The sequence below is a fragment of the Amblyomma americanum genome, chromosome 1 (assembly GCF_052857255.1).
Source record: "Amblyomma americanum isolate KBUSLIRL-KWMA chromosome 1, ASM5285725v1, whole genome shotgun sequence".
Classification (NCBI taxonomy): Eukaryota; Metazoa; Arthropoda; class Arachnida; order Ixodida; family Ixodidae; genus Amblyomma; species Amblyomma americanum.
The window spans coordinates 552709347-552781435 of NC_135497.1; the positions used below are offsets into that span (position 1 = coordinate 552709347).

The 72089-nt window shown below is 48.5% G+C and overlaps 3 pseudogenes; all 3 read left to right on the forward strand.

Annotated features, from left to right (window-relative positions):
- The first annotated feature begins 2410 nt into the window (after positions 1–2410).
- Positions 2411–3175, forward strand: LOC144129721 (uncharacterized; annotated as a pseudogene).
- A 2692-nt stretch (positions 3176–5867) lies between these two features.
- LOC144129731 (uncharacterized) lies at positions 5868–17682 on the forward strand (annotated as a pseudogene).
- Positions 17683–38517: 20835 nt separating this feature from the next.
- On the forward strand, positions 38518–38652 carry LOC144116681 (U2 spliceosomal RNA; annotated as a pseudogene).
- The last annotated feature ends 33437 nt before the right edge of the window (positions 38653–72089 follow it).

The following is a 72089-nucleotide window of genomic DNA, read 5'->3' on the forward strand; positions in this document are numbered from 1 at the left end:
TCGGAGGGACATCCTGTCGCCCAACGAAGCCCAGCAGACCCTTTTATTCGCACTGAAGACAAAGAAAGGGCGGAAAAATACCAGCAAATAACTTCCATCACCACGGAAGAAGGAAGCAAGACAGAAATCAAGGCACATATGACAATCCCGGAGAGCAGGGCAAAAAGGAGTGATTCACAACGTCCACCTCAGCGTCTAGGACGCCGAACTGGTAGCAGAACTCGAGTTTAACGCAAGTCTGGGAATAAACCTGAAAGTCATCGCGGTCAGAAGACTTAGCCCCCAGTCGACTACGATCCTCCTCGTCTTCCAAGAGGAGCGGGTCCCAAGGACTATAAAGCTCTTCGGCTTCTACGAGAGATGCTTCCTGTAGAGGAAACGCTACGAAATCTGCTATCGATGCGGGGACCTGGGACACCGGATGGACGTGTGCCCTAACCCCACCTCGATCAAGAGATGCAGAAACTGCGGTGAAAAAGACCCTCAGAAGGATCACAGCTGCAAGGAGACTCGATGCGCCCTGTGTGGCAAGGCGCACCCCCTTGGCGACAAGACGTGCAAGGCCGTGTTTCGAACACCGTACCTGGTAAAGAAGAATTTCTGGGAAAGGAAGCTAGCGGAGGAAATGCTAGCAAAAGAAGATTTTAAATTAGTGCCAATTCTCAAGACACCATCCCAGGATAGGAAGGTCAGGAGCAGGAGCAGATCCCCAAACCACTTCCCACCTCTGTCCCCCTCCCCTTCTCGTTCGACTTACAGGTCCAGATCACGGTCCGCGTCCAGGGAAAAGAAGATAGTGGGCCAGTCCAGTTCCACCCAGCCAGACAAGAACAAGAGAACGCCTGGAGACCCCTGGGGCTTCAAGAAGGACTCGGACGGAGAAAAAAAGGTGAGCTTCGATAGTAGAGACTTCCAGCCTAACCAGTACATTCAAAAGATAAAGAAAACCACGAGCTCAGAGAAGCAGTAAAAGAACTTAATGATGTCATTATGACACTCAAACAGGAAGTACAAACACCTAAACAGGAAGTGCACACCCCCGAAAACACCGCGGCCACACTGCTAAAAGAGACACCGCTGTCACAAACTGCCCAACCTACAATAACTCCGCTAACAGAAGGGGCAGGGAGCCGCAACGAGGCACAGTCCCCGCCTAGCAAGCGTAAATGCGCGGAAAAAATGGATGACATCTTCGTTACGAAGGTACAATTTGAAGCCGCCATGACAGGAATCAACAACAAGCTAGAAAGTATCGTGGCTGAAATGAGACAGGCCATGGAAGAAATGTATGCACAAATGCAGTGCACAGCAAGCGAAATCAAGTGACTCCAAGAAAAGCTCGGGTGTGGAGCGGCAGTACGTCTGGAAGGCCCATAATGGCTAGTCACGTAAACAACAATCTCCCACCACGTTTCAGGATAAGCACTCGCACCCCCACAACCATTCTACAATGGAACTGCAGGAGTTACAGACAAAAAAGAGCGCTGCTAGAAAACTACATTTCTTTACTTGGCGAGGTTCCTTTAGCCATCGCACTTCAAGAAACAAATATAGAATGGCCAAAACAGAGGCACTTCAAGGCCTATGGAAGCAACAGAGGGGATGACACCAGGGTAGTTACACTAATTCGAAAGGACATCACGGCCATATGGCACGACACATCCTTACAAGACATAGAATCGGTACTGGTGGAAATCGTCACTGGTAACAAACACGCCCCCAGCATCTTTATGCTTAACGTATACAGCCCACCAAGGAACTACAGGGACCGCTTCAAGCCGCTCTTTAATAGAGCGATTCAAGCCGCTGGCACGTGCCCATTAATTAATATGGGAAATTTTAACGCCAAGAATCAAGACTGGGGATACGACAAACTAGAGGCTAAGGGCAGAAGGCTGTGGGAGGATGCACACGACCTCAATCTCACTCTCCACACAGACCCCAATTCCCCAACCAGGGACGGCAACAGTGTCACTAAGGACACATCGCCGGACCTCACGTTCACAAGAAACTTAAAAGAGTTTATGTGGGGGAATACCGGATGTAACCTGGGCCCACAGGACTTGTCGGGCTAGTTGGTTGATCATAATGCAAAAAAGACGAACTGCGCAACAAGAACACGGACGAAAGGGAGGCAGACACACACTAACGCAAACTTACAACTTTACTAAAGGAAGGAATACAAGGCAAATATATATAGCGATCCCCCAACGCACTTCAAATCTGATCAATATGGCACGTGACAATCTGGGAAGGTAGGTGTGTCTCCTATATCGGTGGGAAATAAAGTTTTACTGACTGACTAACTGACTGCTCATCGAACTGGGAGCCTTGCCCCCCGCGTTCGTGCAGCCCGCCCAAGCCTTCTCTGTGGCCGGGGCGCAGTCGCTGCTAAAAAATTGCTGCCCAGATGATTCAGCCGCTGTCAGTGGCTGTTGAGGCGCTTTTGTCCACGCCGAAGGTGTCTCACCCCGCGGTCGAGTTGCCCATGCCAACATACCGCGGGTATGGTGACCTCCTCAATGCCCGGGATTTCCTTGAGTCCCTCACATATTACCATAGAGCTATGGGTCTCACACTGATAGGGTTGTGCTTGCACACATCATCCCTGCCGCACTGACTGACTCAGCAGCTAGGTGGCATCGGCTTTCCGGCCACCGGACAGTGTCTCTCGAGGAGTTACGCGCAGCATTCCTGCGCGAATTCCTACCCGCTGACTACTACTATCGTAGGATGCGGCGAGAGCTGGAGCTCCGTACTCAGGCTCCGGATGAGTCACTCCTGGAGTACGTACGTGCAATGGAGGATGTTTTCTCAATCGCCGAGCCCAGAGCCTCGAACGAGGAACGTGTGGAAAGGACAATCAGGCAAGCACATCCGACGTTTTCAGCATACCGGCGCGGCGGCCGATTCCGAGATTTTGAGGAGCTGACCGCCGAGTCAAGGCGCATTCAAGGCGACATTCTCGCCGCGCGCCTATCCTCCGCCACCGCCGGCAAGTGCGGCCCTCGAGCCAGGCTGTGCACGGAGAGGGGCCATGCCCCTACCCAACCGGCGACCACTTGCACAACCTGCCTTTGCAGCCGTTCGCGGGCAAAACGAAGTACGGGAGTTGAGCGAACGAGCTCTCGATCCTTACTCGTACTCGGACAGCCTGCGTTGCACCGTTTTCTGAACCGCGTGCCGATGGGCGCCAAGCGCTCCAACGCACAATGGAAGGGGAAACCCGAATCAGCCGGCCCTTTGGCAGTGCAGTGGGTGGACCCAGGCAGGGAGAGGCGCCATTGTCCCGCGACCAAGCTCGCGGTGGTGCTCGCTGTCTGCGCTGTCAAGAGAGGGGACACTTAGCGAGAGAATGTCCCGTGGCCAGGCCTCCTATGAGGCAAAAAACTGCGGCGGGGGTATGTCGTAAAGCGACGGCCGGCCCAATCTTTGCTAATTCCCTCAGCGTAGAGAGCAAGTTTCCTTGCTAGTGCGCACGCGCCGTTTATTCCGGTCACCATTGCTGGCCGCGAATTTTTGGCGGTACTGGATACGGGAGCCAGTGCCTCCTTGTTCTGAAGAGCTGTTGTCCCACTTGCAAAAGCACTCGCTGCGCTTGCGGGACGGCCGTACGGCATTCAACCTTGCGAAGGGCGTAGTCCATTCGGCTGGCGCCATGAGGCTGACTGTCAGCTGGGGAGAGCGGACGAGACGCACGCGTTTCATTCACCTCTCAGGGCTCAGTGTGACCATGATTCTCGGAAGGGACTTTCTCTCTAAAACCGGGATCGTGGTGGACATTGCGAATGGCGGCTATCGCGACGGACCATTTTCCCAGCTGAAGCCGTTCATCTGGCCACCGGCGCAAATAACTGCCTGCGCAGTGAAGACGTTCGGAGAGTGCCGCGCTCAGCGACTGGGGCCAAGCACTTATGTTGAGCGTTCCGTCGTTCACCCTCCCCTTTGGGACCGAGTGGCGCGGCACAACCAGGCAACACATCATCTGGCCGCCTTTGCGGTCACGTTGGATGACGCACAAAAGGCTCGTTTGGCAGCACTGTTGCGTCAGTACGATGGGCTCTTCACAGATTAACCTGGCTGTACTACTTTAGTGAGCCACAACATCCACACCGGGGATGCGCTTCCTTTGAAGTGCAACCTCAGACCCGTCAGCCTTGCGAAAAGGCAGGTGATCGATGGGTTGCTGGATGAGATGCTGTCTGCGGACATTATCCGTCGTTCTTCCAGCGCTTGGGCGTCTCCGGTTGTGTTAGGGCCTAAGAAAGATGGCAGCCGCCGTTTGTGTGTGGATTATCGCCGTCTGTATGCGTTGACTCGCAAGGATGCCTACCCGCTCCCGACGATGAGCTCAATCCTAGGAAACCTGGGCAGTGCGCGGTGCTTTTCCACGCTAGAATGCTCCAAAGGTTTCCTACAGGTTCAGATGGCGGAAGCTGAGCGGTCTCTGAGCGGTCTAAGACCGCGTTCACGTGGCACAGAGGGCTGTTAGAGTTTACACGTATGCCCTTTGGCCTCTGCAATGGTACTGCGACTTTTATGAGGCTCACGGACCATGTCCTAGGGGAAGCGAAATGGTCCCATGCCATGTGCTACCTGGAAGATATCGTGATTTATTCACGGACTTTCGATTAGCACTTAAGCCGCATTGTCGACGAGCTCGTGAGGGTACGGCCGGCTGGGATGACTTTGAATCTTGCGAAAGCGCAAATAGCGCGGACCCGAGTTCAGTTGCTAGGATTCACGCCGGGTGAGGGCTCCATTGAGCCAGATGCGAAGAAACTCCGAGCCATACACGAGTTTCCCGTGCCCAAGGACGTACGCGGCCTCCGGCGTTTTCTGGGAATGGCCAATTTCTATCGGTCGTTCATCTCGTCCTGTGCCCGCGTGCAGGCACCCTTGACCAAGCTCTTGGGGAAGACTGCCGCGTGGCGATGGGGGCCCGAGCAAGAGCGATCCTTTCGCCTCCTGTCTAGTGCCATTGCCGAGACAGCGCAGCTCAGGCTACCCGACCTGACCAGACAGTTCGTAGTCCAGACTGACGCGAGCGATCTGGGTTTAGGAGCAGTACTCCTACAGGATTTCGATGGCGTGCTGCAGCCGCTGGCCTTTGCCAGCCGCTCCTTGCTTCCCCCGGATAGGAATTATTCCGTGACCGAGAAGGAGTGCCTCGCCATCGTGTTTGCACTGCGAGAATTCGACGTCTACCTTGACGGAACGCAATTCGTGGTGCAGACAGACCACAGTGCGCTCAGTTGGCTGATGTGGCTCCGCGAGCCTGCGGGTCGGCTGGCGCGCTGGGCTCTCCAGATACAGCATTACGACTTTTCGGTGCAGTATCGAAAGGGGAGCACGAACGGGGCAGCTGGCGCGCCATCCCGTGCCCCACTTGCCAGCGGCGCCTTGACGCCGGCAAGCGGAGGGGGCGAAAAAGCGGACGAGCCGCCGGGCGGCAAGGAGGGGGAGCCCGCAAACGGGCCAACCTGTTCCGCTAACCAGGCAGGCAGCGCTTCACAAAGTGGGCGAGAGGCAGAGCTCCTCGTGAGGAAAAAGGTTAGTACTGTGCGAATGACACACAACGCGAGAACAGGAACAAAAACGACAACACAGGCCCTGTCGTGTCGTGTCTCAACGCGCAGTACTAACCTTTTTTCTGCAATGAACCAACTAGCCCGCAACATCGTTCTACCTCCTCCTGAGCACCTCGGAGACGCCGACGCGAGCGGAAATTTTGGATGCAAACCTGAGTGGGGACGAGACCAGGCTCACCTCTGGGATGACTAGAATTGTTTTCAGCCGGAAAGAGCTGCTGCAAAATGACCCCTTTTGTCGCGAGATGAGCGACGTTCTCAGGGAGAGGGAGCGCCATGACGGCTACTAGTATTGTGGCGGGCGCAGCGACGCAAAAGCCAGCGTGTGTCGCGGTGAGCCCTGGGGATTCATATGTGCCGGACCATGACGGGCTCGTGCTGAAGTACATAGCCACCGATGATGAGCCCATTTACCCGTTCAAGGTGGCTATCCCCAAAAGTCTGAGAGGCGCACTGTTGCGAATTTCTCATGACGAACCACTGGCCGGTCACCTGAGTGGCTCCAAAGTTTTTGCAAAGCTGAGACAATCGGTGACGTGGCCCGGCATGAAGCGTGAAATTTTCCGCTATTGCCGTTCCTGCCATGCCTGTCAAGCACTGAAGTCACGGGTGAGGCTGTTTTAACAGGAAATCTGACTAGGGCGGGGCCTCGACTTTTTTCTCGTGCTTAAACGTCAGCAACCCTGATCATGGCGTCACGGTTTTTGTAAAAAAAGAAACAGAAAGCAACGCGCCTTGTCGTCTGCAACTTTTCGCGCCGTTCTGACAAGCAACGAGCCTCGTCTGCAACTTTTCGCGCCATTTTGCCAAATTTTCGCGTAGTGATGAGCGACGATCCTGAACGGCAGGAGCTCATTCTGCGGCGCTACCTCAGCAATTTGCACATTGAAGGCGGCTACTGGCACGGATATCTAAAATCTGAAAATGATTTACTCCGATTTGAGAGGTCTCTGGCTGCTCGCCACGAGAAATACTCTGTGCGGGCGTGAAGGGAGTTCGATGCGGCGCCAAAAGGTGAGGATGCTTCTTGATATCTATATATATAGTACATGGCGCAACTACTGTATTCGCTCGAACACTCTGTAATGCAGATTAATGCAGAACAAAGTGCTGCCGCAGCCTTTAAATCATATATCCGTTAACCAATTGCTCGACGTTCGAGCGTCCTGATGATCATTTCGCGGTTCCTATTGTTGCGGGTAAATTAATAGAAATAATGTATTTCCTTTTTCACTTTTTTCAGCGCTATTCTTCTTTTCAATGATTCACCGCGGGCACAAAATTGGTCTTGACGTACCGTTTAGAGTGACCAAAAAAACGGTAAAGGTCTGCATGTTTGGAGAAGAATTCTGGAAAGGTGACAACCCAGTACGTACTAACTTTTGGTTTGGGTATTGCCTGTATTATTATTGTACTAGCATGTTAGAAATATACTCGCAGTGAAGTGGTTCACTGAAGGTGCGTGTTCGTTCTGATGTGCTCATTCGCCGCATGCCAGTTATGCTCTGCGAAGAAGCCACTTAACCTGGGTATAAGGATATGCTGTGGCGCATGAAAATTTGCGATATAGTGCATTATTCTTTCTAAGATATGCTATATAGTATTGCTACAAGGGAAGCTTCACAAGGCAAAAAAGAAAAAAAACCGGTGCTGAAAAATTTGAAAAGGCCAACGTGGTCCGAGAACTTGTTAACGTGGCTTCATCGCAGAACAGCAGCGTTTTATACGTACGTCAGACCGAATACTCCTATCTTTACGCTCAATGTGATATTTTTTATGAAATTAACGCGCTACACTAGCAGTTGGCGAGACAAAATGGTATATACACAGCACTGACAACTGCGTTTATTGAGAAACGGGCACATGCATTCCATGCATGTTCAGTTCAGTGTATTCAAGCAAGCTCAACAGCAGTTGTCACATCCGTGCGCTCCTTCGCTTCGCGCCTTATGAGGGCCAGTTAGTCTTATATATTTTCGATATCAAACAGGTACAACCAACTGACCTCCACTGCTGCCTTGTGAAACGTATATATGTGCCACTTATTTTTATTTCACACGTATAAGACAGGCCGGACTGGCCCCATCATGCGATTACATTCTGCGGCGAAAAATTTTAAATTCCTCGAACTGAGAACAAAGAATCTGCAGTATAATGCAGGAAATATTAAAGAAAACTTCAAAATGCATATCGTGCTATCTTTGTTAGCTGTCTGTAAATGTTAGCTGCTAGAAGGTAGTTAAGGTGACCTTCGCCACTAGGCTGTCGAGCCACCAGAAGAAGGCAAACCTTAAACAATCGCTTTGGGGGCCACGGTGGCTCAGTGGTTAGGCCGGGCGCTCGGCTACTGATACGGAGTACCCGGATACGAACCCGACTGTGGAGGCCGCGTTTCAATGGAGGTGAAACGCAAAGGCGCCCGTGTGCTGTGCGATGTCAGTGTACGTTAATGATCCCCAGGAGTGGTGGAAATTATTCGGGAGCCCTCCACTACGGCACCTCTTTCTTCCTTTTTGATTCTGTCAGTCCCTCCTTTATCGATTTCCTTACGGCGTGGTTCAGGTGTCCGCCGATGGAAAGGTGACGGATGGAAAGCAGGATGTGCGGGCTATAGAGAAAGCGTAGGCATCGAGCAGGGAAAGCAAAGAAGGGCTCGATTGTGGCCCGCGCATCAGAACCATTGCCTGTAAAATAATGTCAACACATCTCTTCATATATAGAATGCATTTCTTTATGGGGAAAACCCCCTTGCATCATATATATAAAACTAGTGCAATACAACACAACGCATATAAAAATATCAGGTATGAAGTTCCGTAATCTGCAGATTGATTCTGATATCATTCAGCCGCATTGATCCTAATACATGAAATTTAATTCTCTTTTTATGTAATACGTCAAAGGGGCCCGGTCTTTAAGGTAATAAAACAAATATACCTTTCCACTGTTCAAAACTTGATTGAGTGCATTTACATATTGGACTGTGCCATGCATGCAATATAACAGTAAGCTGCTCTTTGTAAAATGTCTACCAAGCAGATGCGCTTCTGCAATAGCCCTTTGGTAATTAATATGGCTGCATGCAGAAAGGTGCAGCCATGTAACTGAAGAAAAGGTGTTTAAAAGGAGCCAGCACAGTGACATCTATCTCATGCAGGTTGCATGCAGCTGTGATTTATTGTTAATTATCTGAATGATTTTGCCTACATGCTACAATTGTGAGAGTATGGTGAATGAACCAGTGCTTCCTAAAGTGTGTTTTGTTGGTCATCATTTGGAACAGTCAATCGCAGTTCATCGCAGGGTGAAGGCGAATCACAAATCTCTAATCACTCTTTTCTGTCAGTAATGGCCGCACCATTCAAGCTAATTTCTAACTCTGATTTCTTAATTGCTGTTAATCAATTGGCAGCTCACCCACAGTGTTGAAACAGTCAAGGACATACAATATCTCTGCTTTATTTCAGTAAAAGTTATATATTTGCATGATATGTGGCACTGGTCTCCTCTAGGTGCATGTACTGTGCAGACTTTGCCAAAAAATATGCAGCCCCAGGGGTTTGCTTCCAAGTAATGTAGCGCGGCTCCTAAGCACATCTGACAGTCGTAAGCTTGGGAGGGTCGAGTTTTCAAGTTCCTCCCGCTTCCGAGAGATTGCGGTCGCTGAGCGTACAAGAGGAGCCGCGCTGCAGGGCTCAGAAGCCTTGGGCTGTACAATTTTGACAAAGGCCATTGGGGACTCAATAATGATTTCAGTAACTCATTCTTATATTTAGGCTCCAGCTACTGCAACTGATGGGTCGCAGGAGACCTTTCAAAAAAAGAGGCTGAATGTCCAAGGCACCAAAAAAGAAAGGGTGACATGCGACCTTGAGCCTGAAGTGGATTGAACTGTTTCCATATTTTAAGGTATGTTCATATGCATAACAAGAAAGGAAATTTTAGCAGTTCAGCTGTGTTCTGCCTAAATAATACATTCTCACATTAGTGTGTGGCGTAAGATGCTCTGTAACCATTAGTTTTGAAACCATATAGTCCTTTTGTGCACAGAAACTCTGTTGCTTTTTTTTTTCGGAAAATCAAGCTGTCAAAATATAGGTACTATTCTTGAGCTGAAATTCAAGTAAAAATAAGCTTGTTGTTGACTATTCACTCCACAAGTAGATTTTTTCCTCCTGAGTTATCTATAGTAGTGAGAATGAAAGTTCTTCCACCAGTCTTAAGTCATGGGGCAGTGTTTCTAAGTAAAGCCAAGTGCCCATGCGGCCTATCAATGACCTGTGCATTTCGACAAAGGGTATATGCGCTGCGACAGTACCTTTGCACCCCTTCTCTATTCCTCTTTTCAATCCACTCATCCCTCCTCCCCACTGCAGGGTAGCCAACCGGAACATCCTTCTGGTTAACATCCCTGCCTTTCCTCTTCCTCTTGGGTTCCCCTTCCTCTTTATGCCTCTCTATTTCGTTTTCAACATCTCATTGGTCATCGTAAACATGTTCCAGCTTTGTTGGAGGATTTTGTTATTGTGCATATCGTGTGATACAGTGCTGCAAATAAGACACCGGGTCAGTTCCAGGGTTCGGTGGCTTGAGTCTCTGAGACACTTTTCAAAGCCTCATCCTGGATTAATAACGAGCAATAAAAGGGAATTGAAATCACCAATAAATAAATTAAAGCACTCACTGAGAATCGGTTGAAGATGTATCCACAACTTTCTGTGCCTCCAGCTTTTTACTCGCATTTTTCATCATCAGCAGAGCAGCAATAGCCCGATTATGCCCACTGCAGGACAAAGGCTTCTCCCTTATCTCTCCAATTAACCCTGCCATTTGCCAGCTGCGGCCACCTTATCCCAAAAACTTCTCAACCTCATCCAGACACCTAACCCTCTGCCGCCCCCTGCTAGCCTGGCTTATTTTCTCTTGGTATCCAGCCTGTTACCCTTAACACCAATCGAATAATTATATTGTCTTCGTATTACGTGAACCACCCAAGCCCATTTATGCTTTTTGATGTGAACTAGGATGTCGTTAACCCACATTTGTTCTCTGACGAACTCAGCCCACTCCCGGTGTCTTAACATTATACCCATCATTTTTCTTTCCACAGCACACTGCATTGTCCTCAATTTAAGTTGAACCCTTTTCATTAGCCTCCACGTTTCTGCCCCATTGTCAAATACCGGTAAGGCACTTTCCTCTTCAGTGATATTAGTAAACTGCCATTCACGATCTGAGAGAAGCTGCCAAATGCGCTCTACTAGTTATTTCTCTCTCGTAATCTGGATTTGCAATCTCTACCTGCTCTAAGTACAAATATTCCCTTACCACTTCCAGCACCTCACTACCAATTGCAAACTGCTGCTTCCTTCAGAGACTGCAGACTGCTGTTCCTTTCAGAAACTGTTCAACATATTACTTTGGTTTTCCACATAACATTTAGACCAACCGTTCTGCTCTGCCCGTCCAAGTCATTTATCATGCTTTGCAGTTCATCCCCTGAGTGTCCTGGCAACGCAATGTTGTCAGCGAATTGCAGATTACTATGGTATTGTTCAAGAACTCTTATCCCAAATATTCGTAGTGTAGGCCTCTGAATACCTCCTGTAAACAGGCGGTGAATAGCATTGGTGAGATCAATCGCCCTGCCTGACGCCCTTCCTTATTTGAATTTTATTGCTGACTTAACGGAAGACTATGGTAGCTGGGCAGTCATTATAGATATCTTCCAGTATTTTGGAGGACTATGGTAGCTGTGCAGTCATTATAGATATCTTCCAGTATTTTCACATGAGACTCTTCTACACCTTGATTCCGCAATGCATGCATGACTGCTGAGGTTTCCAGCTGAGTCACATGCTTTCACGTGATCAATAACAGCCATACCGGGTGTTTCGGAGAAAACACAGAAATTTTCAAATATAGGCTTTTTGGGGTAAAAATATGGCTTTTGCGATATAGTATTATCAGTGTTGGCGGACATCACGAAACTGGTGAATTGTCTTAAGTAGTGAGCTGCTTAACCAATTTTTAATAATTAACTTTTGAACTAGTAGAGTTAGGCACCTAGTTACAAATAGAGATTTGTAGCCGGCCATTAGTAATTGCCATATAAGTTTTTAGAATTTTGAAAATGCGGTTACCTTCGCTACTGTGGCTTGACAAAATATGGCGGCGTCATGCGAAAATACATTAGCTTTCAAAAGAATGCAGGCAAAGCAACCCCTCCAGTGCGCGCAACTAGTTTAAAAACCAAATTTTGTCGAGCCACAGCGCCAAGGGTAATTCCGTTTTCGAAATTATAAAAACTGATATGACTATTACTAATGACCGGCTACAATTCTCTAATTGCAAACAGTTCTCTAGCTGTGACAGTTAGAAAGTCAGCTACAAGAAATTAGTTAACCAGCTCACTAAAGATGTTTCACCGTTTTTTTGGTGTCCACCAACACTGGTATTACTATGCTGCAAAAGCCATATTTTTACCCCAAAAAGCGTATTTTTGAAAATCTTTGAAAGTGTCCGTTGAAACACCCGGTATATAGCGGGCGTATAGAGTAGACATTGACACTCACCGGTCGTGTGTGTGCACGCACCGCTTTCCATCGAAAATTGCAGGTCTGCGCGCGAAGAGAGTTATATTCTGCGCATTCCTCTATCACCTGATCAGAAGTGTGAATATGACCTATTGTTGAATAACCTTTACAAAATCCTGCTGATCATTTTGTTGATTGAAGTCTGAGGTTGTCCTAGCTGATTATATTTGCGATTACTTCAGTAAATACCTTGTAGACAATGGACAGTATAACCTGATCGGTCTGTAAATTTTCAAGTCCTTGGCGTCTCCTTTCTTATCAATTGATACATAATATGTTAGCGTTCTTCCAAGCTTCCAGTACGCTCGAGGTCATAAGGCATTGTGTATACAAGGAGGCCAGTTTTTCTCGCACAATCTCCCCGCCATCCTTCAACAGATTTGCTGTTACCTGATCCTATCCAGCTGCTTTTCCCCTTTGCATTGCTCCTAAGGCTTTTTTTTCATTAAATTACTTTCTCTCCCCCTTTGCGTTGTTTTTAAAGCTCTTTTCCTCTTTCATTTCCCGCAGGATCTCTCTTTCCTGTGCACTTCTGCCTTTCTCATAAAAATCCTGATTATCTTCACTACTGTGTAGATTTGTGTAGAACTCTTTGGCCCTTTTAACTATCTTATCCATATTGCAAATGACATTGCCCTCATTGTATCTTAATGCACACATCTGATTTTTGCCTGCACCTAGCTTCCTCTTCACTGCTTTCAGGCTATCTTCGTTCTTAAAAGCATGCTTGGTTTTCCCCATATTAAGAATTCCTTATGTTAGTTACTTTGGACATATTGCCAAGCGTTTCTTAATCAGATCCTTCATTTTCCGAGACAGTTTGCAAGCATCCTTACTGTCTAACCATCCTGTCGCCTGCTTCTACTGAGAACTCTACATGTAATCATAGGTGTGAGATTATTGTGCATTTCTTGAACATTAATGTCCTCTTCCTGAAGTGTTCTCCTGTCGGAGTAAGAGGTAAAACTGTTTATTAGAGCAGAAGCATACAATCAGGGTAGATAGTAACGGGAGAAAGAGGACAGAGTTTAGTGTCCTCATGCAGCTGCATTCACGCTGAGACCGGGGAGCCCGGAGCCGCGGGAATGAGGTGTTGAGCGAAATACGGTGCATAGTGGTGGTTCGACAGCGCAACAGCACACACAGACCAAGTGCTCTGTGTACGGTGCTCTGGCTAGACAGTAGGCATTATATGTGAAGCGGCGCTCGGAGCTGCAGTACAGCGGTGTACTGTGCGGAGCGGCTGTAACACAATACACAACACTTCTTCACTTAAACACGAATATCTGTTTTGCAGCGAGATCCTGAACTGAATTCCTCTACTTTCCTTCTTACCACCAACTCATTGATGGCCTTCTTCCTTAATAGATTCTTCCAATACTTCTTCAAGACTAGGCTAATTTGAGACCTTACCGTCCTATTGTTGCTACAACGCACCTTTCTAAAAACCTCCACATCCTGCACAATGCCAGGAAAAGCGCACATTGTGAAGTCTATTTCGTTTTTATTCTCACCACTGGGGCTGTTCCAAGTCGACTTCCTGTTCACCCATTTGTGAAAAAGGTATTCGCAGTCTGTATATTATTTCTCCCTGCAAACTCTACTAATAATTCCCCGCTGCTATTGCTACAGCCTATGCCGTAGCCTCCCATTGTCTTGTTTCCAGCCTGCTTCTTGCCTACCTTGGCACTAACGTCACACATTGATACAGTGTACTGTGTTCTTACTTTGGTTGTTGCTGGTTCCATGTTTTCATTGAAGCTTTTGACAATATGGTCATCATGGCTGGATGCAGGTGCATAGGCCTGTGCCACCTTCACTTTCTGCCTCTTATTAAGCTTAATGGCTATACCTGCCACCCTCAAATTAATACTATAGAATTCCACTGTGCTGTTGGCTATATCCTGATTGATGAGGAATCCACACTTAGTTCTCGTCTGTCCGCTGATCCATGGTAGCATAGTATGTACCCGCCCTTTAGCACTGTGCGAAGGCAAGGTAACCACTTGTCCTTAAGGGTAACGGAGTGCATTACAAGAGAAGGCAAGCATAGCAGGGGGTGGCAGAAAGTTAGGAGGGCGGATGAGATTAATAAGTTAGTGGGCATATGATGGGCGCAGCCGGCAAAAACAGGGTTAATTGGAGAGTCTTGGGAGAGGCCTTTGCCCTGCAGTGGGTGCAGTCAGGCTGATGACAATGCTGATGGTGATACTTCATCTGTCCTCTAACCTTACTAAGCCCTATGATATCCCATTTAATACCCACTAGCTCCTTGAAAAGCACCGCCAGACTAGTCGCACTGAATAAGCTCCTAGCATTAAACGTTGCCAGGCTCAGTTTCCAATGGTGGCCTCTTTGGAGCCAGAGATTCCTTAGCACCCTTCGCTGCACCACAGGTTGAACCGCCACATCGGTCTATTGCTCCACAGCTGCTCAGTACAGAGGGCTGAGGGTTATTTGGTGTATTCATATAAGAGGTTGTGGCCAAGTGCTGCACCAGGGTGGCCAAATCTTGTTCTGGTGAAGGAGTGCTTTGTCGGTCTCGGTCACCGAGATCACGCCGCATCCGCCTGGTTATTCACTTACAGATTTATGTGCAGATGTAATTAGAGATAGATGTATAGATATAGAGGGAGCGAATTAGTCCCCAACAATGTTTGCATTCGTGCACTGTTTGAACGTACTCACTCCTCTACCAGTCATGAGTATATGATTTGGAGAGAGAGAGACGGGTGCTGGACTCATTTTTTAAGGCACCTTTTTTAGTACAAACTGCCAGCTACTTAAGTTTGCTTACCAGATTGTAAAATCGGGTATTCTGATTCTGTGAATATATGTGCGCAAGTGTAAATGCCGGAAATTTTTACGCACGAACAATTTCATCTCATTGTAACCACACCGCTCATCACATCTGTGAGAAAACAATTTTTTTTGCACATAGATAATAGCCTTTGCAGCCATAAAGACGGCCAGTTCATTTGTTTTGCAGCCAAAAAACCCACTGCTCATTTATTAAGTCATTATGCAACTGTATGCAAAGCATGATGGTCTCAGTGACATGCACAATATTATCATCGCAATTTTTTCCTGATTATTTCATTTATCCCAGAATATTCCATACAAGCCAACCTGGCAGTCTGTGCAATTAAGCCGGCGTCTGTGTTGTAAATGACATTATGGAAATGCAAATTGCTGCTTTCATTGATATCTACACATTTGAAATTATAGTGCTTTGTTTCTAGGCGGACATGCCTCAGCCATGTGGGCGGATAAAAGAGCAGAAATTAAAATCTGCAAAGATTAGCCAGCTGCAATGAAGTGAAGCAGCTGTCCCTGAGAAGAAACTTTACGTTGCCATTGTTGCCAGGACTAACCACACGAACCATGGATCTGGTGACATTGAAGGATTCAACGAAACCATGGATAAGAGCTTAGCTGAACGCATAACCCTGTTAGTCAGAGAAGGGATCACATCCGTGTCGGGTGTCAAAAAGTGTTTGCATATGCACGTACACGATGTGATATTTTGGAGTGATGAAAAACCTGACAGCAGCTGCAGGGAATTTTTCCCCACTGCTAAGGACATCAGCAACCACATCCAAACTGCTCTTAGAAAAGGCCGGTTTAGCACTGTCGGCCAAACATATGCAGTTAATCTGATTAAAAAAATCCAGTCTGAGCAACCTGAAAGTTAAATAGCGTATCGGCCATATTCATCTAGCAAGAATGCAGGTTGTAGCATGTCTGATGGCATGGAAGAGAATGTGTCCAGTGAGTGTGAGGAGACATTGCTTTTTGTTTCCAATCAATGTTTATGAAAAACATGCTCCTAAAGTATGGAACTGCAGTCGTTTGTTTGGACTTAGTCATAAGAGCAGTGACTATGCATTGCCACTTTTTATTTTTGTAGTCAAAACACCAGTAGGCTGTGCAACTGCTGGCGTGTTCATTGTGCAGTTTGAATCTGCTTGTTGCATAGCTGAGGCTGTAAATGTGTTAAAACAACGGTGTGAAAATCTGTCTCTACAATACTGGATGGTGAATTACAGTCAGGCAAAGATGGGTGCCATCCGCCAAGTTTTTCAAATTAAGATATCCATCTGTGATTTCCACTGGGGGCCACGCGTGGCAGAGATGGCTCCGCAGAAAAGAAATTGGTATGTCACATCCTGATGATGCCCTTAATTTTATGAAGCGCATAGCCAACACTTCTAATCAAGATGAATTTGAGAATTCACTGGAAGCTCTCACGACTTCAGGGTACTGGAGAAATGAAAAGTTCCTAACTTATTTTCAAACACTGTGGCTGTCTGTGAAAGTGCTGTAGTTTTATACTACTGGCTTGAATTTGATGTGCTTACCACGAACAACAAAATTGAAGCTCAGAACAGAGTGCTCAAGGCACATTATGTAAAGAGCGCGAGTGGGAAGCGTTCACTTACCTCTCTTATAACAGCCCTTGTTGACTCTTACTTGCCAGATGGTGAGAAAAAATTGATGGAGTCAGAGATGAGGAAGTCAGTGCTATACAGACAGTGCAATGAAAATATCTCTACATATTTGCATGCACGCCACCACAACTTCATTAAGCACATGTTGAGGAGGCTTGTAAATGCAGAAGAATACACCCGTGCTGATGGAGCTGAGCTGCCCATCAATGGGACATTTTTCGTTCACCCCGAGAGGGCTGATGCATCGTACATTGTTGACTTGAACAAGCCCTCATGCACATGCCTCGATTTTTGCTAGAACAAGTGCCCCTGCAAGCATATCAGCGCAGTTTTTAAATTTGCTGACGGCAGGACTTTCCTTTCACTGCCTCATGAATATCTCAATGGGCCACACATAACATTGGACCAGTGCACACAACGAACAGAAACAGATTTTAGTGATGCCAGTACCGAACAAACCAGTGTTACGAAGCTGTCCTCGGGGACTACCGTGTCTGAACTTGGTAAAAACAGAGTGCCCTCGGCACTGCATCGAAAAGTTCTTGAAGAGTGGGAGAAGTGTAATTCTATTCTTTTTCAGTGCCATGATAAAGTGCTGTCTGAAGTGGGTGAATTGCTAGATAATGCTTTTGCTAGGTAAGCAAGAAGTGTGCCAGAATGTTCTGGTGTCCGTGTTCGAAGTTCGCCGACAAAGGGGTGTTCTTCCTTGAAACCCCTTCCAAAAGGAAGGCGCCTGCAGCATGACTGACATTTTGGACTATTGGATTAGGCAAGGTGGTCGACATAAGGAAGTTTATTATAACTTCATACAACTTAATACAACTTCAAATGCGAGGCTCCTTGCACTGGGGGTGGTGAACACCTATCGGGAGCTGCGCGAGACGCACCTCACTAATCAATACACGCGTCTTGCCCAGACCGTGTACGGTCGTCGCCTACTGGGCCGGCTACATATACAACATGACCATCACATTGAGGAAAAGGTACGAGTGCCAGAACTATGGAGAGGCGCCCTCCGTGTTCGACCCCTTCCTAACAAAATGAACAGAGAGAACCACAATGGACGGCGTCAGGCGCGGGCGATTGCCCTGCACCGCCATTATGGCACCAAACACAGCATTGTCTATGTAGCCGTTGCGGGCCCACATCATTCCAGGGGAGGATGGTACATGGCCTCACTCTTTCACGAGGGATGACAGGTGAACGGTCTCTTTTTTTAGGCACTTAGCACAACCCAGGCGGAGGAGGTAGCAATCGCCTTAGCCGCCTCCCACGCTGAATCTAAATTCATCATATCTGACTCGCGAGGGGCTTGCCAGAATTATGAACTGGGCTGGATAACGTCAACAGCGCAACGAATACTTCGAAGAGCAGCTCGGGATCAGGACCCCACGACCCGATTTCTCATCTGCACTCCAGGCCACCAGGGCCTACCAGGGAATGAGGCCGCCAACTCGGTCGCCCGCGCACTCACTAACCGGGTTTCCGATGTAGACCCTACCGATCTGAACCAGGACTCGTATGCTCTGTTAACCTTTCAAAGATATCTCCGCTTATTACCGGGACTCGCACCGTCAGTACCCGGCTCCTCTCAAGGGGCTAGGGAAAGCTGACGAGAGAATACTGCTTAGACTTCTAACACTCTACTGTGCCAGGCAATGCTCAAACATTTCGACACTTCTTTCTCTGGCCTCTGCTCTTTCTGTGGGGAGGTGGCTGACACGTTCCACATAGTCTGGGCATGCCAACACAATCCTTCTCTTCCGCCCCTAACCCCTTCCCCTACCCGAGAGGACTGGGAGGTGGCCCTGCTCAGCTGCCTGGACCTACCGGCCCAACAAGCCCTATTTCAGCGAGCTCGAGTGGCGGCCCAGACCAATGGGGTCAATGAATAAGGGACTCCACCTAGTACTGTAAGGGGAGCGGCCCACTACGGATTGCTGCCCACGCAACCTCTCTGCAATATTCAAATAAATGCTTTCACCACCACCACCACCACCACCGGCGGAGCATCGCTATTTCCACGACAGGGGCCGCTCGCTCATCCGCAAATAATCAGTTGCCCGATACACCACAGTTTTCGCTCTCTAACCATATTCTGCAGTAGTTAAACCGCAGCTAATTTTTTAACAGGTGGGCAGCACCGCTACCTGTCAACTGACCTATTGAGCCAGTGACGCTATTCAGAGGCCTCAAGCACAAAGACACAACGCTGCAACCCGGTGAGTACGGCTAGAAAACGTTTCACCCTAAATTGACACAGGAGACCCGCTATTACCAGCCACTGTGGCTCAGTAGTTAGGGAGCTCGGCTACTGAGCTGCAGTTCCCGAGTTCGAACCCGGACGTGGCAGCCGCGTTTTGATGGAGGCGAAACGAAAAGGCACCCGTGTGCTGTGCGAAGTCAGTGCCCGTTAAAGATCCCCAGGAGGTCGAAATTCTTCCGGAGCCCTCCAATACGGCGCCTCTCCCTTTCTTCTTTCATTCACTTGCCTTACGGTGCGGTTTAGGTGCCCACAGAGATTGAAAACAATTGCTGCACCATTTGCTTTCCTCCAGAAACAAAAACCAAATCCCGCCCTAGTGCGCTAAAAACGAGAGAAAAGCCATTTAAGCGGTTTTGATGCACATCTGGGGGGCTGCTAGCAGAGGAGCTAAAATGTTAAAGGTGATACTGAAATGTAGTTCAGAGGAATAATGTGATAGAAAATGTTATTGCGAGAAACTGCTTGCCCACTGTTTGCTATAATAAAACATTAAAAATTGGTTTTTGGGGAAAGGAAATGGCGCAGTATCTGTCTCACATATCGGTGGACACCTGAACCGCGCCGTCAGGAGAGAGATAAAGGAGGGACTGAGATCTCAAAGGAAGAAAGAGGTGCCGTAATGGAGGACTCCGGAATAATTTCGACCACCTCGGGATCTACATCATGCACTGACATCGCACAGCAAACGGGTGCCTTTGCATTTCGCCTCCATGAACACGCGGCTGCCGCCATCAAGTTGGAACCAGGGTACCCCGGTTCAGTAGCCGGGCGGCCTAACCACTCGTAAATTTTCCCACGTCACCAGTCTCTTCGGCTCCTCTACTGAGTTTCAGTTGCTCGCTACTTCACTTCCTTGAATGGTGTGGAAACCTAGCATTGCCTCGCATGTCTGACAAAAACCGAGCACGCTGTGCGCCCTAGGGTACTTCGATGTCCACGTTGTGGGGTGGACATGGGGAGATATAGTACTTTCTCCCCACTCAATCGCGGCTGACACGGTTCAAAGCCGCCCGGACCCCACCCCGTGATCGCGTACGCTACCGAGCGCTCGCCGACCACGGCGGGCCTTGCTCTGAGGGAACAAAGGAACGACACATTGACTGACACAAACAGGCATTTATTGCTACAGAAACAATAACGCCAGCTAGCAACAAGGTACGCTAATGAATCAAGGACGTCCGACTCACCAGCAAGGTTCCGAGCGAATGTTCGCCCGCGCTAGGGCAAGGGATATAAACTCCGCAGGCCGGACGGGACGAGTACGGGAGCCTGTCTCCCCGTCGCTTCTTCGCCCCGTCGGCGAAGAGCGGAGCCCCCGAGCGACGCGTCCGCCCAGGGTGATTATCCCGGCTGAAGAGAGCCCATCTCCCGCGGGCAGGCTTCAGCAGTCTCCCGCGCAGCGACGCTGGCGCCCTCTCTTGCCAGTTAATGTAACTGACAAGGGAACGCGCTCATCCTCGGGGTACGACTGCTGCTGCACGGTGCCTCGCGGGAAAGCAAACTCAGGGGGCTGCAGGGCAGGTCCCCACATCCCCCCAACCTTAAATAGACCCACGCGCCTGAAAGTACATGCTATGGAGGAGTCTCCTGGTCTTCATGTCTTTGAGGCACGTCTTGCAGCGGAGGTCACGCCGACAGCGTCCACGCAGACTTCCGCGGTATTCCGAAGGCGGCGTGACGGTCTCCGCTGGGATGACTCGTATGGCCCGCGGACTACCGTGTCCGCAGGCCCGCGAATCGAAGGCCGGTGGGAAAACTGCAGGCCAGGATCCTGCAGTAGTCGCCAGGGCAGCAGCAGCCGGAGGTGACTGCTGACTGGTCTCGCCACAGCTGCCCCGGATGGATGCGGCGAACAGGATACAGGCCGCTCCGTCGCAGCAGGTGGCAGCGAGACGATGTGCACCGGTCAGCAAGCCTGGGTGGCTCCACCGGATCTGCAAAATTGTCGAAACGCTCTCGGCGTGCCTTTAACGTAGGTCACGGGAGGGGAAACGGCATCCGCAAGGGCCTCGTGGCACAATGCCTAACTCGCTAGCAAAACGTGTCGGCGGCTGTGCAAACGCAAAGTTCGAGTGAACAAAGCCCTTTCTTGAGTTGAACGAGACTGCTCAGTTCGTGCGAGGTTACAAAAAAAACGGACGGGCAGCAAAGTGCGCCCCCTCTCAACGTCACGGTCCGGTGGTCATGTCTCTTTTAATGTGGTGCAGGCAGCTCCGAAAAGCCTCAGGCCTAACGACCACTCCGACAACGACCGTGACCACAAGAAAGACCCGAAACGGGTTTTGTGCGCGCAGCCGCGAGGAGACATCAGCTTTGTGGGGTGGTCCTACCCCGCTCACTGCACAAAGCAGCTTCTGAGCGGTCGGCGCCCACCGTATCGGACGGTGTCGGAGCGCCCGGTGCCGAGCTGCAATACCAGCGAGCTCGTAGCGGCACCCGTGGCCCCAGGCCACCCGGCTCCCGGAGCCGCGACTCCCAGAGTCGAAAAAGAGATAGTAGAGAAAATATATACAGAAACTCGGACCACCCACGCGGCTTCCGTACTCACTCGCTTCGGGCTCGGCGACTCCGCGGGCGCTAGGCCTCGAACTCCCTCGATGCGGACCAAGTCATTCTCACGAAGAAACTCCAGGAAAAAAAAAATGTGCTGAGCATGTCGAAAAGTTCAAACATGCTGCAGCGCAATACACCTCGCACTCAAGAAAGCATGCCGCAGGTCCTAGCGATCAAAATTCACTCTAGGCCTAGCACTTGTCAAGTCCGGACAAAGAGCGTTCCTCGAACCGAACCGACAGTCGTCCAATGTTCCAAGAGCAGGCCCCACGTTGGGCTGCCAGATGTGGGGTTGACATGGGGAGATATAGTACTTTCTCCCCACTCAATCGCGGCTGACACGGTTCAAAGCCGCCCGGACCCCACCCCGTGATCGCGTACGCTACCGAGCGCTCGCCGACCACGGCGGGCCTTGCTCTGAGGGAACAAAGGAACGACACATTGGCTGACACAAACAGGCATTTATTGCTACAGAAACAATAACGCCAGCTAGCAACAAGGTACGCTAATGAATCAAGGACGTCCGACTCACCAGCAAGGTTCCGAGCGAATGTTCGCCCGCGCTAGGGCAAGGGATATAAACTCCGCAGGCCGGACGGGACGAGTACGGGAGCCTGTCTCCCCGTCGCTTCTTCGCCCCGTCGGCGAAGAGCGGAGCCCCCGAGCGACGCGTCCGCCCAGGGTGATTATCCCGGCCGAAGAGAGCCCATCTCCCGCGGGCAGGCTTCAGCAGTCTCCCGCGCAGCGACGCTGGCGCCCTCTCTTGCCAGTTAATGTAACTGACAAGGGAACGCGCTCATCCTCGGGGTACGACTGCTGCTGCACGGTGCCTCGCGGGAAAGCAAACTCTGGGGGCTGCAGGGCAGGTCCCCACAACGTGTGCGCCCTGCCCTGAAATTTCACATCCCCGGAAGAGAGAGGTGCCCTAGTGAAGAGCTCCGGAATAATTTCTACCACCTGGGGATTTTTAGCGTTCATTGATATCGCACAGCACACGGGCGCCTTTGCGGTTCGCCTCCATCGAAACGCAGCGGCCGCAGTCCGGAATGTGTTTGCCATTTCAGGCCAGGGTGCACAGGGGTGCATCGAAGTACCCTAGGGTGCACCGCTCGCTCGGTTTTTTGCAGACATGGCGAGGCCATGCTAGGTTCCCACACCGTCCGTGGAAGTGGCGAGCAGCGCATGCTCGGTAGATCAGGCGAAGAGATGCAGTGAAATGAGAAGAAATACGAGTGGTTAGGCGGCCGGCTATAGAGCAGGGGTACCCGGGTGCTAACCAGACCACGGCGGCGGCGTGGTGGTGGTGGTAGTGTTTTTATTAAAAATAATAGTAAAAAGGAAGGAAAAGATTTTTGCTAGCCCCGGCATCTGCCATCGATACTGAAGCACCTGAGCAGGGGCAGCGGAAATAAAGGGCAGAAGGCAGAATGGAGAAATGAAATGAAAGAGGTGAGGGGATAGGAATAGAGGATGGGGGAGAAGTAATATGTACAAACTATTTACACAATAAGACATGTGTCCAGGTTGTGCGCGTGATTAGTTCATTTTAGAGGAATTAAATCACACACGCGCACAGCACTGTGTTGGTTACAACTGGAGTGGGGCGTCCAGTTATTAATCGTTCAAGGTAGAACTCGCGGAGCGTTCGGTCACTGCGTGTAACTACCTGACGGAGAACAGACAGGACGTCAAGCCCGTGTGTTCGAGGAATGCACAGAGGCTAACTAAATTTCTCTCATGAGTGCGCGCACTGCCCTGCGGCCACAATAGCGTCTTGATGGAGTCTGGCAGTGTGCCCTGCGCCCTATAGGCCGCGAGCATATCGCGACGAGCAGCGGCGAACGCGGAACAGCGAAGGAGCAGGTGTTCTAGTGTTTCCACTGCACCGCATCCGTCACACACATCACTCGTCGCGATTCCGTAACGCACCCGTCGTTCCCCGGGCCCCGGGCGGCGTTTCGATGTTCATTTAGGTGGAGCGTTCGATGCGCGCTGCGGAAAGGGACACATTTCTGGACACATTTCTGGACAACCTGGACACATTTCTCATTGTGTAAGTAGTGTATATAACCTCTCCGCCAATCTTCTCTTACTGTCCCCTCACCTCTTTCAATTCATTTTTCCATTCTGCCTGCTATCCTTTATTTCCGCTGCGCAGCTCCGCTGCTTGAGTATCGATGGCAGATGCCGGAGCTAGCAAAAGTCGTTTCCTTCCTATTTATTATTATTTTAATAAAATCACTTACTGATAACTCTTACAACATTACCGTGCACTGACATCGCACAGCTCACGGGCGCCTTAGCGTTTCGCCTCCATCCCCTCGTGCTCTTGGCGTGCGCTCCCATGCAGACAAGCTGTGAGGCGCTTATTGCGTAAATATATTATTTGTGTATAGTTCCTCTTCTTTCCTATCCTTTCTACATGTCCTTTGAGCAATTTCATTTCATTTCTCTATTCTGCTTACTCTCGTTCATTTCAGCTGCCCGAGCTCAGGTGCTTCCTTAACAATGGCAGAGGCCGGGGCTACAAAAGACGTTTTTCTTTCCTTTTATTAGGCAAAACGCTATAGCGCCCATGTGCTGTGCGATGTCAGTGCACGTTAAGGATCCCCAGGTGGTCGAAATTCGAAGTGCTCCACTACGGAGAAACTTTCTTCCTTTCTCCTTTCACGCCCTCCTCTATCTCTTCCCTTACAGTACAGTTCGTGTGTCCACCGAGATATGTGAGACAGTTACTGCGTCATTTCGCTACCACCAAAACCTTTTGTCATTTTTTTTGCTGTGTCTGCTAGACGCTTCTCCTTGTCTCCCGGGCCGGATATATGCAAATATGCTTAATCAATGTGATAAAAACAGTAACCAAAACCGGTATTGTAACACTTTTTGTGAAAGATGTTGGACAAAACTTGGAGCTCCATTCAGGGCTAGGTTACCTGAGTATTGTTTTATTCATTCGGAAGCATACAGCTTAGCATAGGATTCACATGCTGAGCACACCTTCGTGGGCCACGTAAGATGGCTTCTGCAGTAGTACAAATGAAGCAGTGGCTTTGAGTGCACTTCAGAGGGCAAGCTTATGTTCAATAAGGCTAATATATTCAGTGAAACCGCAAATTTGCATCAGCGCTTGACATCCATGTCAAACACAAAAACAGCCATTTTTCTGCCAGATATGCAGAAATACTCCCTCAAACGAGTTAATTTGGCAGACAATGCACGAAAGAGAAGCGGTGCCTTTTCGTTAAGCGCGGCGGTGTGTGGATTTGGTTTTATGGTGTTTAATGCCCCAATGCACCTCGATCTATGACGGACGCCGCAGTGCAGGCATCCAGATAATTTTGACCATCTTGCGTTATTTAATGTGCACTTACATCACACAACAGCAGCTTGAATATTCCAGGTCGTAGTCGGAGTCACTGACACCATACCTACATTGGGCCCGATGGTTTACCGGACTTCCTTCTCTTTTTCCCCTAATCACTAGAGGCGCAGATATGCCGTACGCACCACGGTGGATCAATAGTTAGAGCGCTCGGCTGGTGAGCCCGAGCACGATGGTTCAAACCGGGGCGCCGTTCCCGCGCTTTGGTGAAGTTGAAGAGCAGAAGGCATGCGTGTGCTGTGCAATATCAGGACACGTTAAATAAGCCCGGTTCCAAATTATTCCAGAGTCCTCCGGTATGGCTCTTCTTTGTCCCTTCTTTTACTCCTACCGTAATCACTTACATCACGACTAGGTTCAGGTCTCCAGGCAAGCATCTATTGATTATCAGAGAGTACTTCAACAGTCAGCACACTGACTGGCGCTACCGCACCACTACTGGACGAGGCCGGCGACTCTAGTCCTTGGTACAAGAGCTCCGTCTCATAATACACAACTCCTTTAACACCCCCACGAGAATCGCCAACAGTGTCAGCGCGGACACCAGCCCAGACTTTGAACTGCGCCGCAACCTTGTGGTTATTACTTGGATCACAACACATCATACATTAGGAAGCTATCATTACATTCTCTCCGTTATAGTTCCGTAGAAAGAAAGAACGACCCGTCACCTAACACACAAACTCACCACATGGGATGCGGTTCTCTCTGCACGGCCGTTCGTTACGCTCCCATTAAAGACATCGGCCAGTCGGTGATGTCACTCTTGACCGATGTCTCCACACACACTCGAACCCTTACCACAACACCAGTTACGCCCACCCACGAAACACGCCTGGCCAACCTATGGAAGGCCTACCATAACACCCTACTGCACTGGAAAGGGCAAAAGCTCGATTGCACTCTTAAAAAGCGACTAGTCGCGCTGGAAACAAATTACTGAGCACCCTGATAAGATCTGCCGGCCCAACTGGGGACAAATTTGCAATAGTCTGGCTGGCAATCTGTCCTCCAAACGTAGCTGGCAACTCCTCCGTCACTTAATTGATCCCACGTGATCCAAAACAGCCACACAATAGCGCTTCACAGGCGCTATACACAAGAGCGAACTTCCTCCCGACGCACTCATTGATATACTTCGGAACACACATACAATTCCTGATACCTCAAGCCCCCTGCCCCCGTATGCAGGGGCCCCAAATGCCAATCACAATGCGGAGATCATAAAAGCAGAAGTCAGAGCGTCCCTCCTAGCTCTCCGCTCTAACTCCACCCCAGGAGTTGATCGGATCTCTAATAGCATGCTGCTCAATTTGGACGATCAGTCGATCGCCCATATCGCAGGGTACTTACACACTTATTTTTTTCTTACCTCAAAGACCCCGGATATGGGGCATTACTTAAGGGATGGACATGACGGACTACAAGATGTTGGCGTCAATCATTTTCTTAAAAATTTTGTCGGGATGGTAAAGTATATGGCTTCTGGCGGCAGACAGTTCCAGTACCGAGATGATTTGACCAAAAAATATAGGAAATAAGAGGTAGTTCTTGCAGGGGTGAGGGTACACGGTCTTGCTATGGTGAACGCAGCTGGAGAGACGGTGTGCTGCTGACATTTTTTATAATTTTATTTATTTATGAAATACTGCGGACACTAAGTCCAAGCAGGGTGGGCGTACAAGTGAGCGAAATAAGAAAGAAATAACACTGGAAAATAGACAGAAATAGCACTAATTGGTTAGACCTCATGGGGTAATGGTTTTTTTTTATTCCAATCTATTATAGCTCGTGGGAAAAATGAAAACTTGTAGGTGTCTGTTCTGGCGAATATAGGGGTTAGAAAACTAGGGTGGTAATGTCGAGTTTGTCTGGCAGATAACGGCTTTAAGTATAACGAGGGGTCCAGTCCAAATTTGTTCTCTAATAAAAGCGCAAGAAACTCTAACCTGAACTTTTTTCTTCGGAGTTCAAGTCGTTCAATTTGGTTAATTTCCATTAAAGTTGTGGGGGAGTCAGTCTTTGCAAATTTATTAAAGATGAATCTAACAACCTTTCTCTGTATTCGTTCCAATTGATGCTCCTAAAAATGAATGGTAAAACATATGGAACAGGCATAATCGAGACGTTTTTCCTCTTGTTTCAAGGCTACACAAGGAGGCCCTAGATTTTAGAGAACACAAAATAGTATAATATGAATAATCACAGTAAATGAAGCGGAAACGCGAATTTGTATTTTTTTCAAGCGTTAGTGAGTGGTTTCACTGATGAGGGTCCACTACTGCTGTATCGAGTTCTAATTTTGGTCGGACGAAAGTTTGCCAAGCTAATATCTTGATAGAAGGGATAGCAAAACGAAGATTTCTACGTAGGAAGCCAAGGGTGCGGTTAGCGTTTTTACCGATGTTCTTTATATGTGAAGGCCATGCTAGCATATGAGTTAAAGTAATGCCCCGATACTTACAGGCAAGAACAGAACACACTTCTGCGCCAAAAAACGTATTTAGAAGGAATGTGGGATTGCCTGCGATGAAAAGAAATCATACATGTTTTAGCATTATTAAGGGACATTATTCCATGCTTGCACCAAGTTTAAATTCGGGTTACATCTTGTTGAATGGTGTCGGCATCATTGCTTGTAGAAATCGGGTGGTAAATTACGCAATCACCGGCTAATGGTCGCATGTTAGAAGTAACTTAGGAAGGAAAATCGTTAATGTAAATGAGAAAAAGCAAGGGTCTGAGCACTGTGCCTTGAGGAGCACCTGAACTAACCCGAGAACGAGTGGATGACGATTGGTTAGCGCAGACGAATTGCTCTCCGTTAATCAAAAAATTTTGAAGCCAATTCATCACTAAATTATTAAGGTTTAGATGCGAGAGTTTTAGTGGTATTCCTTTGTGCGGTACTTTATCCAAGGCTTTTCAAAGTTAGTGAGGAGCGTGTCAAGAGGAATATTTCAATCAAAATGCAAACTAAGGTCGTTGATTAGAAGGGCTAGTTGGGAATCACAGGAAAGTCCTTTTAAGAAACCATGTTTGTTAGGTGAAAAAAGGTGACTGAGAGTAAAAATATAGAAACGTGAGAATGTACAACATTTCGCAATTACTTTTGAACAAATGCTTAGGAGTGAAATAGGGCGGTAGTTTTTATGTGAAAAAAATTAACCTTTTTTGGGACTGGAACGATCTTACCTATTTTTCAGTCCCGTGGGTGCGCATGTGACGATCAAGGCTGTTGAAAAGGTGGCATAAGATGACACTAACAATGTCTTAGTATTTTTAGGACTGTCGAGTTTAAGCAATCAATACCGGATGAAGATGACATTTTCAATGATTCGATTAGTTTCATAATTCCACTAGGATCGAACAGAATGTCTGGTATAGCAGGGTGATCAAAGACAGGGAAGTATGGTAATTCGCTCAGGTTCTTTAGTAAAAACTGTGCAAGAAAGGAGTTAACGGGCCATGACATGGTCATTCTTCATATTGCAGTTTTTTGCTTCAGTAACTAATATAAGAGCTTATTATTCAATTTCGGAAATTTGGCTGCATTGGACGCGCTCTATTTTCTAAAAAATACGATCGAAATCGATACCGGGAGACCCCTCCCACCGGCAACGACCGCCATATTGAAAGCTCTCGTGACATCACACTACCGCGATGACGGAGCAACGTCGTCTGCTCTCGTTGCTGCTATGTGCGCCGCTAGGTCGCATTCTTCCCGGTTCTTTCGCGGGCGATCAAAGTAGCAGTCGTCCCCCATATATGAGCTACTGGTGCCGCAAAGCGATAATTACAGTAACGCAGTTTTTCTTTGGTATAGGTAGGGTCCGGTCACACTATAGGCCGATGCGACGGCGATCCACGGTCGGTTCAAGCACGGTTCACAGCGATCCACACACATACGCGATGTGAGTGCGCCAGCGAAGATGTGCTTTCATTCGTGGTCTCTGAGCATAGAACAGATCGGCGAGGCAAGCGACACGGGCAGAAAATGGAAAACGACGTTGCCGCTCGCCGCCGCCGTGCAGCCTTTTGCGGCCGCGCGAAAGCTTCACGCCCGGTGAAGCGACTGCCGGAAATACTGCGCTTGTGTACCTTATCCGTATCGAAAAAAGCGAAACGAGCGGCTACATAGCATATCTTCACACTTTCTTACTAATCACTTTCTTACTAATAAATGAGGAACTTTTGCCATGTTCTTGAAATTCACTCGACGGTGGAACGCCGGTTCCTTTCGTGACGAGGCCTAGCGAGTACGCAGGATTCATGTCTGCGATTTCGGCAATTGCGGATAGCGAATTCGTAAATTTTAGTGCATGAAATTTGCTGTCGAGCGTAGTTTTGGCTATAATGCTCTCAAAGCGATGACTGCCTACATCGCAGGACGCGAGTACAATAAGGGGGAAGTGCCGATATGTGACCCGGGCGCAGAAAGCAGCCAACGCAGCAGCCGTCGGCGTCGACTGTGGACAACAAGTCTCGTTCTTTTCAATAATTCAAGTAATGTCCGAACGTATATTTAGTTAAACCGACCTAAAATTAAATTTCGGTGACATAAGAGACAGCAGATACAATTTGCGGGAAGCGCCGGTATATTACGCGAAGCGTTTCCCAAGTAGGCGATATATAGCATCACCGGCGCTTAATTACTGCAGTGTTATCATGGTGTGTAAATAGTAAAAGTGCAATTTGTGAACAAGAGTACCTAATATTTAAGATAAGGAGAACAAACCTTGTGTTTCAGGACACGCAAACGAGCAGTACTGGTTGCGCACAGACATCTAAACAAATTCAGCGTGGGGCTGCAATTGTCGTAACCGTCGCCCTCCTGGGGCACAATGCGGACGCACAGCAAAATGCTGTACTATTATTTTGAAGCACTCATTTAGACGGCGGCGACTTTTAATCGGCGCGGGCAGTGAAAGCATTCGAGTCGAATAGGATTTTGCAAGCGGCTTCATTGGTTCCTGCAAAAACGTTCTATGAGTCGGAAGAAATGTATGTTCAACTTATAAACGCGTACATGCAGCGGGGAAGTCTTCGCACTCGGCACTTTTCACCGCTAATTTCGTGATTACTCTAGTGCCACCTTTTGACAATTTAAGTTTAATTTTCGAACCGATGAATAGCGGAGAAGAACTTGGTGGCTAGCTGCAAAAAGCCGCGGCTTTCACGGCGCAAATCAACGAAGGCATGCACGACACGTGCCGCTTTTGACATACGGGAGCACTTGACTGATCAAAAGGCACCACACTCATAACATAAGAACAGCATGCTTCTAAGTGTAAATAATAAAGCAGGGGTCCATCGGTTTCTGTTTCGTCAACAATCGGAAAACAGGCCTCAAGAGCAAGTCCGATTTCCCAAGGATCAATCAGCTCGCTTAATAATTTGAAGCCTTCTCAAAAGAGAACCCGGAAAATGCATTTTATTTCGCTAACCTAAAAGAAAAGAGGGGGATAAAATTTATTTTCGTCGCCCAAGGTAGCAGTTGGTGTGGGGTTAAAGCCCCATGAAAAGGCCAAGAGCCTGAGGTGTTCGGCGACTTCTAGGGCTCTTGTCAAAACTTGGTTAATTAAAAGACTAGCGCATAAAACTGGGACATACCAACTAGCCCAGCTTTCCGCACTGATGTCCAAACTTGGCTCTCTGTGTCCGAGTCAGAACTGAGCAATGCGGCCTCTCACTGCTCTGGATTTGAGAGCTGCAAACCATGCGGACGGGAGTCCTGAGGGCAAGCCAAGAGTATGTGGGATAGAGCGGCTTGTTGGCCACATAGTTGACAGAAGGGAAGAGTAGACTCTAGGGTATATGCTGGCATATATCACGCGGTTGGGGAAGGCATTCGTTTGGAGTTGCCTCCACGCAACCTCTTGGGGTTTGGTGAGAGAAATATGTTCGGGGGGATATAGAAGTCTACCTAAACAGTAGTGCATGGTTATGTCATGAAATGTAACCACCTGATCTTTCGCCATCCGCAAGATGGGCGACAACACATCCCGGTCGACGAATCCTCGGGGATGATTGTGCGCCGCCTCGTTCCCTGGATGGGATGAGTCCGCAGGGACCCAGATCAATTGGATCGGGCGGATTTGGTCCTTGGTGGAGCGGAGGAGAGATAGGGTTACGGGAGAGATCCGGCCTTTTGCGAAATTACGAATTGCATATTTAGAGTCGCCGAAGATGGTTTCTGCAGAGCTGGAGACCATCGCCAAGGCTATGGCCGCCTCCCTGGCCTCTTCAGACGATATGACTGGAATGCCCGTCCACAAGTTTACAACCAACGGCCGTCCACAGTAGTTTCGAATCGGGAGCGAAAAAGCATCGCGATCATAATATTCTGCGATATCGACGTAGACAGCGGTCTGATCTGTTAAATACTTTTTATGGAGAGACTTAGCCCTGTCATTGCGGCGAGCGACGTGATACTCTGGGTGCATGGTTTCGGGAGAGGGTTAACGATAAGGTTGCTGTGGATATGGAAAGGAAGCTGAGCCTTGTAGGCGATGATCGTTTCGAAGGTTATTCTAAGCTTGTCGAGTATGTGACGCCCCTTGGAGGAGTGGGTGAGACGCTCGTACTGAGCGGTGAGATCAGATTCCGGGAGCTCCATCACAGTGTTGTAGACCCCTAATGCCAGTAGTTTATATGTGGTTGTCCGGTGGGGTTGATTGAGACCCGCCTTGTATGCCTGTCTAATAAGGCAACCAACGCGGTCTCTTTCCTGGCAGCTAAGGTAGAGGTAAGGGAGGATATTCGTGAGGCGACTGATAACAAACGCCTGAACCAGACGTCGGAGGTCAGCCTCTCACATACCGCTATTTTAAATAGGAATGCGACGAATTAGACGAATGGTCTACGAGACAGACACTGTGAGTTTAGTGAGTGTCGATGTTTCTCCGATTGCTCGGGATGCGAAGCCCCAATACTGCAATGGTGGATACTTCGCATATGGGTTGACCACTAGCAGAAATGCAGATGCGAGGATGACCGTGGAGGCCGGGTTTACCTCGAATAAGCAGAAGCTCGGACTTTTGATACGAGCACGAGATTTCGGCTCCGGCTACGTGGCGCTCAACGACATCCACCGCTTGTTGAGGTGCGGATTCAACCTTAGCATCGTTGCCTGTTGAAACCCACAGGGAGATGTCGTCTGCGTATAAGGTATGGAATAGCCGGGGGATGGTGCCTAATTTTGAAGGTAGCGTGAGCAAGACGACATTGAAAAGAAAGGGGGAGAGAACGCATCCTTGGGGGGTATTGCTCCCTAAGCTTATAGGGTCAGAGACGAGAGAGCCAAAGCAAATTTCAGCTGTACGACCAGAGGGGAAGGTACGTATATACTCGTAGGTACGGTGATCAGGATTTACTTGGAAAAGGTTAGCGTGAATACTCCGTGCGAGACATTGTCAAATGCTTTAGTTAAACCAAGCTCTAGAATAGCCTTTGTGTCCGCTCTGGTAGAGGGGCACAGTATATCTCTAGAGAGCTGGAGCATCACGTCTTGCGCAGAGAGATTTGAGCGGAAGCCAATCATGGTTCGAGGTAGGAAATCATTATCTTCAGCATATTGGTTAATACGGTTGAGAATGAAGTGCCCGATCAGTTTCCCAGCACAGGAAGTGAGGGAGATGGGGCGCAGGCGTTTGAGAGCTTGTGGTTTGCCTGGCTTCTGTATGAAAGTCACGCGTGCATGTTTTCATGCTGCAGGGATTTCACCCTCTCTCCAGAAATTATTCACGAAGGCAGTGAGAGCCTCAATGGACGGGTCATTTCAATTACAGAGAGTTTTGTTCAAAATGCCGTTCGCCCCCAGGGCAGAGTTAGGGCGGAGCTGAGTGAGAGCGAATCTTTCCTCAGCCTCTGAAATCTCCGCATCGAGGGCAGGGTTGGCACCGCCCATTAAGGGGGGGGGGGGGGGGGGACAGAGGATTCGGGGAAGCTGTATTGAGGTACCGGACACGAAGTTCATCGAGAAGATCCTTGTCTGAGCCGTTGTTTTGGTGGACTATGAGGAAAATGCTGTCTGGTTGGGATGTTTTGCAACCGTCCGGGTCTAAAAAGTGTCGGAAAAAATTCCAGGTGCGGCTTAGCCCGAGTTTCTCACGCATGTTGTCACAAACTTGACCCCCTTGCGGGGTAGCCATTGAGGGAGTGGGCGCGTCAATCTGTTTGTCTATCTGAGCTATTAGACGCCGAAGCGTTCTATTGGGGCGTTGTGTTTTTCAGCGGTATTGCATGCTTTCGCGGGCCTGACCTAGGTGGTGGAGACGGCTGTCTGTACTCTATTGACCAGTCGTGGCAGGTGATTCCTGAGTAGTAGCAGAAACATCTGCCTGGAGATTGGGGATCTACTCGTCCAGGCTGCTTATCCGGGTAGGGGCGTTCTGAGCACGTTGGGAACGAAACTTGTCCCAATATGTGAATAGGCTCGGGCGACCTTTCCTACGGTACGGGGACGTGCTGAGGGTGGTCGCGAGGACACAGTGGTCACTGCCAAGAATATTTCCAGTGTTGAGCTGCCGATCGATCCGCACAATTTTAAAGAATGTTAGACCAGGTGAAGTGTCAACGGACAGGCTGTTTCCGACGCGGGTGGAAGTGTGAAGGTCAGTAACAAGGGTGAAGCCCAGCAGCAACAGCAAAGCGGCCATAGGATGAAATCTGCTTGAGTCGCAGTTGTCACTTCCGCCAGCCTCTGTATTGAGCAACGATTGTCAAAAATCATATGAACGTCAGAAAACAATACTAGCGCATTTTTCAGGCGCCACCGGCCGGCATCCAAGCTAGCAGGCCGGCCGGCAGGGCGGGCACCCCGAGAGGAGCAACCCTACGTAAACATGACGCTGGCGCTCTCCGTGCTCGCAATGGCTGCCGCTGCCCGCCGGATCGGCACACTGGACGCGGTGCGCCGGACGTATCTATGTGGTTTGATGCATCCGCGCTCGTGGGCTGGCCGGAACAGCGCCGCCGGACCGGATTCGGAGCGCTCGAAGAGCATGTGCCCCTGCCTTTAACCACGAATTATCGAGTGCTAGCACCATTAGATTGAAAACTAAACATTTTGACAGATTTGCCTGTCTGGTTTGGTTTGAAGACTTATTATAAACTGCGCATCTCCTACCAAAGTTTTAACTTTAACCTAACGTTTCGAAGCCAACTCGGCTCCTTCATCAGGGGTGACTGAGGACAGTAGCTAGCGTCTTTTAAGTATGGAGGGGAGGGGGTGGGTGAAAAGAAAGACAGCTGTGTCGAGATAGGCGAGGAGGAGGGGGGTTTAGGCTATTAGTCACGCTGGCACACTATTATATTATTGCACCATTAGCCCTGGTATTGAATGGTTAATTTTGCCCGGTTTTTCTGAGCTGAACTGGTTTACTTAATGGTTCGTATATTCTATGATGTAAGTTTTCGAAATGTTGCATCATTTTTTACTTGTGCTGCAGTAGAATTGCTCATTTCACTGGGAGTCCTTATTCCGCTCCGGGAGTAGAGGTACGGCGGTTAAGCGCTAAGCGCCAGTGCCCTCCGAAGGCATGCAGGTGCTGTCATCGGTGGGGCTTGTGAGAGACATGTTGTTCGTGGAGAATCTCTCGCGACTAATCATCAATTAAACTGCCGCGGTAAGCAGTTGGCTCACAATACGGTGGACAGCTTTTGATGACGTCACAACGTCACGTGACAAAATGGCCCACGTGTTAGAAGGAGGCTTCAAGCAAACCATAGTGTTTCTTACTATTAACTAGAGGGAAAGCTGACGGCGCTGCTCCTCAGCCACCATGGGCGCTCAAAGCATCATGGGGCGATGAGGTACTTGTTGTGGAACAGTCGGTTTTTTCGGGAATACAGAGTTGTGTTACTGAGATGTCCCATTCCTTCCATGGCGCACCGTGCGCGCAGACGACTTTGGCACAAACGTAGTGCTCAAGAGCCATAATAGCGAACATGCAACAGTATTCGAAGCCAATAAAAAGTTTTGTTTCCTAAGGGCCATTAAAAAACTTCTTAAAGTGTTTAAGCGACTATTATTTTTTGAAAACATTTTTTTTTAAAGTGCGCCTGTTAGGCACGAAATATTGGATTTTGTGGTCTGCAATACTTGTGCAATACGAGAGCAAGCCACCGATTATTTTGGGCAAACTTTAGATATACATGTTTTTCTGCTCGTTGCAATTTATAGACAGGTTATTGAATATCAGGACATTCTTGATTATCGAACGGCATTTATTTTCTCATTATTTTTGGCCAAAAGTTGTAGTTCTGCGGTCGGTAGCTCTCTGCCCCATGATGCTTAGAGCGCCCATGGTGGCTGACGTGGTCATGAGGAAGTTCTATGCAAACTTCCATAGGCGGGGCGCCAGCTTTCCCTCTTGTTAATAGTAAGAAACTCTATGGTACCAACAGACAACCGCTTTTCGGCGGGAGGAAGCCTTAGGGCACTGAAACGGCAGCCACAGAAATTTTTCACTCCAGACTCAGGAAGTTAGTGATTCGCATTATTCAGCCCAAATGCTGCATTTAACGAACCATTAGATATTCAAGTGGTCTGAATAATGTTTTATTTTAAGCGACAGCTTAAGAGCCTCATCATCATCATCAGCCTGACTGCGCCCACTGCAGGGAAAAGGCCTCACCCATGTCTGTCCAATTAACCCTGTCCTGTGCCAGCTGCATCCACCATTTACCTGCAAACTTTTTAATCGCGTCCGCCCAGCTAACTATCTCCCGCCCCCTGCTACGCCTACTTTCTATTGGAATCTACTCGTTACCCTTCAGGACCAACGGTTATCTTGCCTTCGCATTATATGCCCTGCCAAAACCCATTTTCCGTTTTGATTTCGAGTAGGATGTCATTAACCCGCGTTTGTTCCATCACCCACTCTGCCCGCTTCCGGTACCTTAACGTTACACCTATCAATTTTCTTTCCATGGCTCACTGCGTTGTCCTTAACTTAAGCTGAACCCTTTTCGTTAGCCTCCAAGTTTCTGCCCTGTAGGTGAGTACCGGAGCCTCACTGCTCCGGAGAGCTGGCTTCGCACTGGGGGAAGACACCATAAAAAACGTATTTGCTTTCGGGAACGAAATCCGAAGCCGCGGCGGCAGTAAAAATCAGTTGCGCTGTCCGCTGCACCGGCCACTACGCCATCGCCACACTTCTTTTCAAGCATGGCATTTATTACACTGAAAATGTATTCTATATACATGAACTAAATCAGTTACAAAACTTTTAGGAAACGCCATGAAACACATCGCAAAAAAGACAAAAATACAAAGCAACAGAGCACTAGCCGCGAGGTAAGGCTGAGCACATGACCAAGAGGAGGTGCCACTCCGGCTTAAAATTGGTCAGCTCATACACTTGCCTCAGATGAACAATCATTTAGGAGAAATCTTATCATCCTGTCTGTACGAACGGTTGTTGTTGTCCTCAAGAAGAACTGCCAAGCTCTCGAGCTGTGCTTGCAATGTCGTCTTCGTCACATACCCGCGTTCACGCGTGTTAAACTGTCAGTCGTTGTTGTTGTTTGCCTCCGCTGGTATGGCAGGTAACCACAGTGGGCTAGTGTGCCTTGTGCAGTCAAACATTTGCGAAACAATGACTCATTTATATTCTCTCACGCTGTAGTTTGCAAGCATGGTCTCCATCAGCTTCCATCCGCAAGCGTGGAAGCGTCATTAGAAGAACATGCTGTAAAACCACACGAATTAGTGGGAGATTAGAAATTGTGAAATTCAGAAGACTCAGTGCTATCGCAATGTCATCGGGAAATGGTAATTAAGAGACCTACAAACTTTCCGTGTTAGGGGCATATTCCATGCTTAGCACTCATTGTAACTTTCGTGGTAAACGCTGCTGAATTGATTTCTTTATCTTTTTTATAACAGTGAAATGTTACAAGTGCAAGGCACATGTAAGCATACAGTGTGTGCCAGAATTAATGGCAGAGGGATACGGTTTCCATTTTGTCTCACGTATTATGTCAAACAAAACACACAGACGTACACACACACACACACACACACACACACACACAAATCGATATAAGCATCTAGCTTCTTTTCCAGGGGTGCCTTGAGGGCTTTATTGTATGTTTATTGCTCAATAATATCTCCAGAAGTTGCGGACTGCAAAAAATAACTGGAGTTTTTAAAACCACCGTTTGTGAAGGCGAGGGGAAGGAAGGGATGACGATGTGAACGCGATGGCGAGGGGACAGTCAGCAAATTTTTCGAAGTGGGGGTTGAGGGTGACGTAGGACCGGATAACTTTTCAAAATGAGGAAGAGGAAGGGTACTGGATTCAAAAGGGAGGACGAGAGGGAAGTATTCATGAGGGCATTTGCCCGCCTCTGGTCGTGAGTAAAAAATATTAGCACTGGTGACGTGCCACAAGAGCGGCAGATAGGAACTCTCGGCGTTGCGGTCACGAACACGTCGATAACAAAGGCGCCAGGTGTGTTCGCAAAGCACGGCGCAGCGCCAGCAGCGAGGCGTGATTTTCGCCTCTCGGGAGATGTCATTGTGCTAATCTTTTTTAGTCGCGACTGTACAGATACCCCTAGCGAAAACTAATACGTTTGAAATATACTTCGGGATATTTATAATGTACTTTGAACCTATTTTTTATTCATGAGTTCAATAAAAATATGGCAGAAATTGGTTCCTGAAATGTTAAGCTTGGTAATTGAAACTCATTTTTAAAATTTACCAAAAATACTTCACTTAAAGCATGCTCCGAGCACGTTTCAAACACGTGAAGAAATATGTATGCGGTTTTAACATCTTGTCTTTGTATTATAAGTGTAATTTTGTAAATATGTAATTAATTCGTCTGAAGTTTGCTCCAATTTTAACAAACGAACACTCCTCTTAATCATATTTGAAGCACACTTTTAGCTTCCGTAGAACAATCTAGTTCTCGAAATCACGTTTCGGGCAATGACCTTTTCATGTTGGCTATGCATTGAAAGTGCACTTTCGCAACTACGACGTTAATTCGCCCAAAATATATTTCAATTGTAACGAATGAGCTCTCCGTGTAAACGTATTTGCAGCACACTTCAAGCTGCCGTTGAAAATATAGCGCTCGAAATGGCGTTGTGGGAAATAACATGTTGGCAATGCATTTAAAGTGTACTTTCGCAAATGCGAAATTCATCCGTGCATAGCATACATCAATTCTACCAAATGGGTAGTCCACGTCAGCATAATTCTGCACACTTCAAGCTGCCGTGGAACAACCTAGTGTTCGAATTCACTTTTCCGGGAACAGTGAAAACTCTCCCTTTTATGTCGTCCGTTCGTTTATGATCACTTATCGCAGAAAGACAATCACGACTTATTTAAATTACGTGTGGACATGCGTGAATACATTACACCGGCAAGAGCGCCATGCGTGCCCCCGGGCTCCAACATGCCAGCGTAAACGACCCCGACTGGTAAGGCCGGCCACCTTCCATAGACGTCCATGTATTTGTTGGATGACACTTAAACTCCTGAACGAAGCCTCACGCAAGTTGCGACTAACAATTCAGCTCGAGGAAGACCGCACGTACGAACGCGATCACTGCGACGCACGTTCGACAGTTTGGGGGCCCAAAGTCTGCGCATAAAGCGCCTCACCGGGCAAGATAATGTCTCCACCATCGGGGGGTATATATATAGGATTTAATATCTGCAACTGGTCTTAATTTGACCCAAGATATTAAACTCACTTTTGAAATGTGGGGGAGTGCTTGGGGCTTGCTTCACCTCCGCCACGGGTTGGCTCGGTATTGCACTGCCACCGCGATCTGCCCGGGTTATAATATCGCGCGTCTTTGCTTTCAATCTGTGCACTCCTATCTTTCATCTCTCCTACTTTCAGCACGTGGCAGCGACTGCGGCTCAGCTTGAGCCAGTGGGCAGGCCAGCGCACTTTCCTTTTTATTCTTCCTTTCAACTACAGCAAGCAAGCAAGGTGTCGCGCTTGTGTGAGCAGTTAAGTTTCCTGATGTCACTTCCTGTCGGCATTACCTTGTGTGGCGCGGTCATTCCCGTTCAGGTCCCGTCACGTGATCTTCCATTGTCATAGACTTCTTGATAACAACGCGTTTTCTCTGGGACTGTCTGTCTCCTGATGATAATAGCCTGTTTAGTTATTCTGATCGTGACATTGATCAGTATTATGACGTGAATCTGTCTAGTACACCTTTTTTAATCTGTGCCGAAGTTAATATTTTGTAATATAATATTTATATAATTTTAGCGCATTTTTAATGTAATGCAATGTATTCATTGTATATTTCAGTATATATTTGTGTATTTATATGCATAGTTTTAGTATAACTTGAATGTGTTATTTCTAATGTGTATTGAATATACTAAGCGGACAGAGAATGTATTTTTGAGGCATTTCTAAGAATGTTCAAAATATTATTCGTAGCACGCTTAGAAAGGATTCGTATTCCAAATTAAACACAGGAACCAAAAAGCAAAGCAAATACAAAATTTATAACTGCGTTCGGAATATATTTTTAACACAGCATTTTTTCAGAAAGGGCTAAGCCACTTCACTGAAAAATTTGCGAGAAACTGACTAACAGAAAAAATTGGATAAATTATGCTAATGGAGTGTACCATTTCTACAACAAGTTAAACGGTTCAAAGCTCAAGTAACAGTAACAGTCAGCTTTAGATAAAAAATGAGATACACTTCATGAAATCGCTACCGCCACCAAAGGTGCTCTATTCCCGTAATCGTGCAGCATTTTCGTGCAACGAATATGTTCGTGAATATCTTGAACTGTGGTCGAGGGTCACAAAATGCGAATTTTATTTTCTCTCATGTGTTCCTCTTTCACGTGCACTGCACAGCAATCAGGACCATAGCAACACACCACAGGCTGCACGTCCTCAGCCGCTAAGGAAATTTTGATTGCACACTTATTCCTGAACGCCAGTGTCGTGCGTCTGGCTGCGCCACTAGTTCCCGACTGTCTACAGGATGTCGTCAAGCCTGAGGTACGACCTGACTCTCAGCCAGCAGTCAAGTCCGATCCCGTCCAGCAGCACCGGGCAGTCACCGGCGCCTTCCCGCCGACACACAACCTTCTGCTTGACAACGCGAGGAAAGGTCATGAAGTTCTCGTCGAGGTAGCGACTCCGAAGCTTCACATCCTGGACCGCCTCCGGCTCAGAGAGCCCCGATATGCGCTACACGTTCGTGACCAGAGCCCTGCTTCTACGCACCTTCTCGAAGGCCGAGGCGACCTTCTTGGAGTCAGAGACGGGCGGTACAACGAACTGGGTGGCGCGATGGAGCAGGGAGAAGTTCCGGCGTAGGGCGTCGCGGATCGCGAACACGTTCTGCACGTCCTCAGTCTGTTCGTATTAGTTCAGCGTCAACAGCGTGTAGTTAGTCTCCAACGCGCGCGACAGCTCCAGAGACAGGAAGGCGTCGGAGTCGTCCTGGAGCTCCTGGAGCTTGATGTTGTTCAGGGTTTGAGTCGCTCGCAGCATGTCCCTGAAGGCGGCCGCTTCCTGGTGTTCGAACGTCCAGCGCCGTATGATGAGGTCGCACAGGTTCGGACTTTTCGCTATGCCTTGCAGGATCACGACGGCCTCGGACGCTTCCGTGGGGAAGCAGAGGATCGCTGTCCTCACGTGCCGGCAACTGGAAAACACCGCCGACAGTAGCATGGCCAAGTTGGTGTCGATTGTGTAGTTTGGGTGGACTGAAAGGCTCGTTAGGGAGGAGTAGCCGCATAATCCACGAGAAAGTGCCTGGAATTCTTGATCCGTTATTTGAGCTGTCGGTTTGAACGATACGGACGGCGTTTTCACGTCGTGGTTTAAAGAGTAGATAAGGTCTTGTCCCGTCCAAAAAACAGCTACGAGATCTAGCCTATTCCTCAGGTCTTGTTCGCCAGTTCGCTTCAAGAAGTTCCGAAGCCCTGGATTTTTTATACTGCCAAGGCTTATGCGCTCGAGACTCCGGTTTACCAGTATGGAGTCGAGGAGCTGCAATGCCTCATCGGCTATCGGGCTCGCCTTGTTGAATGACAGTTTTCTAAGCGAGATGTTTGTCTCGATGGCGCTCGCGACCGCCTTCAGGCTCCAGGATGGCAACAAGCAGGCATTCACGCAGATTTCGGTGAGTGACACGCTGTTCGAAATCACTGCAGCAAGATGAAAATACGCGTCCTCAGAAGCGCCACGGCACAACAGCGTTAAACGCTTCATATTTTCGTTGACAGTCAAAGCCGTGTAGAGGCACTTGAGGTCGCTGTCTTCCAGCTCAAAGTTGTACACTTCGAGAATTCTGAGCAGCGTGCTCTGGTGAGTGAGGGCATTGAATAGCGCTCGGAAGCTGCACGCGCGTGATAGCGTACCGGCTGGCGAGAACTGGCTTACGACAAGTTCTTGCAGATCTTGGTTTCCGAAAACAAGGTCCCCCAGCACGTGCGCACATTCGGCACTGACGAACGATTCGTCCACGCGGACCGTCTTGAGGCCACGACAGGAGGCGCAGCTTTTCATGAGCACCTCCGCGTGTGACACACTCAGCTCGTTCTTGTAGAGTATCAATGTGCGCAGTGCGCTGCACCGGTCCAGCAGCTGACACATCATGATCACGTCGGCGGCGGAAAAATGCACGCCCACGACCTCCAGCGTGTTCAGCGTTGCGATGGTGGACGAGAGCGCGTCTATCAGATCCATGCTGTGGTAATCGCCCACGAGCTTGTAGGAGACCTTGACGTGCCTCAAGCCGTGGCTTAGCCAGAGGCCGTCTCGGAAAAGGAACTGCGTCGTGGTCATCCGGGACTCGCTGACTTCCACGTCCTCCAGGCAGCGGTGCTCCATGAGCAGCCAGTGGACCAGCACCAGGGAGTGTCGGCGCTGCATGTCGGACGTGACTGGAATCAAGTGTCCGCGGAGGCAGCACAGGGCTAGGCGGCCCGGTCTGACCTCTCGGAGCTCGAAGTTTATGACCCAGAGGAACTCGTTCCAGATTGTGAGGTCGGCGAGTATGTTACAGCCGTCCGGGTCATCCGCCGTGCAGGGCGCGCCGTGGTTGATCCTGCCATGGCTCAGGATGCTCCGCAGGTATCTCAGGTTGGAAAACAGCTGGTCTACTGACGGACAGAGGATAAGACAGTTCCGGACCAGGTAGGCGGCGTAATCCTTGAGGCACCCGCGCCATGACGCCATGTCTTTAACCTGGAGAAGCGCACTTTCAGATTTAGGGTAGGTCATTACGAGTAGTCAGTGCGAGTGCAAGACCCCCTTTTCTGCACACTCCTCCTACCCGTTTTCCAGGCAACAAAGATGGCGTAGAATCCACAAGAGACTAAAATTTTCTCCAAGCCAACATGCAATCAAAACTGCGGTCAGCACAGAGCTGTGTGCTCTGGTGCCAACATCACAGGGTGTCTCTCAAGTTTAGGCTGGCTACCCGGGTTATAAGAAATTTAGCTATTATGTTTTACCCTCGAGGAAATAACGCTTTTGAGGACACTTTGTGACACGTAAATGTTCCCGATATTTCGATCAAACGTCAGAACGTCCATGTGTCGATGAAGTGCGAATAAACACAGTAATAGCTCAGTGAGCTTGTTTTTGTATCGTATTGATCAACAGATCAAAATGTGACACACACAGGAGAGAACATCGGCTAACAGAACACTATGCCCTTTTCTATCTGTCGGCCCCGTCTGTCGCATGAGCACTGTTTATCTAGCAAGTAACAGGCCTTTGAAAATTTAGCTAATGACCGACTCAAACTATAATTTCTACGCTTTTCTTAATCTCATTATAGTGCAAGCATGCCAAAAAAAAATCAAGAAGGGCGGTGTTCGCAGAAAATTGCGCCTAGATAACTGAAAATTTGCTTCCAGTGTTGAGGCGAAACGCAAAAGGTGCCCCTGTGGTGTGTGATGTCAGTGCATGTTGAAGGTCCCCAGGTGGTAAAAATTATTCTCAGCCCTCCACGACGGCACCTCTTCCTCTCTTTTCTCACGCCCTACTTTATGGCCCTTCCCTTACGCAGTGGTTGAGGTGTACTATACCGAGAAGTGAGAGAGGAAGTGAGAGAGCCTGCGCCATTTCTTTTCCCCCAAAACCACTAATAATAAAGCAGTGACGCAATACAGTCCTCGGTGCACACCTCAAACACGCCATGAGGGAAGTGAGGACAGTAGGAATTAAAAAAGAGAGGAGGTGTCGTAGAGGAGGGCTCCTTGATAAGTTTTAAAGCGCGTGTCTACTGTGTCGGAGTACTCGGGTTCGACCCCGACCGAGGCGGCTGCGTTTCAATGAAGGCGACACGCTAAAAGGCTCGCCTTTGCTGAGCGATGTCAGTGCACGTAAAGAAACCAAAGTAAAAAATTGAATTGTTTGTTGGAGAAAGGAAATGGCGCAGTATATGTCTCTCATATCGGCGGACACCTGAACCGCGCCGTCAGGGAAGAGATAAAGGAGGGACTGAGAGAACAAAGGAAGAAAGAGGTGCCGCAGCGGAGGGCTCCTGAATAATTTCGACCACCTCGGGATCTACATAGTACATTGACATCGCCCAGCAAACAGGTGCTTTTGCGTTTCGCCTCCATGAAAATGCGGCTGCCGCGATCGAGTTCGAACCCGGGTAGCCCGGTACCGCTCGTAATTATTCTCATGTTACCAGTCGCTTCGCCTCTTCTACTGAGTGTCGGTTGCTCGCTACTTCACTTCCTCGGACGTTGTGATACATAGCATGGCCTCGCCATGTCTGACAAAAACCGGCGCGCCCTAAGGTGCTTCGATGCCCCCGTGTGCGCCATGCTCTGAAATGGCACATTCCCGGAAGAGAGAGGTGCCTTATTGAAGGGCTCCGGAATAATTTCTACCACCTCGTGATTTGTAGCGTGCCCTGACACCCCACAGCACACGGGCACCTTTGCGGTTCACCTCTATCGAAACGCAGCCGCCGCCGTCGGGTTCGAACCCGGGAATGTGTTTGCCATTTCAGGGCAGGGTGAACACGGGTGCATCGAAGTACCCTAGGGCGCACCGCTTGATCGTTTTTTTCCAGACATGGCGAGGCCATGCTAGGTTCCCGCATCATCCGAGGAAGTGAAGCGGCGAGCAGCGCACGCTCAGTAGAACAGGCGAAAAGATGCAGTGAAATTAGAAGAAATACGAGTGGTTAGGCGGCCGGCAGGGGTACCCGGGTTCTAACTTGACCGCGGCGGCCGCGTTTCGATGTTCATTTCGGAGGAGCGTTCGATGCGTGCTGCGGAAAGGGTCGTGCGATTGAATCTTGCCTGCGAACGCATTTCGATGGAAGCGAACTGAAAAATAAGCCCACGGTCTACGCGAGGTGTAAGTGCACTATAAATCGCCACGGATTTCATCCATACGGTAACCTCACAGTTGACGTAGCTTCGGGACATTAAACCCCGAATAGCAACCAGCCAACCTAAGAATTTCTATTAAAGTACTGAAAAAAGCTCATAATAAACGACTACGCGGTCGCCGAACGAGAAAAGAGGGCTCAAATGATCCTCATAAGCTTACCTTTTTCTTGGTAATGGAAATCCCGCTTCACTGACCAAACTTCTTCATCAATCACTGTCTGAAGCAGCAATGCATCGGAGCTGCTACAGAGACGAAGGAATCACGTGCCCGTGTTCGTGCACTGCCTCTCAAGGAAGAAGAAGACAGCGTGCGAAGAATGTAATTTGCAGGCTAAATTTACTGAGGAAGACGAGGGATTGGCGAAGTATTGGGCGACTGGTCATGTTTTCCTTTTCTCCCTGTGCCTTTGCACGTTTTTTCTTGTGTGCATAACGCACGCGATGAGTTTCTAAATCACAAGTAATGCCTACGCACTCTCCCGGCCAGGGGAGGTGCCGTTGTTTGGCTTTCTACCACCTCATGAGATGCCTTTGGAAGCTTTTCGACGCTCCGGCGTCCACGGCATTCCTGTGGCGCTGGTGCGAAAGGATGGTGGTTCCATCAAACTTGACAATCCAAGGCCTGTTCGAGCTGCTCTCCAGGCGGCCACTTCCCTTTATGAGGCAATCACTGAGGTAAGGCAGTTTGGACGTGACGGGATTCTGTGCCGTTCGCCAGACCTGTCGTGCGTAAAGGCTCTCCTAAACTGTTCATCTTTTGGGTCTCTTTCGGTAAACAGCTTCATTCCGTCTCATTTGGCTTGTACAAAATGTTTGATTCTTGGTGTGGACTCTTGCTTGTCTCCAGTTGAGACCCTCAACCTTCTCTCTGCAGTGGGTGCTGTTGCTTTGTATCGGCGTAGCAGGGAGTTGAACAATGAGCGGGTGCCAACGGAAACGGTTATTGCCGCTTTTGCAGGTACTGCCTGCCCCTCATAAAAAAGCATGGCCCATAATCTTCCGTGTAGATCCCCTTCCGTCTAAGCCACTGCAGTTCAGCAATTGCTGGCGATGTGGTCATAGTGCTCGCGGCTGCAAGTCCACCTTGCGCTGTTGCAAATGCGGCTATGACCCCCATCCAGCAAATTTATGCTCTGATCAAAACGAGAAGTGCTGCCTTTATGGTGGATCTCACGCTGCAAATTCCACGGATTGTCCTTCTGGGGTACATGAATTGAAATTTCTAGACATAACCGGCCGCAAACGCTGTTCGCGGCGTGAGGCAATATCAGAAATTAAAGAGAGAGCTCACAGATATACAGGTGTGTCAGCCCGTTCAGGAGTGACACCAGATTCGCCTATCTCTCAGGCAATAGTGACTGCTGTGTAAGCCTCTATGGCTAAGATGGTTGACAGGATAGTGTCCACTGTCACAGAGTGCATATCTAATGCTCTGGCAACGCTGATTACCCAGGCCATGCAAACTGGAAGGACTTCTGCCATGTCACCCATGCCTTCGTTAATGACCCAACACTCCTTGCCTGAGCAGTTTCAGCCCCAAGAACAAGTTACTGCTGTTTCTCCACTTCCTCGGTCCACTAATTCAGATGATGCTCAAATTATTCATGATGCAGAGATGGTTGATTCGGATACGCGAACCCTCACAGGCAGCGGATCACCCATGCATAACCCTTCTTTTTCACATCCTCAGACGAAATCAAAGAAGCAATGTTTGAATCCTGGTTCGGCCACAATTTTCCGCGCACAAATTCGATCTGTGTAAGATTTAACTTTCACCTGTCCTAGTTTTCATGTACTCAATTGGTCGACTATGGATTGTGTAACATCTAGGGATCACATACCTATCGTTTATGATGTTAATTGCCGCTTAACTCCGGCGTGCTCTCAGCTGAGGTCATATATAAACTATGACCAGTTTCAGTAGTCTTTGCGCTCCACTGTTGCTTCAGTGGTTAATTCTGCTGAAGAAGATACAGCAAAAGGCATATGCTTGGCCATTGAGGAATGCCGAAAGAAGTCGCTATTTTTGGTACGTACATCAAGAGGGAACACTTCAGCGAGATGGTGGAATGCAGATTGCTCGCGATATTACAGACGCAGATAGGCTGCATGGAAGAAGCTCCTACACAATCAGTGTCCAAAAAATTGGCATGATTATAAGTTCATTGCGGCTACTTTTAAACGCACAGTCTTACAATCAAAAGAAAATTTTGAATCCGAGCATTTTGATTTCCTATGAAAATCAGGAAATCGTCGCGCACTTTTCGGTTTCTTAAGATCGCGGAAAAAGATTCCTGTTTCAGAAAATTCACCCTCATGTGTTTTGACGCCGCAAGAAGCAATAGAAACATTTGTGACAATTGCAAAAGGATTAGAGCAGCGTTTCGCTTCTGTACTTTTTTTGCCTTCAGCGTTTGTGGCGTCAGTGGACCAGTTTCAGCGTGTCCCCCTATTACCCTTCCCGAGCTTTCCCCGATAGTGTTGAGGTTACCAACTGCTGCTGCCGGTCATGAAAGGGTAACATCAAATATGGTAAGGATCCTCTTTGAGGAGTCCCCTACATCCTTGTTGCAGCTGGTCAATTTTTCAATCAAACATGCATTTATTTCTCCTGAGTGGAAAATCGCAAAAGTGATCCCTTTACCTAAAAACAATTGTGGTGGGTATTCTCTGTATAATATTAAACCAATTTCATTCACATCAAACGGGGTTAAGTTAATTGAAAAGGCCATAATTCTACATGTTTCGAAGTTTGTGGACCGTAATAAAATCTTTAGTCCCTATTAATTGGTTTCCGTCAAAAATGTTTCATATAGAATGCTCACATCGATCTTGAGAGTCGCATTCGTCTTGCGCGGCACCAAAAATGCATGTCGCGTTGGTAACATTAGATGTAGTCAAAGCTTATGACAGCGTAGAACACTACATGCTATTGCAAAGGTTATATACTCTGCAGTGTCCGAATTACTTACTTGCGTGGATATCTGCGTTCCTTGAAAACAGAGTTTTTTTATCCTACATGGAGTGAATTCTGGAAGATATAAACAATCCAGAGGTGGTCCACAAGGGGCAGTCTTGTCGCCTGTGCTCTTTAATATTTTATTGAGCTCTATTCTGAGCCAACAAAACATTCGCACGTTCGTCTATGCGGACTACATTGAATTTTCACTGCTGCAGCTGACATTCAATCTCTTTGTGTGCGCCTGCAATCGTACCTCAATTTGTTTGAAAGTTGGTTGTGTGACTTACGTCTTACCTTAAACTTAAACAAGTGCGCTGTACTTGTTTTTCAAATGAAAAATCCTGTTCATCTGTCTCTCAGTTACCAGCGACAAAATATTCCTCAAGTTAAGTCAATAAAATATCTTGGGTAATTTATGACAGCCTCACTAGGCGCTCCCATATTGACCATGTCACAGCGAAATTGGCTCGCGCTGTGGGTGGTGGTGGTGTAAACTTTATTACATACAGGGGAGTTTAGGACGCACAGGTCCTTGGGCCCCGGCACGGCCCCACTGCACTCAAACGTTCATGTCCCAGAGGCTCGTGACGCTGGCAGCCCGGCTTGTGGCGATGGCTTGCTTGGCCGGGTCCTCGGCGCGCAGTAGGGTCTCCCAAGCCTCCCAAGTGGTAAGGTGCTCCAGGCCCCGTGGGGGAGGATCCGCCAGGCAGAGGAAAAGGATATGATCGAGAGTGGCTTTGGGGTGGTGGCAGATGGTACAGGAGGGGCTTGTGTGGACTTGGTGATAGCGCGAGCGTATATAAGGGGAGGGTAAGGTGCGTGTTTGGAGCCGCCTCCATAGTGTCTGATGATAATTGTCGAGGGAGGGATGGGGTGGGGGGTACAGCCGACGCTCGGCTTTGCAGGCCTGCGTCAGTTCACTGAAGGAATGCATGCGCTCCCGTGAGAACCCCAGATCGGAGGCCGCCGGTGCCCGGTTGAGGGAACCTCGGGCTAAAGCGTTGGCAGTCTCGTTTCTGGGATTCCCGGAATTCCCGGATTCAATATGTGAAATGCCGGGACGTGAACTCTCCCGCGGGCGAAATTTAGTATGGCAGTTTTATATATATATAATTGGTTTTTGGTGGAAAGGAAATGGCGCAGTATCTGTCTCATATATCGTTGGACACCTGAACCGCGCCTTAAGGGAAGGGATAAAGGAGGGAGTGAAAGAAGAGAGGAACAAATAGGTCCGTAGTGGAGGGCTCCGGAATAATTTCGACCACCTGGGGATCTTTAACGTGCACTGACATCGCACAGCACACGGGCGCCTTAGCGTTTTTCCTCCATAAAAACGCAGCCGCCGCGGTCGGGTTCGAACCAGGGAACTCCGGATCAGTAGTCGAGCGCCCTAACCACTGAGCCACCGCGGCGGGGCACACAGTTTTACCCCCGAATGCAGAAATCTAACTTGTGTCGCGCTTGGACTTCTCTACAAGAAGTCGGCTTGAAGCACCACGGCGACCTCAAAGCGATCAAGACTGCTTTCGCGTTTCATAGAGGCTCAGGCCGACTTACTTCGTTAAGTCAAGCGCGTGCTTCAACGGGAGAGCACTTTGCTCGTCTGCGAACGAGAGTAGCAAACAATTTATTACTTTATCGCACATCTCATGGAGAAAAAACTATATATTTTGCTAAGCGTTCGTAAACGCATACATTTTATGCAAGCTTTTTGGAGAAAGGTACCAATGGCGGGCGATAAAAATCAGTGTTCTCCGTCTTTTGGCACGAATCATGTTTTCGGCTGGCAACATCCATCACAGCCGCTGTCACAGTTGACGAGAGCAGGAGTCCATTTTTTCCCCTGTGCATGCGTTCGGTTTAGCGTGTGTAAAAATGTCACAGACGCCTTTGTCTTCTCAAGAAAGCACGCCCCAGCGTAAGGCGGCACCCCGCTTCACCATCGAAGAGAAGCAGTTCCTGTCATCGCTTGTGGACAAGTTCAAGCACATCATCGAAAACAAGAAGACCGACGTCTCGTCGTTGGCGAAAAAAATGCAACGTGGTTGGAAATTGCCAAAATGTACAATTCCAACCATGGGATTACGCGCCGCGATCATCTACAATTGAAGAAATGTTGGATGAACTTGAAACAAAAATGTAAAGAAGTAGTCGCTAAAGAAAAGCGGGAGCGCCACAAGACCGGTAAGCGTGCGTTGAAAGTTTTGGGTAGCTGGTGCATTTGGGGCGTGTTTACATTTCGCTCGCCCGCATGTTTTGTATTCTACGGATGAGTGTGTGTCAGTTCGGTGTACTGAGCGTAACTGCGGTCGAGAGCGCTACGGAGAACGTTATGAGGGGATCTGTGGGACTAGGACACGAAAATAAGCTCAAAGTGATGATTTTCGCGACCTATATTATAAGTTCCTTTATGATTACACGTACAGCGCGGCCGTAATAAAACGCAATAGCATGCGAACAAAATATCTTCCCTGTGTCCTTAATAATAATAATTTAAATAATATTAATAATAATAATAATAATATTAATAATAATAATAATAATAATAGTTTATTTCCATCACCATGCAGTGTTGGAGGGGATGGGGATAAAAGCGGTTAACGCTTGACAAGGTCCCTGTATGCAGCTAGCATAATACATACTTCTGGCTAAACAGTTTACCGAAGTGCACATTCATCATATGTTCCAAAGGCAGCCAAGTAGCAGGTGCTACATATTTGTGTCTGTTTGCGTTTCATTTCCAGCTGTTGGCACGTAGTACGAGTGTACTATGTGCCAACTGTGTTATCAGTGCAAACAGTATTCAAGCAGTGGCATGCACAAAGAGCAGCCGGCCTTTAATGGCTATTGACATGTTTTTTAGCAGGTAAGAGTAGTAGTTCAACGAAAGCGACACCAGCACGGGCTGGCGTATTTGCCGTATTTTTTTGTTTGTATGAGACTAGTTTAATACAACTAAGAAGATATAGTGGCGGAGCGCAATTTTTAGTTGGAACAGTTTGTGAAAAATTGAAAATGGTTTCATCGTCTGATAAAAACACTTCATTGCTGTTTAGGAGGAGGATCACAGCCTGCCTCCATAGACCCCGTGAGCGAGCAAGTTGGGGCCATTGCTAGCCACATGGCCACCAGAATCATCAACGAGTTTGACAGCGATGGGGCATATCAGCCCCCCGTCGAAAGTTTGTTTGTCGTGAGGCTCCAGCAGCCGATGATTGACGGGCCAGATGACATGGAGTTTGACTATGCTGGTAAGGTGTTATGTCTGTGGAATGTGCTGAAATAATAGGGAGGACATTTCCTTCCGTGTTCACATCTTGTGGTGTCGCAGGCAGCATGCAATTTCACAATATAACTGCATTTCTGTTCCTTTTGAACACCCTCTGCTCGAAACGCTCTGAAAAACCCCAAGCGTCTTGGCTTCCATCTCTTCCTGCCTCGCTTGGATGCACAAAAGGGCATGTGTGTGTGTGCAGGGATCCTGAACTGATGCAATAACGAATGCCAAAGTTCAATTATTGCCACTTGTTGTGTAGTGAAAGAGGATGCTAAAAGCAAGCACAGTGAGATGAGCTTGAAAACAAAGTGTACAAAAAAGTTAGAAGTGCCTAACGTGGCATGTATGGATAGTGGTGCTGGAGGTGGCCAGGATTTTGTACAACCAAATTTGACGACTACTCGTACGTGTCTTGTACATCTTAGCAAAGAAGTAAACATGCAACCTTAATTTTGTGTCTGTTCTTCAACTGTACCCACTCACGACATTTTCATGCTTCCACGTCTGCAGTGCTGAAAGTTTTTTTTCATCATTCACCCACTAATTTCTAGCACATTAGTTAACTTTATTTGCAAACGTCGTAAACAGTTGGCATTTTTACTTGTACTTCATTTTGATGCTCATTTCTGGCTTTTCTCTTTTGCGTTTTACTGTAGTACGCTGCTGTGTCCTTTCCATATCTAGAATGAGCTTTGTAAAATATCTGGGTGTTTAGAAAGTAGCACCATTCATGACAGCATTTTAGCAAACAGGCAGACTGCAACAACTTGCATGAAGGCAGCATGAGCACGAACAATGGAACAGAAGTGCTGACAGTGAAGGGGGCATTGCCAAGTGCCTTTCTCAAGTCCATTGTGTTGTGATGTAAGCATGTCACAATACTCACTTGCCAGTTTTACATACTTTATTTCTTTTCAGTGCACAGCTTGTCGTTAAAAGAAAGGTTCCTGTGCGGGCAGTTGCAGTGCTCATTACAGGAAATGCCATGTCTGTGGTGGTAGAGCACGAGAACACTTGGGCAGTTTTTCATTGTTTTGTAGTGCAGGACAGCAATGGGAAGTCAAAAGAAATGACAAGACTGCAAAGTATGTGGAACTAATGAGTTCATTGTATACTAGCAACTTGGATTCATCTTATTTCACATCTTCCTTTGCTTACTACAGATGACTCGTGGGAAGATGGCAGCCACGCTGGCCAATCACAGCCACCAGCTGCTACTGCCAATGAAAGTGGAGAACCTGCAGCAGCTCCAGAAAGAAATGAAGAAATCATCTCGCCAATTGTGCAGCCCTCCTCCTCCACCTCCAACATAGCTCCAGTTGCTTGTGGAGTTTCAACGAGGTGCACCCCTGCGGCTGCATAAGCCAGTGGTAACAGCTCCAAGGCTCCAAAGGGGTGAATGGCCCTTTTGGAAAAGACGCTAGATGATGAGAACGAGGTGCGCGCGGGGCTTCTGAGGGAGGAGCACACACTCCGTCTAAAACTCCTCCAGGAAGACAATGACAGCATATTGCATGAACGAGCCACAAAACACAAGTTTCTTGGGCAAGGTCAGGAGCTCGAGCTCCAGATGCAAAAAAATGAACTTTTAAAACAAGAAGCAGAGCTAGCAGTCCTGCAAATCGGAAAAAATAAAGAGCAGCAGCTTTGCAAGGCGCTATACAGCAAGACACCGCAGGGCTGAATAAATGGAAATTCAGAGTGCATATCAGGCGTCCTGTATATCCTGCTTGATTCAAATAAACATTACTTATTACTGTTAAATGTGACGAGTCTAAATGTGATGCTATGACACCACTCAGTTGCATGTATGCATGCATGAGTTGTTTAAAGTGCATTGCTGGGTCAATGAAAGTATCCTTTGCTGCCGTAAGAGAAACTCCTGCATCCTCAGCTTGACAGGCGCATTGGCTCCAAAGTGATGACTATTTAACTATTGAGTAGTGGCATTTAGCTCAAGCACTGCGACTACTAGTGAGCACAACTACCTGCAGATTGCGAAGCCGTAGCAGTGGGGACACAATAGTACCTCCGCGATTTGCTTCTTGGCACCTAGCATTACATGGTCAAGTGCAGCGACTTGCAAAAGGTGCTCCAATGATTGCGTTGAAAAGATGCACGGCACAAGCAAACTCTTAATACAGCCTGTTTGAGGAACATATCCTAACAAGCACTCCAGAAAAAAAATATATATAGAGAAAATAAACTTTATTAATATAGAGTAATTACGCGGGTGATGAGGCTATGTGGAGCGTACAGCTCACTGTGTTCAAATAGCACTGTGCTCATAAAAATTAGCTTCCAAATCCAGGCTGTAGGTAACACCACACGTCACCTAGCCAAAAGTGGGCATCACAGCTAAAAAATTCAGGGGTCCACTTTGTTGACCTAAAGTGCGGTGAGGCAAAAGCCTTTAGCGCGGTGTTGCTGCCTGTGACACTAATGTATGGTTAACATGATAATCAAGTACACAGTTGTTTGTGAATCTTAAATGCTGGAGACACTGGAGGGCGTCTGGGAAGCATCCATCTCATTCCACGCTTTTCTGCAACCACTCTCCAGCATCCTAGACAAAGCGAACTACATGTGCGTTGGCAGGAAGTAGCGTAGTCGTTACCACGCTCGGTTGTGGAACGCAAGGATGGTGGTTCGAATCCCATCGTGCACAGAGAGTTTTTTTCTTATCGAGTTGGAATGTACCGGACGGAAGGATAGACGCGAGCATGAGCCATTAAAGGCTTTTGCCTTAATAAGTGAAGGCACGTGGCAGGGAACACTGCGCAAATGCACAAAAATATTTCTTGCATGCTGTGAATGCGCACAAGTAAGGATGTTCCAAATCAACGTAAATGTTCCATCACCTTTCCATCAAACCCAGGGCCTGCAGCTAGCACTTCATATGTAACTAGGAAAGTTCATTCTGTGCTTGTTACTCTGTGGGCCCATCTCTGGAGTCTGTCCAACATTAGGGCCAAATGTTATACGATGTCAAAGTGATTGAATCCCTGCGAACACAGCCAGTGCATTTCTACAACAACCCGTGCCAGGTATTGGCAGACTCTAAATAAGTATACAACGTCGAATGCTTGTTGACGGCAACCATGCTCCGTTACTCTTTGTTGCACTAACAAAATGTGTTTTTTTCACTGTATTGATGCACTGTATGTACTATTTTATATTTAATAATCAGCACATCAATAACCCATTAGATCATATGGTATGTTTAGGAGCCATCATGTCTGTATTACTATTTTTTTACAGCTTTGTATGTTGTTTCTTTTAATGTTTTGTAACCCCTCCTCTCTCTAATGTCTCTGGCCTTGAGGGTAAACGAAAAATAAATAAATTGCATGGCCTGTGCAACAATCTTATCGATGGTTGTCTCTTGTAGCTCTTGTGAAGTCACAGTATGGGGATAGCAGGCAGACGAAATCGTCATTACCTGCGTCAAACTGATTTGACCCACTGCATGATGTGGTCGGAGCTTGCAAGCCACAGGAAGAATGGAGTCCTGTACTCTGACTTTCTGCACATATCCGCGGGCTACTCCGAGTTCCTTGGTGAAGAGATGCTTGAAGCTAGAACGCAGCTCAGGAGGTATCAGGGGCGTATCAAGTGTCATGGAAAGACACTCTAGTGATGCACCTTTTATCCTCATATGTAAGGCCGCAATGGCATCCAGACCAAGCAGCGTTGTCCCTCCACATTACCATAATCCTGCCGACCACATTTCAAGCTTGCTACAAGCAACTCAAAATGGGCTTCATATGGCAAAAAGATATCAAGAGATATAACTCTTGAAAAGAGTGAACAACACCGTCTCACCTAAGAGCGCCGCAACTAGCTGATATTAGTTATGGAGCTCCCATAGTGCAGACGGCTGTTCTGGAGAATTTGGCCTTCTGTGCAAGCAGTATGCTTGTACTCGCCTCCTGCAAGGTCAATGCAACACTCTTGAATGATGGCACACCAGAAAATTGGACCTTCTGTCAACAAATGCAGGAACACAAGCAAGAAAAAATAGCTTTGTAAAGTGGGGCAAGCTCAAAACTCAAGATCCTCACAAGCTGAGAGAAAATCTCAACGCTTTCTTAATCATTGCAGAATGAAATTTATGATGTAGGTAGTACACGTAGGTGCACTTTGCAAGGATGTTTGACTCCAGATGCACGAAACAACGTGGAGAATTCTGCATTTTTTACCTATGTGAAGCTCTTTTGGATCAGCAGCCGCCGTGCATGCATGGCCGATGCGCTGGCGATGAGGTCGTCAACAGGTGGCAGGTACAGTGGCCTCCTTGCAGCTGCCGTGGTGGTAGTGTTCAGTGCAGCTGTGGTGACAGAGGGCTGCGGCTCCTTCATCAAGCAGCCAAAGTTATGAAGTGCTGCACAGGCTGTTATTATGCAGGCTGCCTTCTCTGGCTTATGCTGCAGTCCCATGTCCAGGCAAGGCAATCGGCGCTTCCACACTCCAAATTCCCTTTCGACACTGTTCCTTGTCTTGATGTGGGCTTTCTGGTGCCTGTGTGAATAAATGAATATTATGCTCTGCCCTGTACGGTTGTACCTCGTTAAAATGGACTCTTTGGTTAGCAAGGAAAGCTGTTGATAAAGTGAGTCGTCTAAAATAATGAGTCATGAACAAAATGACCAAAAAAATATTGAAGATTATCGACTGCTTCTATGCATAGTGGCGGGCACTGAAGTAAAAAATATGGCAATCTTGGATGCTGAACACCATTATCTTTAAAATTATGCGATGCAGGTATAAACATGTTGACGCGCCTAGTGGTCAATGAGATGAAGTATCTTGTACTACAGGTTCGCATTCCAAACAAAAACTCGCAACTCCTTATGCTGACAGCTGCGGATTGTGGTTTTTCAGTGTGCGCATGGAGATAATTTTTTTTCACAGCTTTTCATGCAGTGTGGGGGATTGTAAAGCATGTTGACTGCCACTATATACCATTACACAGCACAGATACACACAAACACTAAACAAGAAAAATCCGGGAAAAATATACATAATTCGAGTCGTCCATATTAACTGGGCGAAACTGCATTTCTTACCAATCGATACCACACATCAAAGGTGTGGTCAAAGCTTGTGCCACGCAATGTCACTGCCAACTTACCTTCCTTCTTGTGTGTTTGCCGGGCCAGGGTCCGAGAGCGGCGTCATCAAGAATGGCTGGCATCAATATCCAGCGTCTCCCAACAGCACACCAGGCACCCGGCTTTCCTCATACCTTAACCGCACGCGGGAATTATCAAAAATTCGACTGTCGTGCACTGAACCTGGCCAGCTGGCAACGACATAAAAAAACTGGAGCTGTGGTCCAGTGACAGCCTGCATTAAACCAGCAATATACCAGTCCGCACAACCAGGGCCGCGTACGGCGCTATTATTTCCTGGGCTCGGGATAAACTACCCCTGCAGTACGGACGCTGTTGACACGGTACTGCTTCATTCAGAAAATCCAGACCACTTGCAAAAATCACTTTCCAGGGCCACAAGCAAAAAACGAACGAATTACAGCGCTTGACCGGTAGTCTGATTGGTTAACAAAGCTAGATTCTCAATCAGTCGCTGCGTTTAAAAGAAAAAGCTGGACCTCGAGCGCAGCACTGTACTATCGCGCTCAGTATGAGCTGCAGTGCGCTAGCGTTTGACCGCTCGCTCGCGCGGTGTAGGCGTAGCTCATATTGAGCGCGATAGTACACAGTGGCATATTTCGCAATATTTCATCCACCAGCGCACTAGACAAGCAAGATCATGGTTGCACGTTCGTGGCGACCAGAAAAAAAGAGGACAGCAAGCGCGTTGCAAGCAAAAGCTGAAAATGTTCATTGGTTACCTGCACGTTGATAGAGAAATAGCCCTTCCGGTTACGGAACACTTCTGCGTCTTCACCACCGGGGCTTTTAATCCGAACGTGCGTGCAGACTGTGCACGCGGTGACTCCCTCGAAACTCTGCCAGCTCGTAAAAGTCGCGCATCACTGGCAACCTCGGACGTTTGGGTAAGTGGATGAGCATCGGGCGCAGGTGTTTGGCTATTAACAAAGTCATTTTGCCAACTGCGCGGCACACTGTTGACTGCGGAATGCGCACCAGGTCTCCTGTCACTGTCTTGAAAGTTCCAGCTGCATAAAACCGCAGTGCCATAAGTAGCTGCAGCATGGGAGGCACAGGCTGTCCCCTGTTGTCGGCGCACTCTTGCACAGGCAGCATGGAGAGCAACTTGCGCACGGCGATCTTTGAAAATCTGTACCGGGCGAGGAACTGGTCTTCACTGTACAGTTCCATGGGGTTGCCCCGATCGCGCAAGGCAGGTCGCGGAACTTTCGGCAACGGATGTGCATCCGAAAAAGCTACATCCATTGCGTAGCACGCGAATTCGAAGGAAGAAATCCTGCGCGCGACGTTGTTCCTACGGGCTGCCATGTTGGAAATGACGCAGAAACTCGGCGAAGTCGGTTCCAACCCACCCCTGACGCTGACTTGAAATATGGCCGCCTTCGGTCAAGCCAAGTAAGAGCGGAGGTCGCCTTCTAAGTCGAGTAAGATTTATGGCACATGATGAAGCCGTCTTGAGAACAGCGCAAGTCAAGTACGAGTCAAGTTACATTTCGGCAATCGGGGGCTAGAGTCCGATAGTATATACCGGGCCTCCGTGCGCGTGATGGCTTGGGCAATAGCGGCCTCTTCAGCCTCCTCCGCAGTGGCAGTGGGGGATATGTGAAGAGTAGCAATCGGTTGTAGGGAGGGGTTCGTGATGGCTACAACCGCGTCCTCGCCTGTGCATGCGGCATCCAAGCAAACGGCATCCGGTTCCATGCCATAGTTTTTGTGGAGCGCCCGTGCGCGAGCTCTGCGGCGGGGTTCGTGGTAGGTGGGGTGCATGTTTTTGTGGAGAGGTTTTCTAAGTAGTTCGCGGTGAATGTGATAGGGGACCGGGAGCTGTGTGGGATCCGTGGTTGGTATCCTGATGCCGAGGGTGTGTAAGATGTGTCTGCCGGTGGTGGTTCTCGCGAGACGTATGTATTGCGTTAGTGTGTCTGTCGTGCTATGGGCATGTTGCGTAGATTAAGTAATCCCCGGTCTGGAATGCGGAGAGATGCACTTTTGCTGATATGTTTTGTATGTCCGATCAATTTTATAATTTTGATCTTTGCTGTTTTCTTTTGCGGCTGCTTAAAAAACACGCCCGCTCGTACTTTCCGAAGCGGGAAGCGCTTCGGTTGTGCCTTGGCCTCCCAAAGTGTGTGGCCAATAACGTGCTTCATCTTTAAGCCAGTATTCCTCCTTTATCATCTAGATTTCCATTACTAACTGTTCACACGTACCGAAGGATATATGAATCAGATTTACACCGCTCCTTGTCTGTTTTTTGTTGCCAGTCGACTTTTTTTGGAGTCCACTGGTCTAGATTTCATACCACGCTGGTAGTTATGGTACAAAATTTGCCTGAACCTTTATATGTTCTTTAGTATACCATTTTTCCGACAAAAAACAGTGCGTACGCTATAGAAATTGTCTGTGATGACATTTTCCCGAAAAACGCTAAGCATTTACCACCCTCATTATAAATAGATTTTTAGACCATTTACAAAGCCTACCTATTATATTAACGATAGCTAAAGACGCCTCCTAATGCGATGAAAAGGCAGGGGCGGGAATATATTGCCCGCTTCTAGGTTGGTCTTTTTCTGTGGGGCTTCCAGACTACGCCCCAATTTTCCAAGCGGAGTTTCTGGCTGTGGTGCTTGCTATTCGCAAACTAGAGCCAGCTTTCTCTTCAGAGGCTGTCATTACAGACTCCCTTTCTTTGTGTTCGTCCGTTGCTTCGGCTATAGATTTGACAATACTAATCACCTTCCATTCATTACTCCCTCCGCATTTGAGCCTTGTTCACAACATATTGATGCCAGGTCATAGCGGTGTGACAGCCAATGAAGTTGCGGACTGCCTGGCAAAGGCGTCCCTCAACGGCCCCGTGCTACCTATCGTTTCGGCTACAGCGTACATTACACAGCGAGGTTCCGAAGACAAAATTTGTTAAGAATGACAACTGGATCTCGTTTAAGATCTGATGATTACCTGGATCTCGTTTAAGATCTGATGATTACCTGCACCTGAGGTATTCGTGGAGGAGGCAATCATGCCATTCACGGTAGGTTGAGGTATCTATAACAAGGCTCCGCTGCCGCATCCCACCCTTAAATTTTATTTGCACAGTTCTGGGTTGGCGCTTAATCCCATCTGCGTTTTGTGGTGAGCACGAAACCATAGACCATTTTTTGTTGTTTTGTCGTCGGTACATCATGATGCGAAGAAGGTTTTTAGAGAAACCTCCGAAAGAGCTTAGCCTTTGTTTGAGAAGCGCATTCTTATGGCCGTTTGGAGCCCCCATACTTGGGTACAGCCACAAGTTTGTTTTTACTGCCCTGCAAAATTTTTTAATGGATTTCAAACGGCTACCTTGTTATTTTTTTCTATTTTTTTTCAATATTATTTTTATTCTTACAATAATCATTATCATTTACCTACTCGGCTCGAAACATGAGTCTCCGTCTCCTGCGTGCGTTCTGCATTTCCCGTTTCATTTCGTTGTTTCTTATTTTACTTCTTCCGTCTTCACCAATCATTTTAATTTCGCCCAGGAATTATTTACCTCAAAAACTATCTGTGCCCCCGAACTCTTGGCCAATCCCCCTATGTGGGCATGTGCCATAGTATGAGGACAACAACAACAAGTTGGCATGCCTCCACAGGCGCTTTTTCCCCCGTGCTTACGAGCTAACCAAAAAAATTCTTTTTTGGGGCGGCGGGGGAGGAAATGGCGCAGTATCTGTCTCACATATCGGCGGACACCTGAACCGCGCCGTAAAGGAAAGTATTAAGGAGGGATTGAAAGAAGAGGTGCCGTAGTGGAGGGCTCCGGAATAAATTTTTCCACCTGGGGATCTTTAACGTGCAATGAAATCGCACAGCACACGGGCACCTTTGCGTTCTAGCGCTGAGGGACGCCATGGCGCTTGCTCACCACTCGCAGGACTCCATGGCGGCTTCCTCCCCGCCATTGCCGGCCACCCCTGCACCTCCCGCCACCATGGCTGCTCCTGGGGAACGGGCTCTGATGCTCTCCTTCATGCTACTGCTGCGGGCTCACCGCAGACACATGCAGCTGAGGAGAACATGGGTACATGGAGAAAATGGTACTTGTTTCTTGCGTCAGATAGCCAACATAAGTAGTCATCCTAAAGCATACAACACGCGAAATTTTGAGAGGTGGAAAGTTGAAACATGTAGGACAACATATGGATTACAAATGTTAAAAAACCGGTTACCAAGGCTTTTAAATACGTTGCATAAGAAAAACATACAACCCGAAAATATTACTTTCAAGAAACTTCGCCACTACTTTACGAACTAAAAATAAGAACAACAAAATAGTCTCACAATATTCTATCTCAAAGCGTCACTTTCATTTTGCTATGTTGTCTATATATCTCCGGCGATGAGATTTGTTGAAAGTGTGTGCCCTCTTGTTGCAGTCAGGTTTTCGTGGAAACTTCCTTTTTTCAATGTATAGCTTTTGTTTGCGGTTTCACACTTTCATGCATTTGTTTTGTGGTTGCTGACCGCTACCTGTAGTTGCCAGTGTGGGGGCCGGCGGCCTTGTCAAGCTGCCTTAATGACAGCTTTTTCTGCTGGTCTCCGGCATCATGTACGTGTGATGCAAATAAAGTTATTATTATTATTATTATCCCGATGGACGAGTCTGTTCTCCGAAAACAGCGCCGCTCAGCGGGATCCGAGGAGGAGAGTGAGGAGGCGAACAACAGGGACATCGCGGTGGCCAAGCGGGAACACGAAGCCCCGTCACCGTCACTGTTCCCTCTTCCTCCACACTCGAAGGATGAGGGCCTGCCAAGCGCGAACCCCAATGGAGCCCTCCTAAAGCCTGCTGCTGATGCTCTGCTGTTGCTGCAGGGGCGACGGCGTCCGGACAAAAACCGGGCGCGACCTCGCAAAAACCCGCCGCACGAGACCAGGCTGCGGCTGGGGCGTCGTCTGGTGTCAGTGAGCGCTCCCAACTCTCCGGCGCGCCGCAGCAATACGCCGCAGACGGCTGCGATGCTGATGCTGGGGCCAGCCTTGTCCCGTGGCGCACCATCACTACCAAGGCACAGCAGCGTCGAAAGATGCCCTGGATCGAGCAGTGGCTACCGTGGAGGTTCCGTTCACCCTGGTGGGGACGGTGTTGTTTCGGCCGGGGAACCGTGGCACCGCCTTCGCCAGGAAACATGGCGGAATGTGGTGGCAGCGGACACGGGGAGCAGCTATGCTCTCCAGGCACTACTAGCCAAAAGCCAACATACGTTGCATGCAGGTCTGTGCCAAGGAGCCGCCTCCTCGGAACCAAAGTGGACAGGCGCAGGACGAAGGAGGAGCTGCTGGTGGCGGCGGAGTCAGCGGTGCCGATGGTCTCGGCGTCGATGTCGGGTGGCACACTCGCTCTCCTTTTCGCGGCGCCGACACCACCGGCGTTCATCACGATATTACAGCGCACTCTCGCCCTCCACCCCTGCGTCCCCGGCCGCGGAGGCTGTTTGACACCCTGCGACGCATCACCGAACCACAGGCATACCGTCAATCCCTGGCTTCCCTCGCATTTTCCAGCGGGCTCTGCTGATAGAGCGCTTTTCCGACGCGGTATGCCGGGCGATTTGCCGAAGAGCTGGCAGAGCGGTTTGCCGACCGGTTAGCGCCGCCAAGCCCCGCCAACGCCGCTAACATAGCTGATACTGACAGCCCCAGAGGCGACACCAGTCTTTTTCCCGTCAGTTCTGAAGGTCCATGTGATGCGCCGTTCAACGCGGCGGAATTGAACAATGCGCTGCAGCGCTGCCGCCGCGCACGGTACCCGGGTCGGACGGGGTGACATACTAGATGCAGCGAAACCTGGATGCGGAGCAATGACAGATCCTCCTGCAGCAGATCAACCAGGTGTGGGAACGCGGGGAGCTACCGGAGGATTGGCGAACTGCGGTTGTTGGTCCCATTCGAAAGCCAGGGCGCCCACCTATGGAGCTGAGCGAATGCCGGCCAGCGGCATTAACATCGGCGGAAAATGTGCTCATGAAGCATATGGCGTTGCAGCGTCTGAAGGAGCGGGCGGCGGAGGCTGATTTGTTTGACGAGTGGCAGACGGGTTTCCGTGGGATGCGGTGCACGGCTGATTCTATATCTGACGTTGTTACAGCACTGGAGCATGCCAGCGCGGCAGGCCAGGTTGCGCTTCTGCTGCTACTGTACGTCTCGGGGGCTTTTGACAACGTTCAGAGCGCGCCAGTTCTCTCGCGGTGCTTGAAGGGGCCGGTGTGAGAGCAGGCGCCTTTTGCGACACGTTCACTGTTTCCTGAGCGGGCGCACCATGCACGTACGAGTAGGGAATATGCTCTCCGAGCCTCGTCCGGTGGACTTGGGCGTTCCGCAGGGCCTTGTATTATCACCATTTCAGTTTAATGTGGACATGTCGGTGGCGCCGGCCTTCCTTCCCACAAGCTGCCGACACCATGTGTACATGTCCATATATGCAGACAACATAGCTCCGTGGTGCTGGGGAAAACCGGGCGAGGCACTCCGTGTGCGCGGGTGCCTTCATGGCGCAATGACAGCAATCAACTCCAGCTTGCGCGGCCTTGGTGTGCACCTGAGCGCGGACAAATCGGCGCCATGGCCAGCGTTTCGCGCTCGCGCGCACCTTGCGCCACTCTAACTAAATGGGACTCTGATTCGTTGGCGTAAATCGGTGTGGGACCTAGGCCTGGAGAGCGACTGGCGCCTTTCCTTCCACCCTGCGGCGACCAAGGCCTGTCTACAGATGCTGCGGATCACCGCCGCCGTGCACAACCTTACCGCTCGAGGCCAGGGTATCTCCCAGAAAGCTTAAAAGAACGTCTTGCTGGGCAAGTTGGTACATCTTTGGATTACAGGCGCGAAAACAGACAGACCACAAGGTAGATAAACGGGACGAAGCGCTCCGTCCCGTTTATCTACCTTGTGGTCTGTCTGTTTTCGCGCCTGTAATCCAAAGATGTCCCAGAAAGCCGCGCTGCGCTTATAGAATGCCGCAGCTTTGGGGCAGTGCTCTATGCGTTGCCTCTCGTCACAGTGCGGCAGCCGTGCTGGAAGAAGCTCGAGCTCCAGCACCGCAAGTCCCTGCGCCTGTGCCTAGGCCTGCCCAAAAATTTGGAGTGTGCCGCAACGTTGGACGAGGTAGGAGCGTGGCCACTTCAGCTCCACGCAGCGCGCAGGGCACTGAATCACATCGACAGACTTCACCGCGCACCAGATGGCGGCTCGCTGCTGCGGCGTATGTGCTCGCACCCGCGCTCACAAATGGGCAAGGCACTGCTTGAGTATGAGCAATTGACTCAAGGCCGACCTTCCTGCGGCTCCTGCGAGCCCTGGCCTGCTGCCTCGGAGGTGCAGCCAGAGACCGTCGGCATCGCGGTCTCTGTGCTGTGCAGCAGCTGGCCAGAGCCGTCATGCACGAGGCGCTCCAGGACCATCCCCTCGAGTACACCGACGGCTCAGTGGCCCGCGGCAGCTGCTCCCTTGCCGCGGCGGCTTCCATCCCCACCCTGCGACTGCACAGCCAGCAACACGCAACCTTCCTGGGCTCCTCCACAACGACGGACTTGATGGGGATCCGGCTAGGGCTGGACCTGCTGCTCACCTTCACCCCTACGCCGCCGAGGAGTGTCTTGCTGTGCGACTCCGTCGCCGCCACCAGCCGCCTGCAATCCAACGGCCGCAGTACCCCTGTAGTGCGTGACATTCGCTTGCGCATCGAACGCCTCGCGCAGAGAGGATGCGCTGTGCTTGCACAGTGGGTGCAAGGTCACTGCGGCATCGTCGGCAACGCAGAAGCTTATGACTTCGCGACCGCCGCATATCAACTACCTCCCAGCGATCTGCCCTTGCGCTGGAGGATGTGCTGTGGTTCTCGACGAGCATCTCCAAAAGCCGCACCCCAACCCACGCATCGTAGGAGGTGAGCGCGTCGACAGCATCACCGACTGCCGCGCACTTACGTACTCGCAGCGTGCAATGATCCTCCGCGTGCGCATTGGCTGCGTGTCACCCGGGGAACGATGGGAGCGTCACGGAATCGCGACGAGTGATGTGTGTGACGGATGCGGTGCAGTGGAAACACCAGAGCACCTGCTCCTTCACTGTGCCGCGTTCGCCGATGCTCGTCGCGTTATGCTTGCTGCCTATAGGGCGCTAGGCATACTGCGAGACTCCCTTACGACGCTATTGTGGCCGCGGGGCAGTGCTCGCACCCGTGAGTGAACCTTTGTGAGCCTCCGTGGTGCCCTCGAACACACAAGCTTGACGTTCCGTCTGTTCTCCGCCAGATAGTTACACGCTGTGACCGAACGCTCCGCGAGTTTTACCTTGGACGGTTAACAACTGGACGCCCCACTCCAGTTGTAGTCAACATAGTGCGATGCGCGGGTTTTTTATTGCTCCATCATGAACTAATCACGAGCACAACCTGGACACATTTCTTATTGTGTAAATAGTTAGTGTATACAACCTCTCCACAAATCCTCTCTTACTGTCCCCTCACCTCTTTCAATTCATTTTTCCATTCTGCCTGCTATCCTTTATTTCCGCTGCGCAGCTCAGCTGCTTGAGTATCGATGGCAGATGCCGGATCCAGCAAAAATCTTTTCCTTCCTTTTTGTTATTATTTTTATAAAACCACTTACTGCTACTCGTACATCTTTTCCATGCCCTGACATCGCACAACTCACGGGCGCCTTCGCGTTTTGCCTCCATTTCCTCGTGCTCTTGGCGTGCGCTCCCATGCAAACAAGCTGTGAGGCGGTTACTGCATAAATACATATTTGTGTAAAGTTGCTCTCCCCTCCTATTCTTTCTACATGTCCTTTGAGCTCTTTCATTTCATTTCTCAATTCTGCCTACTCTCGTTTATTTCAGCTGCCCCAGCTCAGGTGCTTCCTTAACAATGGCAGAGGCCGGGGCTAGGAAAGACGTTATCCTTTCTTTTTATTAAGTAAAATGCTAAAGCGCCCGTGTGCTGTGCGATGTCAGTGCACGTCAAAGATCCCCAGGTGGTCGCATTTATTCCGGACCCCTCAACTACGGCACCTCTTCCTTCCTTTCTTCTTTCACTCCCTTCTTTATCCCTTCCTTTACGGCACGGTTCAAGTGTCCAATGATATATGAGACAGATACTGCGCGATTTCCTTTCCCCCAAAATCAATTATTATTATTAATATTATTATTATTATTATTATTATTATTACTATTTTAATAAACCACTACTACTACTGTGACATGGTGTGTGTGCATAAATTGGGCTTCGAAGCCGACTGCGGCGGCCGCGTTTTAATGAAGGCGAAACGCAAAGGCGCACGCGTGCTCTGCGATGTCAGTGTACGTTGAAGATGCCCAGGTTTTGGAAATTACTCCAGAGCCCTCCACTATACGGGAGCTCTTTCTTCCTTTCTTCTTTCACTCTCAACTTCCTCCCTTCGCTTACGGCGGCGCTGAGTGTCTAACAAGAAGCGAGACCGTTACTGAGCCTTGCATTTCCTTGCGGAAATTCTTCAAGCGCCGACCAATCATTTAAAAAATGACGCTGCGGCCCCGGCTTACGGGGGCCTTTTTCACAATCTTATCGGTTGGCCATACGCCTCAAGAAGTGCGATGAAATCTAGGGTTTGATGAAAACTCGTCTGGTCGGGTATGTTAGAGGCGGAATTCTTCATGCGCCGACCAATGGTTTAAAAAATGGCGTGAACAAACCAGCTTATATTAGTGAATTTTTATGCAAGTAAACTGCGCAGTAACCTCCTCACTTCTGGGTGAACGCCTCCACAGCGTCGCAAGGAAAGGGAAGAAGGTGGGGGTGAAAGAAGATAGAGAGAGAGGTGCCGTAGTGGAGGGTTTTGTTTTAAGTTCGACCACCTGGTGTTTGTTGACATGCACTGACACCGCATAGCACGCGGCTGCCTTTTGGGGTTGCCTCATGTGTACCTTCAGAAACATTATTCGGAAGAATCATAGCACTTGCTTTCTAGAGTCTCTCAAACGTGTTCGGATCGCTGCCGCTGGCAGTTTATCCGGCACGGAACGCCGATTTTACTACTGATGAGCAGTGAAGAGGGCCCCGCAATACATTCGGAACACGCCGATAACGACACGCTCAAGTCACGCGCGCATAGAGCCCCTAATTAGGTTCTCTACCTCTGCTTAGAGTGAATGGGAGAAATTTCCCGGTAACCCTGAGCTCCGTTTCATACATCAGGTGCAACGCTGCCAAAGCTAGCGCTCTTTTTTGCGCAACCTGCATGCGCGACACAAAATAGTGCGTTGTTTCTGGTGAGCGAAAAATAACGAATTCTTTGCCGGCAGGCTTCCTGGATATTTCATTTGTCATCAGCGTGAAATGAGAAAAAACGCTCTTATTGCGAGCGAATTGATGGAGATCTGTGATTTTGTATTTTTCGTTTGTCGTCTTTTTCCATTTCACATTTTCGCTGTCCCCGCAACCCTGGCCGCCGTGTTTACTGTTTCCGGCTCCCTCTCACATTTGAGAAAATGGCATACAGCTCAGCTGCCCTGGCCACCTCTCCTGTACGCATTTTCTCGAAGGTTCGTATATCCTAGCTGTCAAGGCACGCCAAATGATTAATGGCAAATGTGTACTCCCGAACCCGGACCCGTTTTTCGGAGAAGTTTTTCGGACCCGTTTTTCGGAGAATTACTCAGTGCTGCGAGCGAGGGCACCGGAGTATCTCGCCATACCGTTGTCAAAATCAAGGCGGAGCGTCTGTGCGGGCCTTTGGTGTCTCCGAAGAAAAGACCTCACGACGTGAAGATTTCAAGCTCGCGAACGGTCAATAATGACCGCTTCACAGTCCATGCCATCCTTCTGAAAGTGCACAGTATGCACGCGAAGAGGCAACTCCCAACAGTAAGCAGTGTTCAAAACGCTGGCAGTGACGACGACGACCTACCGAACTTAAAGAAAACGACGTTGTGGAAGTTGGTGAAGGACATCGGATTCATATTCGACAAAAGAAAACGGAACCTTGCGCTGATCGAGCGAAGTTACATCATTGCCTCGCGTTGCAGGTACCTGCGGGCAATTATGGAATTTCGAGCACAGGGCATGTACGGGTCGTTCTTTGCTTATGTTCTTACGCAGCACGTTTAGACTGGCTTCATATAGAGCTTGATGTTAGCGTTACAACCTCGTAACCGTAACAATGGGTGTTGCTTCAGAATAACACATTTAAAAGAAGTCGTCTTAACCACGTTCCTGTTACCGACCTTTTGCGTAGAGGTGATCTTTCACGGTAAGTTTTGCACAACGCTTGTGTGGTGCAGGTGTCTGCATGGGTCAGATTTAATTTCTAAATCCCAATTGGTGCGGCAAGCAAAGACAACAAATCTGCCAAAAATGTCGTAGCACTGCAATCAATAGTGCCATCCCGTGGTCACCGCACGAACGAATGAACCCCCACTGTACACTGCCCGTTGATCCGGTGGGGCGAGTTACTGGCGCTACTGCTGCGAACGTTGGCAATTTTTGTTCGCAGTCGCCGCAAGTGAAGAGATTTCAAATGTTGCCGGATTAGTCAAATACCTCATGCAAACAGGCAGTGATTATAAACTGGCTACCAAATGCCTCCTGGGCGCGAAATATAAGACAGAACAAAGAACAATAACGCAGGGACAATTCTTTTTCTCGATTTTCTTTGAAGGGCTGTTTGTGAGACAGGGATCAGCCGTTGGTTTCAGTGCGTTGCCTACTTACATGCTGCAGTGTGTTTCTTTACTTACAAGCATTACGTCGTGCACTCGGTTGTTTCGCATTTACAGGTACATCATCTACCTAGATGAAACCTACGTAAATGCAGGGCACACAAAAGAATATGTCTCGCAGGACAAGACTGTGAACTTATCTCAGCATGCTTTCCTTAAAGGATTAACAACGGGATTGGCTGCGACTTCGGGCAAAGTGGCCCGTTTGATCCTTGTGCATGCTGGGAGCAGTGCAACTGGACTCGTGCAAGACGCTACTGACTTCTTCAGAGCCAAAAAGGGGACCCACGCTGACAACCTCTCTGAGATGGATGGCAACTGTTTTGGGAAGTGGTTCACCGACAAGCTTTTGCCAAACATTTCGGCTAATAGCTTTGTCTTCACAAACAATGCTCCATATCATAGCGTGGCTCTTGAAAAAGCACCTACCTAGTCCATGCGCAAAACTGAATTTCAGCTTTTGCTCAAAAAGAAAGGTATTCCGTGGTCACAGGATATGGTGAGGGCAGAACTGCTGGAGCTTTCTCAAAAGGTAAACACAGCCATTGTTGTGTGCCGCAGCGCCACCATGGCGGCAACCCGTGGCCACGAAGTGCTTCGTTTAACACCGCATCACTGCGAATTCAATCCCATTGAACAAGTTTGGAGCCAGGTGAAGGGATACATCTTAAGTCACAACAAATGTTTCACTTTGGCTGAAGTGGAAAAGCTCCTACCGGAAGCACCGACTTCTGTAAGCCACGAAAACTGGCAGAACTTGTGTTCATGTGGAGCAAGTTGAGGCTGAAGCATGGCAACGCGATATGAGTGTTGCTATAGAAACTGAACCGGTTGAGTTCAGTGTGACTCGTGACACTGCTGTTCTGATGAGTCGATCACTCATTTCAATTATGAAGATTTAAGTCGCATCGAGGAACTTGTTTGACTTCGAAGGATGTATAATACACATGCTACTGAGAATAGAGAGATGACTCATCGGCGTGCTGTGATCACCTTTGGCAGTGTGTGGGTGGAAACGTGAAAATATGCGTGCATGTGAGTGTGTGTTGAACAGTCTAACGAGGAAAGAGAGAGAAATCATAGGCTTGCGGTCATCACTCGTGTGTGCATGTGTTTAAAAGCACATGCTCATTAGAATCAAATTGTATCCGGCAGTAACTTGTAGTGAAGGTAGTGCGGTGGATGTGGAGGACGTGGTGGTGGCGGTGGAGGAAGAGGTGGTGGCGGCGGGGGTGGTGGTGGCGGTGGTGGTAGTGCGTGGTTGTGGTAATAGTGTAAGGGTTTGCAAATAGTACTTTTTCTAATTAGGATATGAATAGTGGTACACGTCGTAAATGTGTGCAGTTTCTGGAAGATTCATACAGAAAACTAGTGGAGCTTAATCAAGTGTGTCAACTATTCGAAAAGTATCTGAAAATTTGAGAGCGAATTCGAACCGTTTAAAATGATTTTGAACATTTACTGTTTAATTACTTGAACTAATTGAACAGGGATTTATTCAATTTTCTGTCCAAGAATTTGGAACTTTCACAAATCCTTAGTAATGGGCCTCATTTTCTCTGTGTGGTTTGGGAATGGTAGGTATGGGTGTCTGATTTTCATCTGAAAAGGGAGTCCTGGTTTGGTGTTGTCTTGCATTACTGTCAATCTCTGGTCGTTATGACATGTGTTGGCGTTTTGACACTACTTCGAGGTGTAACCTTCATTCTGCCATTCTATTTTTTCACATTTATGTTGAAGCGCTGCTTTCCAAGAAAACTTGAACGTTTGTTGCCATGTGCCTTTATATTTTCAGTTTTTGATGTATTTCAACATGGTGCTCCCGGTCAAAGTATTTTGTACTTATCACAAATTTTTGTTGTTTTGTATTTACTGTTGTTCGCTTATATAATGCCCGCTGGGGCCTTTAAGGCATTTGAATAAATAATAAATAAATAAATATAGTATGCAATGCTGCAGTGTCAGTGTTGTAGTAGGCAGTGCTGTATGTTTTGTCCTTAATTTTTGGGGGTGTGAATGATTTTAATCTGGCTCCTGCTCAGTTAAGTGTGAATTTGTTTCGAGTGACGTCTTTTTTAGTACATATCCCAGGAATTTGATTTTGTTGACTGAAGATCCACTGCGTTTTGAACCCTGTCCAGACATTGATCAGCTTATCATATGAAATATTGTTGTTCGATGGCCTGCAGATCTTTTTTTAATTTTGGAGCACTGGACTGACTGTGTGTTGGTGTACCTCCACCGCACGTGTCCTTTAATATGTATCCAATGTGATCCATGCCACTGGCTGTTTCCAGAATAAACCATTTCTCACACACACTGCGGGGTCAACATTCTTTATTTTCTTGTCTAATTTATTGCTCGCTCTTTCGAAATATTTCCACACTGCCTTGTACAACTTTTTCGGCATTCTTACTTGACGCTCCCACAGCTCGAAACTCTTTTTGGCTGGCTGCATGAAAATTCTTTTTGAGCAGCTTCTGCTTCTCTTGGAGAGCAAGGAAATTGATGCAAGTTGACATTCCTCTGTATTGCGTTAGTATACATTTGAGCACGACAAGAAATCTAACTCTTGCGGCAGTACAATTTTCTGTCACTATCAGAATCAAGACTATGTTCTAAATTCAACACTTAACACGGCAAAACAGGCCATATTGAGGTGCTGTGTGCAAAAAAATTTGACCCTTCAGTTTCAATGTGCTGCTCTTTTGCCGCATATAATAGCCAAGTTATAGAGCTCTCTTTTCAATGACAAAAAAACGCGCTTTGCTTATGAACGAAAAATATCTTAACAAAAAAAAAGAACTGCAGATATGCACAACAATGTTACATATATACAATAGAAAATAGGCAATTAAGAAGGCTAGAATATGTTTTCTGCGCTCATGTATTACAAACCAGCTTTCTAAATTAACAGACATCGTCCTTCAACGTCCTTCTGAACTCTACTACCAGTAAAACATAACTGCTCTCGCAAAGTGCTTTGGGCTGCTCTACAGCACAGTGCCAAAGTCGGTTCCAGACTGTTTTGCCGAAGACTGGATCCGACACTAACCGGTTCCACAAAACATTTCATAACAGCCGCCGCTGTGGCTGACTGGTTATCGCGCTCGGCTGCTGGCCCGAAAGACGCGGGTTTGATCTCGGTCGCGGCGGTCGAATTTCGATGGAGGCGACATTCTAGAAGCCCGTGTACTGTGCGATGTCAGTGCACGTTAAAGATTCCCAGGAGGTCGAAATTCCCGGAGCCCTTCACTACGGCGCCTCTCATAGCCTGAGTCGTTGTGGGACGTTAAACCCCCATAAACCAAACCAACTCATAACATTCCAGGTGCCTTAAGAGGCACCCACAAAGGAGTGGGTTCCTCGGCAACGACGATATCGAAAGTAGCAGACAGCCACTTGTTAATCGGGCCATGGCGGAGCACTCACCACTGTGCTAATTAATTAAACCCGACGAACGATTGTCGTCTTTTCACTCGAATCTCTCCCTTGGATCTAAAAACTATAGTCACAATGCTCCAGAATCGGGAAGAAAACCGCCACTGCTGACAAAAAGCCTGTGCGGGCTCATTGACAACGAATTACGGCCAGCTCACATTAAACGCAGTATGTATCAAATGAACAGATGCATGCAGTTCACATCAGAACATGGCATATTATTTAAGGGATTCTGAACAAACGAGATTTCTCATTCAAGTCACGCGAAATGCAACTTGCGATGAAAAACATGTGCGAAAAAAAAAGTTTTACTATGCGGGATTTGAACCCACGCACCCCCAGTTGCCTATCGATTCTCCACAGTGACGGCCATAGAACAGCACACGGCCACAGAAAAGCGCGGAATGATAAACCTATCTTTTTTTTTTGCGGACTACTTCTGTAGTCTTTACAGTGCTGCACATGATGTTTGAAACTGGGTATAGGGGATGAAAAATGGGACGGTGTCGCGTTCGGTAGGCAAATAATGCCGTCCTTGCGAGGAGCAGATGTGAGGTGCGTCCTCACTCCATGGCCTCCTAGCTGCCCTCGAAACTATTCTTGTGACCTACTTTATGCATTTTTTTCCTCTCTTCCTTCTTTACCTTCTTCCTTCATCCTTTCCGCCACAGAGCATTTGAGGTGTCCACTAGGAAGCGAGAAAGTTACTGCGCCTTTCATTACCACGCCACAACTTTTTTATATACTGTTGTCTTGGATGCTCCCGCACCGCCACAGCTAAAATGCCTGTGCGTTGCGCGATGCCAGTGCACGTTAAAGATCCGCAGGTGGTCGAAATTATTCCGGAGCCCTCCACTATGGCGCCTCTTTCTTCCTTTCTCCTTTCACACCTTCCTTTATCTCTTCCCTCACGGTACGGTTCGTGTGTACACCGAGATATGTGAGATAGTTACTGCGTCATTTCCTTAACACCAAAACCATTTGTCATTTGTTTTCTTGTTGTGTCTGCTAGCATGCTTGTCCTTGTCTCCCGGGCCGGATATGTGCAAATATGCTTAATAAATGTGATAAAAACAGTAACCAAAACAGGTACTGTAACAATTTTTGTAAAAGATGTTGCACAAAACTTGGAGCGCCGTTCATGGGTAGGTTACCTGAGTGTTGTTTTATTCATTCTGAGGCATACAGCTTAGCATAGGTTTCACATGTTCAGCACACCTTAGTGGACCATGCAAGATGGGTTCTGCAGTAGTACAAATGAAGCAGTGGGTTCGAGTGCACTTCCGAAGGCAAGCTTATGTTCAATA